General features: G+C 33.9%; 4 protein-coding genes and 3 long non-coding RNA genes across 8 annotated transcripts in view; 2 read left to right on the top strand and 5 right to left on the bottom strand.

Moving 5' to 3' along the window:
* LOC146908384 (vacuolar-sorting receptor 1-like) overlaps positions 1 to 5,425 on the top strand; it is a 5,896-nt gene extending 471 nt beyond the window's left edge. Inside the window, exons 1-12 of the mRNA XM_085723195.1 lie at positions 1 to 35; positions 1,124 to 1,819; positions 1,966 to 2,054; positions 2,159 to 2,228; positions 2,313 to 2,396; positions 2,575 to 2,651; positions 2,762 to 2,843; positions 3,152 to 3,234; positions 3,351 to 3,417; positions 3,597 to 3,725; positions 4,653 to 4,750; positions 5,111 to 5,425. The exon at positions 1 to 35 is cut by the window's left edge and continues 471 nt beyond it. Of these exons, the coding sequence (XP_085579321.1) occupies positions 1 to 35; positions 1,124 to 1,819; positions 1,966 to 2,054; positions 2,159 to 2,228; positions 2,313 to 2,396; positions 2,575 to 2,651; positions 2,762 to 2,843; positions 3,152 to 3,234; positions 3,351 to 3,417; positions 3,597 to 3,725; positions 4,653 to 4,750; positions 5,111 to 5,215 (1,615 nt within the window). The 3' untranslated portion in view covers positions 5,216 to 5,425. The remainder of the gene's footprint in view (positions 36 to 1,123; positions 1,820 to 1,965; positions 2,055 to 2,158; positions 2,229 to 2,312; positions 2,397 to 2,574; positions 2,652 to 2,761; positions 2,844 to 3,151; positions 3,235 to 3,350; positions 3,418 to 3,596; positions 3,726 to 4,652; positions 4,751 to 5,110) is intronic.
* Positions 5,426 to 8,860: 3,435 nt separating this feature from the next.
* On the bottom strand, positions 8,861 to 14,864 carry LOC146908383 (Transmembrane proteins 14C). The gene is made up of 7 exons (XM_085722624.1): positions 14,488 to 14,864; positions 13,030 to 13,414; positions 11,466 to 11,633; positions 10,238 to 10,284; positions 10,105 to 10,133; positions 9,485 to 9,587; positions 8,861 to 9,345 (listed from the first exon to the last, which is right to left on the bottom strand). Exons 1-6 carry the CDS (start codon positions 14,692 to 14,694, stop codon positions 9,497 to 9,499), a joined length of 927 nt encoding a protein of 308 aa, XP_085578750.1. The 5' UTR covers positions 14,695 to 14,864; the 3' UTR covers positions 8,861 to 9,345; positions 9,485 to 9,496.
* A 17,155-nt stretch (positions 14,865 to 32,019) lies between these two features.
* LOC146908382 (uncharacterized) lies at positions 32,020 to 32,454 on the top strand. The gene has a single exon (XM_085729265.1). It carries the CDS (start codon positions 32,020 to 32,022, stop codon positions 32,452 to 32,454), a length of 435 nt encoding a protein of 144 aa, XP_085585391.1.
* A 9,821-nt stretch (positions 32,455 to 42,275) lies between these two features.
* On the bottom strand, positions 42,276 to 45,823 carry LOC146908381 (uncharacterized). The gene is made up of 2 exons (XR_015019709.1): positions 45,664 to 45,823; positions 42,276 to 42,536 (listed from the first exon to the last, which is right to left on the bottom strand). It is a non-coding gene; the product is annotated as an uncharacterized LOC146908381 (long non-coding RNA).
* A 9,222-nt stretch (positions 45,824 to 55,045) lies between these two features.
* On the bottom strand, positions 55,046 to 58,194 carry LOC146908380 (uncharacterized). The gene is made up of 4 exons (XR_015019010.1): positions 57,942 to 58,194; positions 57,772 to 57,807; positions 57,311 to 57,469; positions 55,046 to 56,123 (listed from the first exon to the last, which is right to left on the bottom strand). It is a non-coding gene; the product is annotated as an uncharacterized LOC146908380 (long non-coding RNA).
* A 2,063-nt stretch (positions 58,195 to 60,257) lies between these two features.
* On the bottom strand, positions 60,258 to 62,795 carry LOC146908379 (uncharacterized). Its single transcript, XM_085729264.1, has 4 exons — positions 62,390 to 62,795; positions 61,616 to 62,250; positions 60,881 to 61,289; positions 60,258 to 60,823 (listed from the first exon to the last, which is right to left on the bottom strand). Exons 1-4 carry the CDS (start codon positions 62,793 to 62,795, stop codon positions 60,258 to 60,260), a joined length of 2,016 nt encoding a protein of 671 aa, XP_085585390.1.
* A 1,641-nt stretch (positions 62,796 to 64,436) lies between these two features.
* LOC146908378 (uncharacterized) lies at positions 64,437 to 69,580 on the bottom strand. 2 transcript variants are annotated; one of them, XR_015019711.1, is made up of 3 exons: positions 69,181 to 69,580; positions 65,581 to 65,673; positions 64,437 to 64,720 (listed from the first exon to the last, which is right to left on the bottom strand). It is a non-coding gene; the product is annotated as an uncharacterized LOC146908378 (long non-coding RNA). The 2 variants fall into 2 exon arrangements; XR_015019710.1 differs by having other exon boundaries at positions 64,437 to 65,673.
* Between the last annotated feature and the right edge of the window lie 2,509 nt (positions 69,581 to 72,089).

Here is a 72,089-nt window from a genome sequence, read left to right as displayed (position 1 = left end):
AAATTTTCCCACCTTTGTTCTTGTTGATCGTGGAGGTTAGATTTTTATTGGTTCTTTAAAACTCTTAGTGCATGTTTGGATTTAGTGCATGTTAGGATTGAATCGTGGTAGTTGATCCTGATTCTGCAATCTCAATTTGAATTCAAACGTGTGAATCTCACAAACAAAAGTCAATGTTTTGTACTCCGTGAGTTTCACTTTAGCAAAAGATTAATTAATTAATTTACTTGAACTTCACCCTTAATTAATATTGTGTACATTAAATCTCATTATGCATTTATGACAATTGATTAATAACAACATGGGGGCAATTTTGTAAATTTGTTTCATTTATTGATGTTTTTAATTTACATAAAACAACCTTACCCGACACTTATTTTGAATACATGTGAGATTTTTGAGGTTGTTTTTACTTGCATGACATGGAATTTATAGGAAAGGAAGTAAACTTGTAGTGAGCCACTATATTAAGTTCCTTGCTATATTTGGATTGTGTGGTATATTGAATATGTTAGGCATTGGAAATTTAGAATTGCTTTATTTTCTTTGGTGCTACTTATATAGTGACATTGAAAGTTGGGATTACACATTCTAATAATTGAATGTCAGTTTTTATACTAATTTTCGAGTATTCTAGTAGGACTTTCCAAAACGATGTCATGCATGTTTGGAATCATGGTGAGTTTGGTGGATTCACAGTGCCACCATGATTTTGTTGAAGCTCCAAAGTATAGCTTTTGCCAAAAGCACGGTGAAATATCGCAATTCTGCAAAACTAACCGTAAATCCAAACATGCATGTAATCAGTTCACTGGAAGTCGTTGCTTAAGATTTTATTGATGTTGCCTAGTTCAGGTTAAGGATGCAGAGTTTCAATTTTCTTTGGGTTTAAGTTAAGTTTATTACTTGGGTATGGATGGTGGGAGTTGAAATAACAGTTACATTATTGTAGCAGAGCCATACTAAAAAAATAAAAATAGAAACATGTTTTCTGGTTTGATTACATATTCCATCTCTAGATTGTATGGCGCCATACTTATGATATCAATGCATAGGTCGTTAGGAACAGAACAACAAAAGAGTGGCACAAATTTTTAAATTTATTCCCTGCTGATTTTGGCAGATTGCTACTTCACTTTGAAGGCGTGGAATGCACAAAATGGTGGAGCAGCAGCTATTCTTGTAGCTGATGACAGAGAAGAAAGACTAATCACGATGGACACTCCTGAAGAAGGGAATGTTGTAAACGATGATTATATAGAAAAAATTAACATTCCTTCTGCTCTTATCAGCAAATCCTTGGGGGATAGAATCAAGAAGGCTCTCTCAGACGGGGAGATGGTTCACATAAATCTTGATTGGCGAGAGGCTCTTCCACATCCTGATGACAGGGTTGAGTATGAATTATGGACAAATAGCAACGACGAATGTGGGCCAAAGTGTGATAATCAAATTAATTTTGTGAAGAGCTTTAAAGGAGCAGCTCAGCTACTTGAGAAGAAAGGGTTCACTCAATTTACCCCACACTATATAACTTGGTATTGCCCTAAAGAATTTTTATTAAGCAGACGATGCAAGTCTCAGTGTATAAACCACGGGCGGTACTGTGCTCCGGACCCTGAGCAAGATTTCAATAAAGGGTATGATGGCAAAGATGTTGTTGTTCAGAACTTACGCCAAGCTTGCTTCTTTAAAGTGGCGAATGAAAGTGGAAGACCTTGGCAATGGTGGGATTATGTGACCGACTTTTCAATCCGTTGCCCCATGAAAGAGAAAAAATACACAGAAGAATGCTCGGATGAAGTTATTAAATCTCTTGGTAGGTTCAGCAGTTTGTGCCTCTACTTAATTAACTTGCCTTTTATTTTCTATGATGTTCATAGAAAAATGGTTTTATCACATCATTCTAAGAAAATATATGTCTGTCCCTCCCTTCCCCCCTCTTCTGTGTCATTTACTTTGCAGGTGTTGATCTGAAGAAGATAAAAGACTGTGTTGGGGATCCTCTTGCTGATGTTGAAAACCCTGTTCTCAAAGCCGAACAAGAAGCACAGGTTGGTTTTCTAAAATGAAAACGTTTTTTTATGATATTCATGTCCACTTATTCGACCATTCTGTTGTTTCATGATTGTGTTGCATTTTCCAACTTTGATTTCAGATTGGCAAAGAGTCTCGTGGTGATGTTACTATACTGCCTACTCTTGTTATAAACAACAGACAGTACAGAGGTATGAGGCAGCTTTTGAAGAAGATATCTAGACCGTTATTTAGTTGTATTGAATTTTATAATTGAAGTTTTCGACTGCTTTTAGGTAAGTTGTCAAGACCAGCGGTTCTCAAGGCAATATGTGCAGGTTTCCAAGAGACCACTGAACCATCAATTTGCTTAACTCCAGGTCTTCATTTCCCTATTGATTTCAAATTTTGGTAATTTGTATTGTGTAATAAACAGTTCTATGAACACCTTTTTCTTTCCCCTTCTTTTTAGAAAAGTCGAAAACCATCATATGTGGTTCCTTCATTGATATTTAATCTTGTTCAGAAGCTAATGTTTGTACTGATTTTTATTTGCAGACATGGAAACAAACGAGTGTTTGGAAAACAATGGTGGTTGTTGGAAGGAAAAATCATCTAATATTACTGCATGCAGGGTATTAGGTTTACCGAACCTTGTCAAGCACATTATTGTGAAAAGTGAAAACTGTATTACATTTTTGGTATTTTGATTTTGACTATATGCATGTGTTTTTCCTACTTATAGGACACTTTCCGAGGAAGAGTATGTGTATGCCCTGTTGTAAAAAATATTAAGTTTGTTGGCGATGGATATACTCACTGTGAAGGTAAATGGCCATTTTGAATTCAGATTAAGTGCTCCGTTCTCCATTCTAGATTCTACATTTTTAGAATCCATTTGTACCAAAATAAAAAAAATAGTGCAAACAAAAAATATATAGGTTTCACAAGACTAATTAGCTTTTCAACTACCAAAATTGGTGCTTGGGGTCAAAAGTTCTTCCTCTTTTGTTTCTCATCCGCTTTTGATTTCTCTCATTCTTCCTTATTACTTTCTTATCCTTGTAGATTTTGCGTTAAGGAGTTTACGATGTCTTTTGTTTGATTTTCATTGAGAATTTGAATTTCTTAACAGCTTCAGGAACCTTAAGCTGTGAATTCAACAATGGAGGTTGTTGGAAAGCATCCCATGGTGGAAGGCTTTACTCTGCTTGCCATGTAAGCTATCTTGCTCATCGTTTTGTACATTATTTCTGTTGCGAGTGGTGGACGTAAGATCAATATGCTAGATATTAATTGTCATTTTGTTTTTTGTTTCTTAATTGATAATGCAGGATGACTATAGAAAAGGCTGCGAGTGTCCCTCAGGGTTCAGAGGTGATGGAGTCCAGTCATGTGAAGGTTACTACTCTCCCATTTTTGGCTGTTTTTTGTAGAATCCAGTGAATGACAAGCACACATCAGCGAGAGTTACTTCTCTTGGTGAACTAGTGCATAATGGTTGCATAAAAATAAACACGCTATTATCTATTCTAGAAGTATACTGCTTTAATATATTTTGTATACTCACTATGCTGCAGATATTGATGAATGCAAAGAAAAGTCGGCCTGCCAGTGTCCACGATGCAAATGCAAAAATACCTTTGGGAGTTATGAGTGCAAATGCAATAGCGGTTTGCTCTACTCACGAGAAAATGACACGTGTATTGGTGAGTCTCTTAGAAACTGTCAAACCAGTTATGTGTTAAGCTCATTTAACCTAGAAAATTGATAGATCTAAAAAGGACGAAGCAGTCCCCCGCCAACCAGTACAAAACCAGTCATAAGAACCAATTTGGATTAGTCTTTTTTCAAATTTATCGGTGACTTTAATTTTTAATTTCAATAGTGTATATTAATTAACCAAATAATGGTCCAATGACAAGTTGCAAATATTCATATTGATGAATATTTATTATTTATCATTTTATTCTTGATTTGTTATCCTACAAAACATATAATAATACCAATTTACATTAGTTTTGATTTATAATAATTTCTTAATATTATATCTTAATATATATTACTGTTAAAAATGTATTTAGCTATCACATATTCAACTACAATTTAACTATTCAAACCATTGAACCGTGAATTAGTATCCTCTCCGATCCAATGACCATTCTGGTTTTTAAAACACTATCCAAACTGTTGTGTGGACTTGGTAGTTTTTGTATAAACATTTTGAATCAACTGATGACTCATAAGGTAAACACGACTTTGAATTTTTCCCTCATGCTACATTGGCTTTTCCTTTTCTGCTTTTGTAGCGTCGGGTTTTTCTTTTTGGAGAAGCTTGTCAGGTTCCATTATGGAAATATCTAGAGTATTTTTAATTCCAAACTCTAGGTCTATTTTCTTGATTGTGTCATAGATACTCTTTGCATGCTTCTAAGGTTTGTGATTCTACTTATCTGTGTACAATCTCTTAAGGTTTCGACATCGTTCACTTCAGCTTTTCTAATTATCTAATTTAAAAAACAAAAAAAAAATAAAAAATACTTTTCTCATTATCTATTAGATGTTTTTGCACAACTATTGAGATATGAAGAATAATTTATTTAAATTTTCACTCATTTGGTATATTATAAATGCAGGTAAATATACTTCTTCAGTAGTGAGTATTTGGATGATTATCCTTGTGATGGTTGTTACCCTTTCTGGAGGATATGCATTTTACAAGTACAGAATCCAGGTATGATTATTGCAGGCTTGACGTTTTTTCTTTTGACAATGTATCGATATACCAATGCCACATTGAGAAAGCGAAGAATAGTTGAGAATATTTTGGTATAAATCGAGTGTCCGAACCCTCGAGTCAGGTAGGATCACATGAGCGGCAAAACTATTCCTGAAAAGTTTTATGCTGCTTCATTCCCAAAGGTTTAAACTTAAGAACTCTGTTTTATCTGGGAGAGAACTATGCCATCCAAACACTCTTGAGTTGAATAGTTGAGATTATAAATGAACTAAAATGACATTTATTGAAGAGTCTCGTCACCACCGACATTACATATTTACTGCCCTCCTGAAATTGTTTGTTTATTCTGTGCAGAGATATATGGACACCGAGATACGTGCAATTATGGCTCAATACATGCCCTTGGATAATCAACCTCTTATTGTTCCTAATCCTAATCAAGTTCATCATGATATCTAGAATGTCTTGTTAATCTTTTTCTGAGGAGAATAATAGTCTTTAACTTAGAGTAATCTCCACAGCAGAACAAAGATGCTGGTTCTTTGTTTCTTTAGGTATTTACCTCTTGTAAATCTCAACAATGTGGTGGTGAAATTATCCTTATTTTCCTTCTGATTTTTTCTTCGACGTAGTATCAGTAACTATATGGAATTTATGTCCTTTATCACTTCACTCCTAATTTGGCTTCTCAAGTTGCACTATATTCTGTTCAAGCGGGGACACTACTTAAATAGAGTTTGGTCCAATTCTTTCACCACTTCAAGGTAATATAAAATAAAAAATGAAAATATAGTTTAAAAAATAAAGCTAAAGTTGTTTGATAATTTTGAAGTTGTTTCCTTGACTAAAATATATTTATTCATTCAAATTGGTTGATTATATCGAAAATAACACAAATTCAATCTCTCTAAAACTGAAAATGACGAATCTATGAATAAATTGACATCGCCCAGTTAAGAGAAGAGCATAAAATGGTAAAATGTCTACAAATGTGATGATCAAAATGATTAGAATATTCATCTCTTTAGATCTATAATGTTGAAGAAGTATGGATCAAAGTTAATTTGACAATTTGAACCGACCAAACAACGCAATTAGATGTAAAATCAAACAACACCGACCGACCAATATGACCAACAAAACAATGGTGTGCTCATGATCATGTGATGTGAATGATTGATTCTGGACCAAACAAAAACCCGAAATCACTTCTATGTGATAGATGAAGAAGAAAGGAAGGTTGAGAAAGATAGGTAGCTAGGGTTTCTTCTTTGACCTAGGCTTGGTTGAGCACAATCACGTATTTTTTGTATTTAGACACACACTCATTAGTGGTGAAAGAAAAAAAATATGGTGCTCTATTATGAGATGATAGTTTTAATTGTTAATTTGTGCTTGAGACTTTCGTTTGCCTATATATGGATGGTTGTTTGGTGTCTCACTTGACAAATTCAGTTAAAAGATCATCTCATAATAGAGAGGATCGTAGCATGGATCAATAGTTAAATGTCCTATGATACACAAAATCCTTATTTTTGAGACAACCGTAAAACAATACTTCTTTTATAGACAAGGAGGTACACTAAAAAACGAAACACAGCTATTCATGTTCATGCCATTATTTTAAGTATTATTGGCATACTTTACAATTATACACATAATATTTTCATAATACACTAAAAGACGAAACACAATTATTCATGCCCATGCCATTATTTCATATTTTCATAATACACTAAAAGACTAAACACAATTATTCATGCCCGTGCCATTATTTCAAGACATACTTTCATACTCCCTCCGTCTCATATTACTTGACCTGGTTGACTCTGTCACGTATGCCAATGCACAATTTTAAACTTAAATTTCTTTAATAATCTAGTAGAAAAAATTACGAAAATTTGATATTTTGAAAATATTAATCGAGACGAATCTAACAACATCTTATATGCTATATTTTGTTTTTATATATTAGTTGAAAAATAGAGTTAAAGCATGGTACATGAATAGTGCAAATATTTTTAATAGGTCAAATAATATGGGACGGAGGGAGTAATTTATTTACTCTACACGTACAACACTCATGACGCATCGATCTATAAACTAGCCTTTTAACTAAACGGTCTTACGCATTTGACACACGTCACATTATCGATGATTTATTGAACTTTTATAAAGACACAACCAACATGTCATATCAATCGTTAAAGATAGGCTCATGACTTGGAGATAGATTTCGACCATAAAGTATCTTTCTGAATAGTAGTTTAGAGATTGACGTGACTCATACCGCCATGTCTTCTACTCCCTCCGTCCCGGAATAACTGACCCATTTTCTAAAAAAAAGTGTCCCAAAATAACTGACCCATTTTAATTTTCAATACAACTTTCATCATTTCCAATACAATATAACACTAAATAATACTACTTTTATCATTCCCAATACAATATATTCCACTTTCCCCTTTATTTATACATTTTTCTTAATATGTGTGAAAAACAAAATTGTGTCAATTAAATTGGGACGGAGGTAGTAGCATTTTTCTTATGGCTTCTACATATGTCTTGGCCTAAATGCGTGTCTTTAAATGCAAAATATTTATGAATGCGATCAAGTAAATCTTAGCCTTCTTTACCTTTTTTTGTAAGTGATAATTTTAGTTGTTGTGTAACTTAAAACTACTTTCTTGATGTGAGGCAGTTTTTTCATCTTTTTTCGTATGATTTTGATTATCACAATTACTTTTTTCGTATGATTTTGATTACACGTATTTTATCATTCCTCCAAACTTATCAATTCTTTTCTGGGTGAAAAGGCATTTATTTTTAGTGTCTACTCATTCTTCACCTGGGGATGATATATTGAAGAATTAATGGAGTTAAAAGTATTTGAAAATGTGAGAAATATCTTAATATTGTTAGCTGACTCGCTTTATTGAATTGGATATCATAATGCAAGTTAATGATGAAAATTTATGCTTTCAAGGGCATAATAAAAGTTAAAACCATGGCAATGGAATGAACTATGTTGAACAGTCGTGAAGGGTTTCAAAAAATTATAATGATCGTAGTGGGTGGTGGGTTGGCAGTGGTGGTGATGTAAGGTATACTGTATACAACTATACAAGTAGTGGTGAAGATAAGTGGTAGAGGCTGGTGACTCATGAAACAGATATTAATAGGTTGCACATGTTGAAAGGGATTTGGATTTAAGGCAGTTGCCTTTTTTCAGTTACGGATTATCTAATCAAAATTAGACGACTCACATTTTAATTGTGAAATTTGACTTAAAATATACGGCTGAAATGTGAACCATCTAATTTTGATTCAACGAGATGCAATCTGCAACTGCAAAAAAAATACATGAAAGTGGGAGAGCAGAGAGAATCACCATCCAAGCATGGTCATGAATTCAAAATGATTGTCATTGTTTAAAAATGGGACTTGTGTGCATGATACACCTTACGTAATAATTTGAAAACCAACACATCATGCAACTACTCCATGGTGAGAATGGGAAATTTATCTTTGATACTCAACACAAAATCTCCAACTTCCACCATGAACACTTGGATAAGATGGTTTAGATTATTTTTTTTCAGCTTAACCAATGGCTTAGGGGGACTAGTCTCTTGGGACCAGGTTTTGCTGTTGTAACAGTTTCGCACAATTTTTTATCTCAGTTGTTCATCTCAGATCAAACGGTTGAGATCGAAAACTGTGTTTTTTTATTAAAGCAATTTTGGCCATCCAATTGTGAAAGTACACAGAAGGAAGAAAAAAAAAATCCTATCTGAATGTATATTTCCAAACAAAAATTCGACTTTTTTTTTCTTCAACCAAGTGTATATTTTTAAAGAGAAATGATAGTTCTACAACCATTTTTGACAACTTTCTCTCTCATACTCACATTATGTTTTTACTTTCTATCCTCGTTGAGATGGTTGTTCAAATAACACAACTCATTTTTAAAATCATTTGCAGTTTTTAAAAACACGTGGTGTGTAAAGTTGCTCTCCATAATGTATCTGGTGATAGCTCGCTCTAACACACTAGTCCAATCATAGTTACAATACATCATAATATGATATTGCAAAATGAATATGATTTGTCAAATGCTCAACTTTGTTCAACTATTAAGCAAAATAGTGAACTTAAACAACCTACACTTTTTCACATCCTTATTTGGTAAGAGAAACATCACAATGTAGTTAGTTACTTTACAACCCCAGGCTCAAGTACGCATGTAAATTGTGAAATTTACTTTCTTATGGAGTGAAGACTGAAGAATGCAAGGAACCACTACTTTTCAAAAATAAATAAAACCAGTGCATAATATCCCACCTAAAATGTAGTTCATGCATAAATCATCATAATTATACACTAGAGCATTTCTAAAGCAATATCATGATTTTCCAGGCTCGATTTTTCCACCCATGAACCACTAATCCTAACCATCAGCAACGAGTCTTGACGACCCGGCCTGCGAATATCAAAGAAATAAATAATCACGAAAAATTTACTATGACAGTCTTCATGCAGATCTTCAGTTTTTTTATCTGATCTTCACACAGATCTTCGATTCGACACTGAAAGCAAATAGAAAACAATTACATTCATGTTGCAAAAAGAAGTGTGTATGTTGAAAAGACGATCTTTTTCTTGTATGTTTAACTGAACTTTATTGGGACTAAAATATGATTATATCAATAAACTGAATAGGCTAACCTTATCACTGAACTAGTTTCCTGCTTCACCTTCAAAGTTTGAACCTTTTTGTGGTTTACCTTCTAAAACCAGTCTATAGACATAAAATGCCGCTACCGCACCACTGCAAATGCCAAACAAAGTTATACAACAAAATAATTAATTTTTGTGAAAGATCATAGAATTAGACAAAAGAATGAGAATGAGCCAAATGTCATTTAATGTTCAACCTGCATTTCTGCAGGTTGAATAGAAACCTAATGCTAGGTGAGTTTTCTGTTGAGTATTTTGCATAATTCATTTTTGTTTTATAAACTTCTGACAAATGATTTTTTTTTTTTAACATTCTAAATTTCCAACTAGCAATTATTTGCCAGTCCAAATGCAATGTCAAGTAGGAAATCACCGTTTGTAACACTAATTCATTATGATTTGAATTCAATACTGTATAAATTTGACTTAAACAGTAAACAGGTGATTTTAATTCAATATTGTTGAAGTTTGACTTAAACATGAAAAAGCAGCAAGTGGTTGAGATTATCGGTAAAGGTTGGCATGGAAAACAAAAATGCTAGAGTAATAATAACTTTAAAATCAAGATAAAGTTATATGTAAGAAAATAATAATGAAGTTTCAAGAACCTGATCAAAGCAGTGAAATAAGTTGATCCCTGGGAAAAGGAAAACAAGAGCAAGCAATTATCAGAAGTTTGAAACATATAGCATTGTTACAAATTACATTTTTGACAAACATTTAATATAAACAATATCTTACTCTGCCTAATATGCTGATCTCACGCAGAAACAAGATACCTGCTATAGCTGCAAGCCCAACAAGTAATTTAAATCAGCTTTGCGATGGACAAACTCACAAACATGCATGTTTGAAAAAAAGAAAACTACCAATCAATTACAAAATAGTTGATGTTGTTTAGAGAGCTGGATAAAAGGCACATATAAGTATCGATGGAATGTAAATAACACATTGTTTTTATCGCCAATTCTAATATATTTGATCACAATTTGTTGAGTATTTAAACTTTTGTTAACAAAACACAAATTAAAGCAGATAAAAGGCACCAATATTATATAAAAACAAAATTTCAAACCCTAAAATATGCAACACTTTCATGAAACAAGTGCAAGCTAGTAATTGGTGTTTCCAACCCATACTTTTACGATTTCTTTTAAGAAAAAAATGATTGAAAAGTAAAAACAATTTGAGATTGACCAAACCCAATAAATCATTTCGACCATGAAACAATGATTTTTTGAAGAAAACCCCCTTATTGGCATAAAATAAATGCAGAAATATTTGCAACATTTACAGATATTTTACAATTAAACCAATGATAATTGGATGCATTGACATTATTGTAAAAATTGCATTTCAACTCGGCATGATTGCATGATCCTCCAGTTCAATGCTATTGACCAATCTTATGCACACCAAAAATCATATCTTGGTGTGATTGGTGTAGGATGACCTAGAATACTTGGGCGATTGGCAGGCTTCTGCAATCAGGATGCCCACACCTTTACTGCAGGTCTAGTGGGTGACCTGTAAATTACATACCCTTTCCGGTTACTTAATGGGCTTCTATTTCATGGGACCGTGGGCTGACTATTGTCCTCTATTTTCCGGTCTCCACTTATATTTTCTCTATTTAGAGTTGTTAACTTGTAACTTTTAAGTTAAGATGGGGCCTTGTGACATATGAGTTCGCATGCAACCTATTAAGTCCAATTAATTGTTTATTGTGATTCAAAGGTGGCGACATATGTAATTTTGTAATTTTAGTAGGGTCTTCCAATTCCTGGATTTAAATGTTTTCTCTCCCCTTCCAATCTTAGGTAGGAGATTTCATTTTTGACAATCTTGGCGTCATACTATTGCAAACGTTAGAGGACGAATATTTGATTTTCATATTCATATAACCCTTTTTAGAATTAAGAAAAAAATAGTCAGAATTTTTTGTTGCGTATAAAGCATATGATCTTACCTGTCTGGCCCTTCAAAGCAAGAGAAGAGGGCTGTCCTTTTTTATATGATTTCAGACTTGAAATGCTTAAAGCCAATAGCACACCACCTAAAATCACCCCAAACCTTATTGCTGCAATGCTTCCTGTTATCATAAAGGAAAGGAAGCCACCCGCAGATAGTAACAAACCTGCAAAGTAATAGGAGTATCAGATAACATCACATGAACATTAAAGTGGATATTTGGGAGGGTAAAAGAGCAACAAGATCTTTCCAGTCAGTATAATAGTCATATCAATAATATTTATATATCCTTACTAAATCATTTAATGAGATGACATCTGTACGATACTGATAAAGCATTCAATAAGCCGGCCATATTATGGTAGTCAAAATTGATATGCTACATATGATTTGGCAATGTGAGCGAAAAATGTAAATCATGTGATACATCATAACACTGATCATAAAATCATGCTTGAAATGCAAAATTACAGCACACACTCTTTATCACACACACACAATATAAATAATAACAATAACATTTAAATCACAACAAACAATTTTTTAAACTTGCAATGAAAATAAAGGCAACAGAGTAATGTACAGCTCATAAATAGCAAATTCACAACTTTAGCTAAAGTGACAAGTTAACAACAGTAAATATAAAATATTTAAATTTAATTTTTTTACAACACATAGAACTTATAAACCGAAAGCGCATACAATTCAACGAGAAATATTGCAATTTTGACTACCATGAGCCCTGTTACATCAGCCCAACATCCATAAAGACACCCACAACATCAGTCCTTACTCCTTATAAGGACTGGTGTTGCCAAATTGCTGACATGGCATTATGCCATGATTGATTGTGTCAACAACCATGCCTATATTATCTGCCATAGGCCACAATGCCATATTTATATGATAAATTTTTTGGCAGCTGCCATAATCTGTCGTCCGTCATTGATAACATTGACAAGGGCTTTACCTCTCCATTAGAGGATAACTTTCATCAATAAGTAAACATCAATCCTTATCAGCATCAATAAGTAAACATCAATCCTTATCAGCATATTTAAGTCCTACAAAAGGCTAATCCTTATCATGCATAAATCGTAATCCCCATTAGTAGGAGCAATACCTCCCAACATGTGAAGATGATCAAGTCATCAATTGTCATCAACCTATTAATAGGGACTTAGCCTAAATGTGTCGGTATAGAATCTAACATCACTTTCTTAGTTTTGCAAGTCCGCCGCCACAAAACTTTAGCCAACAACATCAATAAATAATCTAGTCCGTGGTTTCAATTTACGGTCGATGACAGCAATTGCGGCTGCAATATCATTATTTGGAAGGTTTCTGCAACCGCATCGTAACCACAATTCAGCCACATTTATTCATAACTTTTCGCAATATTAATGATTGTTGTGTTAGTGTGTAACCACAACTCCAATTTAAAACCTTGCTATATTCAAATGCATCTTAACAGTTTCTGCATTATTTAGGCAACATATAATTCATGAAAATAGATTCCCGATTTAAAATTTATTAACCATACAACAGCCATAAATACATACCATAGGGTATACCAACATAAAAGTCCCGAACTCCAGAAACTTTGCTGAGATCATCATCTGGGGAGGTAAAAGTTTCCACAATTTCCTTCACCTCAGGTGAATTCTCAGCAGCAGAAGAGAAATACTCTTTTCCTTCTTCAGTGATTTCCTTCGCCACAACACTCAAATCATGTCTTGCCTTATCGGCCTGTATCTTCAACTGTTCTGAAGTATCTTGCAAAACCACAATGGCCTTCTTAGAATACACTTCATAGGCTTCTTGAGAAACCCCTTGTAGCTTCAAAGCTTGTTCCTTGAATGTATCCAAAGCCTGCTTCCATGCTTCCTGTGATTCCTCCTCAGAACTAACATCATTCCCCTTCTCTACCTCAACTTCACCATGATCCTATACAGTTCACAATCCACATTAGCAAATTCAACAACATCGAATGATTCTAACTAATTACTACCTATCTTCCTAATTATAAGTCCCTTTAGAAGACAAAATTATGTCCCTAAATATCAAGTCTTATTTCAAATTGTTAGATACATTTTTTTTCTTTCAATAATGCTACTACTAGGTTGTCTTGGGAGATGAAGGCTATGTTTGGGAGTTTAGTAGGGGAGGGAAGAGCTTTGAGAAAAAGGAAGGAAGATAGTTCCCCCAATCTGTTTTTCTTCATAATACAAAATTCCCCTAACATGGGAAAAGACAAAAAAATGTTTTAGGGGAGGGTTTAGGTAAATTCTTCAAATCCTTTCAATATTTTTATAATACTCACAAAATTAAAATATATCAATCATAATTCAATTGCATTTTCTTCTTATTCTCAACAAAAAATACTCTCAAATACGGTGGAAAATTTATCTCTTTCTTCCTCTCTTCCCCTCCCCCCAAAGCCCTCTACTCCCCTCCAAACTCCCAAACAGAGCTGCAGAAAAACCAGAGGGACCAAAATTGATTTTAGAGGTGAAGAATTGATTTTGCCTATAGAATTGAGTTTAATTGAAGCTAAAAATTGGAGCTTTTGATTTTAGCATTGATTTTAACACTCAAATTGATTGTTCAACTTACTTTTACCTAGATATATTCAAACATAAATACCTTTACCTTCAACTCACTTTTAGCCAGAATCAATTATATAGAATCAGTTCACTCAAAACCAAACATACACACAGTTGAATTACACAAAATGGTATTTTAATAACATTCATTTAGAAAATAGACACACTAAATACACTACATATTTTTCTTAATACATGTGAAAATTACAAAATGGCTAAAAGGACTGAATTAATATCTAATTAACTAAACATCCATCTATCTATCTATAATCTATTAATCTAACTGTATAAATTTAGTTGAAAATTGAAATTTGGAACATACATTGATTAAGCAATGATTTATGCATTGAATTTGACAAAAATGGCAGAACCCCATTTGAGAAAATGAATAAAGTTAGATCCTTTTGGACTTACAGAGTCATGTTGAGGCGTAGCAGCAGCGAAAACGAGGGTTAACGGTTTGCTGCGTTGATTGAGGGCATAACGAGGAAGAGAGAGTTTGAAAGTGGTGTTGCGGTGTTTGAGTAAAGGATGAAACTTCGGAGAATGAGAGAGATGGGTGTGGTTGAGTTTAGGGTTTAACACAGAAACTGAATCCATGGTGAAACTCATCGAAGCCATTTAGGTTGAAAAGGGAAGAAAACGAGAGTTTGGGAATTGGAATCAAAGTAAGAGAAAAACAATGGAATCAATGAAAGAGGGTTTATATGAAGTGAAGAATGAAATCAAACAGGTTGGTTGTTCGGAAAATGCAGAGGAAGTTTGGAATAATCGGTGGTTTTGTCACGTGTTGGGTTTTGTTTCGGACTGATATTTTGCTGTTTTTTTCTTAATTTTAATGTATGTATTACTAAAATTTAAATGGTTAAATATGATTTTGATCCTCGTTTAATTTGAAATTTGTAAGTTTAGTTCTTACTTAATTTTAAAATTGTTTAGTTTCTATAAAAACAATTTACATGTAAATTCAGTCTCTATTAATTTTTTTTGTTTAATTATTCTTACACACTTAAATTTTTGAATGATTTTTTTGAGACAAGTTTAGAACATTACGAAATATTCATTTACTAAAATTTTAAATTTTTAATATGAAATGAGTTAAATATGATTTTTCTTAAATCACAAAAGTTCAAGATAAAAGTAAGAAAAATTTGTACATAGAAATTAAATTTTGAGATAATCTTTTGTGGAGGAACTTTTAGTAATGTTTTTAACACTTCTGAAGAAAAAAAAATTGTTCAAAAAGTTAAAAGTTTAAACATAATTAAACAAATTTGATTTATAGGGACAAAAATTGAATGCAAATTTTTTTATGGGGACTAAAAGAACAATTAAAATTAAGTAAAGACTCAACTTAGAGGGTCTCAATTTTATAAGGACCAAAAGTATATTTAACCCAAATTTAAATTTTAAAATAATTTTTAAATGTGCACTCTATGAGTTAAAATAATCTCTAATGTTTTTTTTAAAAGATAAATAATCTCTAATGTTAAAATAATTCTTTCATGTTGACAATTTTTTTTCTTCATAAGAACCGACATGACAATAATTAAATACTTATTGAGATTGATATGACAGTAAGTATATTGAGGACTGATATGACAATATTAACGGAATATCATTTTTTTTTCATTTGGGAAGGATTAAAATGACTATTACCATTTTTTTTCATTTGGGAAGAGAAATATAATTAAATATATAAAGTTTCATGGAAAATGCTAACAAGTGTTCTTAGGGCCTAAGCATCGAAAAGTAGTAACATTTGCATTGAAAATTGTATAGTTATGACTTTAAGATGTTTTTGACTTGTATTTTCAAGATGAACTTTCTTTTTTAAGGTTCCTTAAACAATATCCTTAGAACACTTGTTAGCAAAACCAAGTGATTCATCTCTGTTGAGTTTTTCTCTAATTCGGACATTCTTATTTGGCTTAAGCAAAGTCTCACTTCTCATAATGCCAACATTTTGCCGTCGAGGTGTGGTGGTCTTGGAGAAACCGGAACTCTAGTTGACTTTCCGATAGTACATTTCTTACTTACTGTATTGTCATGGAAGCTCGCAACTTGTCTGTAACTCTCAATTCTTTTCTTTTTTTGAAATCTTCAATGTTAGTAATTAGTTGTTAGATTAGTTTTTCTCTTTCTCTCGGATTTGAACATCAAACAACTTCTTTAACCCTACCTCAAACAAGTTGAGCAACCCAACCCCCCACCACTCTCAGGTATTGCTTCTATAGTTCGCCGACAACAAGTCTTGAGGATATATTGGGGAAATGGAACTCTTCTATCCATAGTTGCATCATTATTAATGTTGACGGCAGCTATTTAGGTAACCCTATCAGAACTGAATTTGGTGCTTTACTTTGTTACATTTATGGGTCCTGAATTTCATGTTTTCAAGTTACATTGCGGGAACATCTAATGTCCTACTTGTTGAGTTTCACGCCATTCACCAAGGGTTGGTATTGGCTATGGAGTTACACTTTCAAGTTATTATCTTCTACACATATTTCCTCCATTGTGTTCAAATTCTCAAAGACCAAACTTACGGACACAAATATGCTATTTTGACCCCAAGATATTAAGGATTTTCGCAACCTCAACTGACTTGCTTTCATTGGTCACACCCTCCATGAATAAAATAGTTGTGTTGACTTTCTAGATAAGCTTGGTGCTTATTATGCTATAGAGCTTATGGTTCACAACTCTCATCCATCACGTTCAAGGGCGGATCTCTTTGGGGACCCATGGGAGCCATGACATCCCCGAAGATTGCTATATATATATATATATATACACACACACACTCTCCGGTCACTAATATAAGCAAAAATCCACTTTTTAGATACATTCAATTAATGATGTATGTAGTCTTTATTATATGTCACATACATCATTAATTGAATGTATCTAAAAAGTGGATTTTTGCTTATATAAGTGACCGGAGAGTGTATATGATATTAGGCATCAAATGTCCCTTGGTTGCAATGGAAGGGGGACCAAGCTTTCAATGAAATTGCGCAGGGTCGAGTCCTGCTTCCGTGGGGAATCGAACCAGCTCCCCCGCACTATAATCAAAAGAAAGCAACCACTTGACTGTTGGTTGCTCAATATTTTTTCATGAAACTGTTTAATTTATATTACATACAATTTTGGTACCTCCAACAAATTAATTCAAGATCCGCCACTGATCACATTTATCATACTTCATCCTTTTAGACTCCACGGAACTTGGTTCCATAGATTATAGTCTTTCTTTTTAGCTTTGTTTTCCTTTTTTTAATTCCACTTATCTATATAACCTAAAAATACTAATGAAATGAGTAGTTATGAATTAACATATGTAACTTTGCGGGGAGAGTTACTCTTCTTTAATTAACATATCAGGGCATGTTTCCCTATCTTCCATTACTAATTGGCAGGAATGGTTATTGAGATTTAGTTAACTCTACTTTTTTTTTTTCTTTCCCATATGAATCGGTAAATGTCGTACTATAGTGTGTTATGAGATCTTGCAATTGTGGAATGTGGTTAAACCTTAGCCTTACCGAAGACAAGATACACGAAAACACCAAATTCGCAATGCTTGAGCTTCAAAATATTATCTATAAAAAACAAACTTCAAACACAATTTGCATATGTAAGTACTCATATAAAGTAGACATGGGAATGAGTTAAAGAGGCAAGAAAGGGATTTATTCCTGTAATAACTTCCAACCTTGTTCATTACATGCTACTATATCCTTTGGTTCATTGCTAAAGCAAAGAACCGACAATTAATGGTCAAATCACAAAGCTAACCCAAGCTTATGACATGAAGGAGAAAAAGTATCAAGTTGGGTCTAAAAGGATGCATGTGCACATGAATCACCTATTAAGTTTTAGGGCTGGCTAATAAGTATCAACAGTCTTCTTAGAAGAGGAAAAAAACAAAAAGTGTCACAATTGTTTTTTATAAGCAAAACATCAATGTTTGTTAAGGATCTAAAAAGGGAAATAAAATAAGAGTATTATATTGTAAAAACCAAAATTTAAACTTTTTCACTATTTTTTTTTCTTCAAAAAAAAATAGTGAATATACTATTTTCAAAAGAATATTTTTACTTTTGTTTTTTAAAAAAATTTGCCTAACTTTTATGTGTTTATCTTTTTAGAATTTTTCTTAGAAGAAAAAAAAAAACAAGTGTCACAATTGTTTTTTATAAGCAAAACATCAATGTTTGTTAAGGATCTAAAAAGGGAAATAAAATAAGAGTATTATATTGTAAAAACCAAAATTTAAACTTTTTCCCTATTTTTTTTTCTTCAAAAAAAAAATAGTGAATATACAATTTTCAAAAAAATATTTTTACTTTTGTTTTTTAAAAAAATTTGCCTAACTTTTATGTGTTTATCTTTTTAGAATTTTTTTTTTCAACTACGACATTAATCTCTCAACTGTTTATCTTTATATTAAGGATATGCTAATTTTTTTTTTTTGGGTACAAGGATATGCTAATTTTTACTATTGGGTACTTAAAGATAAACTCAGATTTATGTTATTGGGTTGCTAGAAGGGAAAAAATATTTTAAAGAGTAACATTTAATAGCAAAACTAGCTTGTTAATAAAATTTAATTCTTAATTTAATATTTTTTGATCAATTTTTTTAGTTTAATATTAAGATTTTGCTTGGTATAAGATATTAAAATTAAAAAATAATTACAACTGATCAGATTTTTAAACCAAGATAGGTGTCTGGTCTTATTCTGATTACCAAGATAGGTGTAGATTAACTAAAGGATAATTTTATAAGTTTGTTTCTAATTAAACACTTTCTCAAACTTAAACCATGATCAAGCATAATTTGACCAAAATAATTTTGGAATCTAATTCAATAGTCACTTTCTTTTAAAAAGAACTCAATGATGACACTGTTTAGTTATTGCTGCTAAACCATTAGAGGTGCAATTTTTTATGAGAAAGAAATAAAATGACAAAACATGCTCTTGGCCGAGGAACACAACAATAAAAACTTGACTTAGATGAGAGAGCAATTATACAAAATCTTCATGGAGTTGTCAAAGAAAGTTTCAGTCTAAGCGGGCCAACCCACACACTCATTGTTAGTACCAATTTGATATGGACACACTTGTTAGTGGGGTGGTGGTTAGTTGTTACTTGTTGGGAGTAAAAGTGACTACACTTCTCTTCCATCTCGAATTTAAGTAAAAAGTACTCATCCTAGGTGATAACAAGTATAAATAAATATAATATAATTATTTTAAATCAATAATTAGTAAACATGGAAAAGAGACCATATTTACTAGGTTGTAAACCTTGTTTTTTTTTTTTGTAGCTAAATTTTGAAAACTTAATTTCAGAATATACCATGAAGTGGAGGGAATAACTCTCCAACTCTTAGTACTTTATGGAAGGAAAAAGTTGAGGGGTTGGCAGTTAAGCAGGTTTTTTTTTGTGCTGCTGTGTTTTCAATTGAGGAAAGCTATTCTAGTTGAAGTATTCTATATAATTGGAATGTTGTTATCTCCGCTAAAAGTTGTTGGAGATGTTAGGAATGCAAATTTAATGAACATCGCTTATTGAGAGGGATAAGAGCTTTTGTTAAGAATTTTCACTCTAATGTTCCAAAACATGAACAAAACAAAACCAAGTGCACTTCTTGGTAGAGTCCCTCATCCTGGGTCTCCATAGATAAAAATATTATTCTCATCCTGAAACATGTAACTTTTTTTAAACAAAATCCTGAAACATGTGACATTTGAGTTGACCAATTGCAAATAATTGTGTAATAAAACTCAATTTGTTAACAAATAGGTCAAAGAGTCTTATGAAATACTGTTTGACATCATGAAGGAGAATACATTGGAAGATCCCAACTCTAGAACAAAAATATGTAAAACATCATTCTCAAAGTCTGAACCATAGTCACATAATTCGCAATTCGCATCGGTACGCGGTACGGGTACGGGTTCGCGGTACGCGGCAGTAGAAGAATTTGGTACGTGTAGGGGTATAGAGCTTCGGTACGCTTCGGTTCGTAATACTAATATTACCTAATGTCGCGTCATTTTTCGGAGATCAAGGCTATTTGGTTAGCTTATTGACTCGCTTTTATTTCACGACTTTGAAAAAATTTATTTAAATTGGGGGTCCGGGGGTTGGTTACATAAAGGGAAGGTGTTAGCACCCTTTATGCCCGTAGTACTCTACGGGAACCTTTTAGTTTTATTTAAATAATGTGCTATAACTTGCTTATTTTGAAAAAAAGAATTTTAAGTGATTAAAAAAAAAGAGGACCTAATTATCTACATTTTATTGATTTGGAAGGACAAAGTCCTCTGCCTACGTACCCGTGAGGGATCAAAACCTCGTAGTTCGGGGTAAAAATTGACGTTTGATTGGTTGTGTGTTTTTTATTAGTTTTGAAAAAAGTTTTAAAATAAAAAGCCAAAGTGGAAAATAAGTATTTGTTTGTATTTTTTAATATTGAAGAAAATGTACTTGAAATAGAATTAAATTGATTGAAATTTGATTAAGAAAATAAAACAAAAAAAGACGGTCACTTGATTTAAGATCAAGGTTTATTGTAAAAAAAGAGTTTTTGTGATTTTTGTTATTTGCATGTTTTTGTTGTTTTTGAATAATAACTAAACTAAAGTTAAAACTATCGGAGCAAGAAAAGATAAATGCGTAGGTAACTCATGGTGGCTTTGGACCACCACAAGGACCTTTTACCTAAACTAATAAGCATAAAAGTAAAGCATACACCCACACACGCACACATGCACCCAAAGCTATTACATAAAACCTAATATACATGCTATGGTCTGCGAAAAAAAAAATAAATGACGGAAATAAATTATTTACATTCAAGCCTAGTTTACATTCTAAAATCTGACGGAAAAAATAAATGACATAGTAATAAATAAATAAAAATGCAAAAAGATAAAGCTAAAAATGCATGAATAAATTTACATTAAAGCCTAAAATACATTCTAAATTCTCGTTGTAAAAAGAATAAATAAATGACAAAGTAAATGAATAAAAATGCCAAATGATGAACCTAGACTAATAAAGAATGCATGAGTAAGTAAAAATAAGATGCTAAAAAATGCATGAAAAAGAAATTAAAAAAAAGGGGTCACCGGTTCTCTTTACGATGGATCTCTTCAACCTTGGAGAGCAGCCACGGCAACAGTGAACAACAACAATTCAATTGAGCGGAACACCGATTCAAACCTGTAGCAATGGTGACTAATTTCGAAACCGCAGCAACACAGTGACAGTAGAGCAAACTCAATAGAAATCAAATGTTAGTATAATACGTAGCAGCAATATGAATTGAATGGCGTGGCATCCATAATAAACACTATAATATTGGATTGCATGGCAGGAACAGCAACCGCAAATACATAGCAAATGGTAAATACGTAGCAGTGATAAGTGATAACAAAGAGGTTTTTGAATTGAAATTAAAATATGAGTTGAAATATTAAATTGTGTAACACTGTAACATGAATTGAAGTTGTAACATGAATTGAAATTAGAATGAAAAGGCGCAGCACTACTGGATTGGCGTGAATTCAAAAGAGACCATTGAAGCAAACTTAAACCTATAATATATATAAAAAAACAAGGGTTCAGGAATTTATCAAGTAATACGGTAGCAAAAGACTCCCAAGAAATAATAAAATAAAATAGAAATTGAAAAACTAGGGTTCTTAAAATTGCAGTTGTTCAAAGATTGTACGGTGGCTAGGGTTTTTGGTTTTCAGGTATTTTTGGAATATTTGTGGGTGTGAATTGTGTTGTGTTTTTCTTTGTGCAGGTACTGGGTTTTAATTTATAGTGAGAGAGTTTGAGGCTAGGGTTTGTTGGAGAGGTGCAGAAAGCTAGTAACTTGGGGAGGAGAATAAGCAAAATTGTTGCTGGATTGGGATGAACAGGTGCCGCGCCAAAAGAACCTGGACTCGAACCTGGACTCGGATGAACATGGACAAGCTTGCGTGACATACCTTTTGGATTGGGATAAATTTTTGTTTTTTCTTCTTTATATAATAATAATAAGTATAAAATAAAACAAGATAAAGACTAACTAGTTATAAAAAGAAGATAAAGTTAAAAGAAAAATAATTAATAATAAATAAGAAATATCTACAAATGAAATTGAAGTTAGTTAAGGTTTTTTTTTTTTTAGAATAAAATTAAAAACAATAAAAGATGGAAACTGAAATTAAAATTAAAAGATAAAATTAAAAAGAAGAAGGCCCGACTCAGAATTAAATATGAGGTATTTAAAACATCTCTCTGTCGAATTTTTACTGAAAAGTCGAAGACTAATCGGGGTTAAACGACGCGTGTCAGTGGTATCTTAGGTCAAAAATTGGGGTATGACAGATGCCCCTATTTAAGTTTCTTCGTCCGGAGATTTGAAGATGAAATCTTTAATTCGATCGGAGCGAAGAGACTTAAATACAAAGTGCACCAATTTTGGACCTAAGATGTTATGAATGCTCGTGAAATGCTTGTATGAATGCAGGACGACAAAGTTGACTTGACTGAGACGAGAAACAACGACGGGATACCCAAATTTGTTGAAGAATGGGATCCGACTCCGCTAGGGGAATGTAGTTTCACTGGGGAAAAGATTGTCTACTACCGTATCGGTTTGGAACGATGGCTTAATGAAGACAAAACTTTTTAGCGATATAACTTGAACAGCTAAACTGGGGATGACACTGAAGAAAATAAAATGTGATTCCAAACTGAAACATGACGAAAGGTAGACTCAAGCTGTCCGTTGTTTAGGACTTGCCACTTGAAACAAGATAAAGGTAAACTCAAGCGGTCCGTTGTTTAGGACTGGCAGCTTGAAACAAGATAAACTCAAGCGGTCCGTTGTTTGGGACTGGCAGCTTGAAACAAGATAAACATTTGCGAGAATCCACTCGGCTTTTTGCGAGAATCCACTCGGCTTTTGCGAGAATCCACTCGGCTTTTGATAAAAGTTTGCCATAATCCACTGGGCTTTTGCGAGAATCCACTCGGCTTTTGCGAGAATCCACTCGGCTTTTGATAAAAGTTTGCCAGAATCCACTGGGCTTTTGCGAGAATCCACTCGGCTTTTGCGAGAATCCACTCGGCTTTTGCGAGAATCCACTCGGCTTTTGATAAAAGTTTGCCAGAATCCACTGGGCTTTTGCGAGAATCCACTCGGCTTTTGCGAGAATCCACTCGGCTTTTGATAAAAGTTTGCCAGAATCCACTGGGCTTTTGCGAGAATCCACTCGGCTTTTGCGAGAATCCACTCGGCTTTTGCGAGAATCCACTCGGCTTTTGATAAAAGTTTGCCAGAATCCACTGGGCTTAGTAAAAGTTCGCCGGAATCCACCGGGCTTATAATGAGTGACATCTCTGGACCAGACACACTGGGGATGACACTTCTGATGATAAGAATGTAAATGTCAGATGTTCATGTGTAGAAATTTGCTGCTTGACGCAATGATAAGTAAAGACCGAACTGAAGAGACATGACCGAAACAAGATTTTGGTGACTAATGTTATGTGTGAATGATACTGTGTATATGTTGTGTATGCATGAGTGCATGAATGTGTGAAAGTATTACTGTATAAATGTGCGATTGTATAAATGGATGTATGAATGTATGGATGTAACTCGTACGACTGTATATGACAGATGACTTGATGAAACAAGACAAGACAGGTAAGATGGGAGTCGGACTGACATCGCAGTACAAACACTTGGCAAACTTCCTTGGAGATGATGTTATTGTGAACAAATCAAGTCGTTGACGGTGTAAAACCCGGCACAAGGTTGCAATTGATGAATAACAACCGATGAATTTTGGGGAGAAAGCCCATTGTTTAACCAACAGCCTGGAAGAAGTCGCCATTTGTAAATCAGCGCCCAATGCTTTTCCCTTGTCATGCTTCGACAGTCATTTTTGTATTTTTCTTTGAAAATCCCTAACTTTTGCCTGGACCGCCCTTTCGGGTTTTCAGTCCACCGGGAGTATATTCCTTTTTTTGTGCCCCTAATTTTTGCCTGAACCGCCCTTTCGGGTTTTCAGTCCACCGGGACGCTCTCTATTGCCTAAGCCGCCTTTTCAGGTTTTTCGACTTAGCGAGCATTGATTTTTTGTATCATTTTTTGTATATATTTTTTTTTTTGACTGTAAAAGCATCTTGCTTGAAGCAGAGGTCCCCTCCATTGTGTTTAGACATGTTTCTCTTCCGGAATGTAACCGTTCTCGAGGCGGATGCTGATGTACGCTTCGACTACTCACAAGTTCAAAGAGAGTGCGTTTGTTGTTCACACTTTTCAAAAGATGTAAAAAAAAGGTTTTTGTATTTTGAAAATTTTTGCTTCAAGTATTGCCATCAAAAATAGAAGAAATTTGCAAATAGAATAAATGAGAGTTCCAAATAAATGGGCACAGGCTCAAATTTGATGAATTGAGTGGTGGCCTACCAATGGCATGGCTCCACGGATCTTTGAAAAATTTGGAAAATGGTAAATATATGGGAAGGTACATTGAACACAATAACCGTCACACTCCCTGACAACTTTGAATTCCCCAGTTCCGAGTCTTTGATCTGCAGATGCTTCAAATCGGAGGTTCTTTTGACGACTGGATGCCCCAAGTGGACTATGCCGACTGATGCAGTTACTTGTCATGATCCTTAACTTTTGCATAGATCGCCCTTTTCGGGTTTTCAATCTATCAGGATAATCATCATTTTTTTTTTGTCTCTAATTTTTGCCTGGACCGCCCTTTCAGGTTTTCAGTCCACCGAGACGCTCATTTTTGCCTAGGCCACTTTTTAAGATTTGCGACCTATCGAGCTGTTATTTTTGACAGAGTATTTCTTGACTGCACCGACATTCTTAGAACATGTGAGTTTGTCACCATCCATGGTTGTAAGAGTCATTGCTCACAAGTCTTCATAATTAGGCGTCCACTTGCCCCTGGAGTCTGGTTGGAAAGTAGTACAAAGTTGGGCACAAAGTCTCTTTCTTGAATTCACGGGGACGAGCCTTCTTGTTAGAAGCTTGTTTCAAACCTCTTTTGATATGTTTGCACAACGTCGTCATGTGTTTAAATTCGATCAAGCTTGGACTTTAGCAGAACTCCTATTGATTGGACTTCGACCTTCACGGAAAGCACGACCTCCATGTTGCATATTGGGGAAGGAGGGGGGTTGCCCTTGTTGAAATGTGTACTGAAGTACGATATTTGAGCAAAGCGAATGGTAGCACCCCGAGCCAGTCTTTGTAATTGAATGTCATCTTCTGGATAATCTCCTTGATATTTTGTTTGCAGCTTCGATGGCTAAGATGCCCCAGTATGTGAGAGATCTCGTCGGGAATCTCTTCATCCCCTTCTTCAGCTTCGGACACAGGGAACTCAAAGTTGGAAGAGAGTACATGGTTAATGTGTTCAACGGGTTTATTAATGCATGATTTGATTATTGATTTTGACAAGTGTAAGTTATGATTATGCAGATATTTGAGAATGATTATATTTTTTTGGTTTTTTTGTATTACCATTTTTCCAGAAAAAGCACAAGATAAAATGAAAGTCGGGATCAAAACGACCTTTTTATTAATGATGGAAAATATATGAAGCAAAAGCCCTACACAAGTTCACTTTCGTCTCGGGCGGGACGAAAGGATATTTTTTTGAAAAGCGAAAAGCAACAAACAAACATTATTTGAACAAAAAAACAGCGGAAGGAACGTCAACAGCGACCCAATTACAGTTAACCACTCCTCGTGTTAAGTCTTAGAAGGTCAGGCGGTTGGTCCGGATCAAATTTTGAACTGCCTTCTTCATTGCATTACAATGTTCAATATCATGGCCAGGTGCCCCTTGATGGAAGGTACAGAAAAGGTCAGGTCTATACCATGCTGGCAATCTTGTTGGCACCGGAGGAGGCGCCTTGGTCTGGACTAGATTCCTTTCGAGCAACTGTGGAAGCAAAACCGCATATTTTATAGGAATCGGGTCATACTGCGGCGTTTTTTGAGCCTGGCGATGTGGATCGACTTGCTGACCTTTCACCATATTCACTCCCTGGTCTTTCTCCTTTGAACTGCCAGCGGGGACACTTTCATTGATCAATCGTCCTTCTCGGACTCCTTCTTCTAGTCGTACACCCGTAGCAACCATCTCGGCAAAGTCCCTGGGGGTACTTCCGACCATATTCACGTAATAGAACTGACTGAGAGTTTTAAAAAAGAGCTTGGTCATCTCCTTCTCTCCTATGCGCGGGCTGACTTGGGCAGCAGTATCCCTCCACCGCTGGGCATACTCTTTGAACGTTTCTTTGTCTCCCTGAGTCATAGCTTGTAGATCACTTCGATCTGGGGCCATATCCACATTGTAACTGTATTGCTCCACAAAAGCATCACACAGATCTTGAAAAGTTTGGATATTTGTTTTATCTAGATTCATGTACCATTTTGAGGCAGGACTAGCCAAACTTTCATGGAAGAAATAGATAAGGACTGAATCATCCTTGGAATAGGCAGACATTCTTCTCACATACATTGTTAGATGTTCCTCAGGACAGGATTTTCCCTTATACTTCTCGAAGTCTGGTACCTTGAACTTGTGGGGTATTTGAACATTTGGCACCAAACAAAGATCATAAGCAGTCTTCCCAAATACTTTCTTCCTGTGGAGGGCTCTCACATCTCGCTGAATTTCATCATATTTTTGCTGCAAGTCATTCACTCTATCATAGGCTTCCATATCCCCTGAATGGTAGATGGGCTCTTCTTCTTGTGGAATGGTATGCATCACAGGTGCTGAATAGGTCATAGTGACTGGAGGAGCTCTCATAGGAGGTGGAGGAACATGAGCTACATATTGATGGGTAGTCATCTGAGCTTCACAAGCAATGGGACGGAGTATTTCGCCAGCAGTAAGAGGCGGGAACCAGGGCACAGAACGTTGTGGAGCAGAGTACTCTGGAGTATCGGCACAAAACATCCATTCAGGGCCAACAGAAACAGTTTCGGCTTGAGTCCTGATAGGAGGAGCAGGAGGACGTGCTTGAGCAACCGTCAGTGTCTTCATCAATTCAGTCATTTCGTCCATCTTGGTCTGCATGGCTGCAATTTCCTCCCGGAGCAATTATTTTCTTGCTCGAGAAAATCCATCTTCTCTTTATGATTGCTCGAGTGTTGTACATGCGAGTTGGTTTCTGACGAGGACGCCATGACACTTTTGAGATTGGTTGACCTTTTATGGAGAAGGAAAATTTGTGAGACTCAGAATTGAGACCATGAAATGCACGATGATGCATGATGTTATGCAAAAATAGACACACATTTTCGAAGGATTTGTCAAAGTAATTGTAAACATCATAAGGAATATTTTTCATTTGATAATTTGAAATGTTGAAAACAGTTCCCTCAAAAGAAATGCCAAAGACAAAGTCCCTGACAAAGCTAAGGTCTAGTTTGAGACTTTTGAAATTGTATTCCTTGGTGTCCCTCTTTACAAGGTCTATACCTCTGATGTTTACAAAGATTTATCTAAGTCCTTCAATGTTTAATGAGAAAAAAAGTTAATGAATGTATGCATGTATGCAATATGGTGAGGTTTAAGGTCCATAATGTTGGAGCCAGGGTGACAACGCCATTTGTTAGGGACTATGGTTTCAAATGTACCTGTATCACGGGTTCTACCAAGTTCCCAGAGTTATCAACCACTCCCGAACACTATCGGGTTACGGAAATACTTCCGTTCCAATAAGGTTCGTAAGAAAGTCTCGTCTGAGTGTGGTATCGCGTGTCAACTAAACCAAGATTACTCATGATTAGCCACCGCACCACGTCCTAAAAGGCCAAGAGGGGTTAAAGGTAACTAAAGGTCCTCAACTTTCGACAGTCACTTGAAAATAACATGCCAAACACGAATACTCATGCCAACATAGTATACTTCCAAGATCCCTCAGTTGAGTGGGGTTATCACATGTGTCACAAACCAAAATTCACTCTTGGCAAGGCACTATGATTATACCACCGTCCTATCTTAAATTTCTCTCAAGTCCGGGTGTAGGACTTATCTCACCACTCACGTTGGAAAGAAGAAAGAAGAAGAAGGGAGAACATATATACAGGTATTTCCATCTTTTATTTTTTTATTTTTTTAAGCAAGTCATAGCACAAAAATTAAATAAGACCAAGTTAGGCTCAACCCTCTTAGGGGCGTCCCCAGTGAAGTCGCCATTTCTGTCGCGTCATTTTTCGGAGATCAAGGCTATTTGGTTAGCTTATTGACTCGCTTTTATTTCACGACTTTGAAAAAATTTATTTAAATTGGGGGTCCGGGGGTTGGTTACATAAAGGGAAGGTGTTAGCACCCTTTATGCCCGTAGTACTCTACGGGAACCTTTTAGTTTTATTTAAATAATGTGCTATAACTTGCTTATTTTGAAAAAAAGAATTTTAAGTGATTAAAAAAAAAGAGGACCTAATTATCTACATTTTATTGATTTGGAAGGACAAAGTCCTCTGCCTACGTACCCGTGAGGGATCAAAACCTCGTAGTTCGGGGTAAAAATTGACGTTTGATTGGTTGTGTGTTTTTTATTAGTTTTGAAAAAAGTTTTAAAATAAAAAGCCAAAGTGGAAAATAAGTATTTGTTTGTATTTTTTAATATTGAAGAAAATGTACTTGAAATAGAATTAAATTGATTGAAATTTGATTAAGAAAATAAAACAAAAAAAGACGGTCACTTGATTTAAGATCAAGGTTTATTGTAAAAAAAGAGTTTTTGTGATTTTTGTTATTTGCATGTTTTTGTTGTTTTTGAATAATAACTAAACTAAAGTTAAAACTATCGGAGCAAGAAAAGATAAATGCGTAGGTAACTCATGGTGGCTTTGGACCACCACAAGGACCTTTTACCTAAACTAATAAGCATAAAAGTAAAGCATACACCCACACACGCACACATGCACCCAAAGCTATTACATAAAACCTAATATACATGCTATGGTCTGCGAAAAAAAAAATAAATGACGGAAATAAATTATTTACATTCAAGCCTAGTTTACATTCTAAAATCTGACGGAAAAAATAAATGACATAGTAATAAATAAATAAAAATGCAAAAAGATAAAGCTAAAAATGCATGAATAAATTTACATTAAAGCCTAAAATACATTCTAAATTCTCGTTGTAAAAAGAATAAATAAATGACAAAGTAAATGAATAAAAATGCCAAATGATGAACCTAGACTAATAAAGAATGCATGAGTAAGTAAAAATAAGATGCTAAAAAATGCATGAAAAAGAAATTAAAAAAAAGGGGTCACCGGTTCTCTTTACGATGGATCTCTTCAACCTTGGAGAGCAGCCACGGCAACAGTGAACAACAACAATTCAATTGAGCGGAACACCGATTCAAACCTGTAGCAATGGTGACTAATTTCGAAACCGCAGCAACACAGTGACAGTAGAGCAAACTCAATAGAAATCAAATGTTAGTATAATACGTAGCAGCAATATGAATTGAATGGCGTGGCATCCATAATAAACACTATAATATTGGATTGCATGGCAGGAACAGCAACCGCAAATACATAGCAAATGGTAAATACGTAGCAGTGATAAGTGATAACAAAGAGGTTTTTGAATTGAAATTAAAATATGAGTTGAAATATTAAATTGTGTAACACTGTAACATGAATTGAAGTTGTAACATGAATTGAAATTAGAATGAAAAGGCGCAGCACTACTGGATTGGCGTGAATTCAAAAGAGACCATTGAAGCAAACTTAAACCTATAATATATATAAAAAAACAAGGGTTCAGGAATTTATCAAGTAATACGGTAGCAAAAGACTCCCAAGAAATAATAAAATAGAATAGAAATTGAAAAACTAGGGTTCTTAAAATTGCAGTTGTTCAAAGATTGTACGGTGGCTAGGGTTTTTGGTTTTCAGGTATTTTTGGAATATTTGTGGGTGTGAATTGTGTTGTGTTTTTCTTTGTGCAGGTACTGGGTTTTAATTTATAGTGAGAGAGTTTGAGGCTAGGGTTTGTTGGAGAGGTGCAGAAAGCTAGTAACTTGGGGAGGAGAATAAGCAAAATTGTTGCTGGATTGGGATGAACAGGTGCCGCGCCAAAAGAACCTGGACTCGAACCTGGACTCGGATGAACATGGACAAGCTTGCAAGCTTGCGTGACATACCTTTTGGATTGGGATAAATTTTTGTTTTTTCTTCTTTATATAATAATAATAAGTATAAAATAAAACAAGATAAAGACTAACTAGTTATAAAAAGAAGATAAAGTTAAAAGAAAAATAATTAATAATTAATAAGAAATATCTACAAATGAAATTGAAGTTAGTTAAGGTTTTTTTTTTTAGAATAAAATTAAAAACAATAAAAGATGGAAACTGAAATTAAAATTAAAAGATAAAATTAAAAAGAAGAAGGCCCGACTCAGAATTAAATATGAGGTATTTAAAACATCTCTCTGTCGAATTTTTACTGAAAAGTCGAAGACTAATCGGGGTTAAACGACGCGTGTCAGTGGTATCTTAGGTCAAAAATTGGGGTATGACACCTAATTAAATATAGTAAGCCATCAATAAATTTTTAAGAAAAATATTTGTTTTTACTAGAATTTTTATACAAAAAAAATAAATAAAATATTTTACTTAAAAAAATTGAGTTCACGTTTAATTTTTTTTCTTCACAAAGCCATACTTATTATATTGTTTATTACTTCTGAGTAGCAATTCTCAATTCATTGGGCCAGCCAAATTTAGAAAAAGCCCAATATAAAGAGTAACTTAAAGAGTATTACTTTTCCCACCCTATGACTTTCCTCGCGCGCCGTATTTTTTTTCCAATTTTACCCCTTGTCCGGATTATGTTTTCCGGATTTCATTGTTAGAAATTTGCAGATGTTTCCGGATTATATAATCAGGAATAGTGTTTTATTAGAACTTTTGCAATTGTAAGGTCTACAATTCGTAAAAGAAAATGGAAATAAACTAAAAAACATAAATAAAAAGACAAAAACATAAAAAAAATTCATTTTATTAATATATGAACAATACATTACAATAATTTTCAAGCTTTCAAGCTTTTTAAGCTTATTACATAATATCCTAAATCTACTTCTAATCCTATCCTATTACATAAGCTATACTAGTGGCTCCAGCTCTAACTCCAGCCACTAATGAAGAGGAAAGAGGGTGGGAGGAAAGAAGATGGCGGTGAAGAAGAAAATCTGTTGGTGGGGAGACAGAGGGGGCACAGGTGCCTCTAGGGAACAAGAGACCATGATGGTCAACATGACACCCAGGCAAACCAACCTCAGATTCAAACTGACCCCCACCCTATTGACCGATCATATGACCCCTGATGCTTTTCCAAAGAGGCCTCTTTCTATGAAAGGCCAACGATGGAAACACATCGTTGTAGAAGAGGAGAAGAGAAGAAAGAAGAAGGTGTGAAATTTTTTGAGAAAATGAACCATATTTATAGGGGAGGGGGTTAAAAAACGTGTGGGAGGCCATCAATGCCGGTCAAAAAACGTGTTTTTACACTTGACCACCGCCCAAAACGTTTGAAAAACGTTTTCTTTGTGGTGCAGACCACCGGCCTAAAGCTTCTGCTGCAGTCCAGAAGATATAATCCGGATTAGACATGCATTCCGGATAACGTATTCCGAAAAAAGACGATAATTGGGTGTCCCAAAGTGAAACTTGGGACGTTGTGTATGGTGAGGGTTGGTTCGGATTGTATAATCCGGATTGCTTCAGCATTGGATTCTTCTGTGTGGCATGCATTGCACCGACAATTTTTCTGGTCCACAGCGCCCAAATGCCTCTATAAATAGGGGTCCCTGATTTCATTACAAGTAAACTACACCAGGAAAAAAAATTCATGGAATTCCCTGGCTTTGATCCGAACACCAAGGTAACAGCAGTCTACTACAACGGTGGAACAACACCCCATCTGTTTAGGATTCGCGACGATGTCACCCTCTCCGGGCTGAAGGATGAGCTGGATCAAATCAACCGTCAACTCAACCGCATAGACACAAGGAGGGTGGTCGGTGTAGAATATCGATGTCCATTGTCCGACTCAGCCGGATCTCTTCGCTTCAGCCGGATGAAACTCACAAACGACGACGACGTGAGAACCATGTTCTCTGTCTTTGGTCAACACAGCGCTAGAGGACCGATCGAGTTGGACGCTTCTTTGGTTAGATCTACTGAACAAATTCTGAAAAGTTTGCACCGGCCCAGGAACTACGAAGAGATCAGAGCTCTGCTGGAGGGACCAGAGGAGGAAGAAGTTAGTTTGAATGATCCATGATAATGTGTTATGTTTTAATTAATCGCGTGTTTTATGTTGTTTTAATTGCGTGTTAGTTATGTGTTGTTGAATTAAGTTGTTGCATTATGTTTTAATTGCGTGTTAGTTATCTGTTGTTGAATTTAATTGCGTGCGGCGTTATTATGTTTTAATTTACGGCAAAGATGAGATAAAAATAAGCAAATATATGATTTTCGGATTACTAAATCCGGAAACCACAGGGCGCAAGTGTATTCCGGAATACGTAATCCGGAATTCCTCAGCACAGGGCGCAATTGTATGGACCACATTGCACTAAGAGTTTTTGTGGCCCACAACATCCAAGGACCTCTATAAATACATCCTCTCCAATTTTCACCTTCAATACCATCAAAACACACAAACACAACAAAGCAAACCATGCAAATTTTTGTCATCAAGCTGAGGATCTTTCTCATGCTGTTTTAAATATATAGATCTCTATATAACGGCATGATGAAGATCTTCAGCATGTTGTCAAAAATATATAGATAATCCTTGATGCCTCCTTGATAGATAGATAACTCAAAAATATCAAGAGGTTTCTATGAGTTAGATCTTGCTGCCTGCCAGATGAATATGTCATTTGGCAAGGCAGCAGGATCTAACTCAAAGAAATCCTCTTGAAAACACCTTGCCTTGCTTCATTGTGTTGCAGATCTAACTCCAAAGAAGAGGTTCTTATGAACTCGATCATGTCGGCCTGTCGATCGTAACATGTCAGTTGGCAGGCCGGCAAGATCGAGTTCAAATGCTCCTCTTCGAACCACCTTCCCAAAAGATTCATCATTTATGTTATTATGGTTTTTTTTAACTGTTTATTTGTCTTATGTTGCTTTTATTTATGTTATGTATCTTTGATCTATTTTTTTCCAAGGCATTCACAACGAAAACGATCCAAATAAAGGGTCAGGTGAAGTTCAGACTATATAATCCGGAATCACTGCATGCATTCCGGATCGTATTTTCCGGAAACCCTCAGTAACATTTTGGCCGGTGACGTTTCACCAAAGGTTAGGCCGGTTAGTGGAGTTTGAATGCATTTTTTTACGGTTTTGAATGTGTAACACGTTTTATTTGACTGTAATTAAGACCTATGACTTATATAAGACTATAAAAAGGCATGGATCTTCAACATTTTCCTTCATTCTTCTTCACATCCTTTCTTACATTTTCTTCAATTTTTTTAAGTTTTTTAGGTAGCTTTTAGGAGTGTTTGTGGTGTCATGGTCATTGTTGACCGGTCATACGACCCCTGCAATTGCTTTGCAGCTTATGCGGGGGTCGTATAACGGTCAACAGAGACCCTTGACATCAAAGAAAGACACAAAATGTGCATATCGAATTGGTCCGGATTTTATAATCCGGAAACACTAACAATCTGGTTCGGAAAATGTAATCCGGGCCAGGGGTATTTTTGAAATTTTTACAGGGCGCGCGAGGATGCCATAGGGTGGGAAAAGTAATACTCTAACTTAAATGGGTCGGGTCAGAAACATGTGCAGCCCAACCCAATCATCTATCTTCTTCAACCTAACAACACAAAGCTGCAGCCGCAAGAAAACGCAGAAAAATGCAGCCACACTTCATTGCCATTCCAAAATCGATTTCAAGCTGCGTTTGAGAGCTTAAAACTTGCGTAAATGTCCATGGTGTTCAAACGCGCTCATGTTACTTCGGTTCGTTGAGTTGCACGAATTTTGGTACGAATTCCGGCGAACCAATACGCCGACGAACCGCGAACCGGTTCGTGCGAACCAATTCGCGGTTCTCCATAAAACCGGCGAATTATGTGACTATGGTCTGAACAATATACTCCCTCCGTCCCTATATATAAGCACCCTTTTATTAGAGGCAAAAAGTGCTTATATATAGGGACGGTGGGAGTATTTGATGACATTAAATTAGAAACTTGCTCTTCAAGGTCTTCTTAGCATCATGAATCATGCCTTCCAACGTTGGCAATTGCAAGTTTTTCTGGTGGCAACTCATCTTCCTCATGCACTGCCTTGTTGTACCAAAATATCATAATAAATAAATATTTTCTTCTTTGAGTAAAGAGTAGATATGGTAATTCCTATACAAGTAATGTGTCAAACCCCTACAGGATAACAATCCCGTGAACAAAGCATCAAGAAGCTTCTCGAGTCTACACCCACAACATGTTGGAGATCATCCATGAAAAAAAAAACGGAAAAGAGTGATAAATTCAGAACAAGAAAAGTTCAAAAAGATTTTAAAAAGAAGTTGAATTATACATTGTGAAATTTACATCCAAGAATCTTAACTGACCTGAACAGTCGGTTCATTAACTTTAGAATGTGAATCAAATCACATGAGTATCAAACCATCGAGAAATTCTTGTGTAGGAACGAACCTAAGTATCATTCTTACAAACAACAAATTAAAACATGACACGTCACTTTTTTTTCTTTTAACCATGATTGGTGGTGGTGAATACTAACTGCAAATAATGGTTGAGAGAGAGGAGGAGCAGTTATTTTTCATTTACTTAAATTATTTCCAAATTATTTTAAAATAAAACAATGATGTGTCATGTTTTAATTTGTTGTTTGTAAGAATGATATGTTAGGTTCGTTCCCACACAAGAATTGCTCCAAACCATCAGTCCGTTTCTTTTTATGAAGGTTAAGCAACATCTTCTCTTCAAGCTGATTTTTCCAGTAACTGATTGCTATCAAGTAATAACGTCGGTTCAAGCCTAAACAGGAGAATAAGAAGTCAAATTTGGTACACAAATAAAACAGCGCGGAAGCAATACTTTTGAATAGAACTTCAAAATACTCATTTGGATAGATGGCCAAGGTTGGAAGCTATCTGCAGTGGGGTTCTTGACACAACATCATAATTTGGATTAATCAGTCGGAAAGCATCAATCATCACCTTGCCTATTGATTTAAAACCACGAAACTACGTAGCATACATATCATGTGCAACTTTCTAAAAATAACAGCACTATCTGCATAAGCAGGCATTGTCATGGCATGGTTCAAATAAATAACATAAAAACTGCTTATTATAAATTATGAAGTTGTTAAATTTTTACTTAAAAGTGATTAAATTTGGACTTTCTCACACACATCATCTTTCCAACATATGCAGCACAACTTTGACAATATACATATACTGATATAGTGAATCCAATAGAGTTTATGCTTATAAGCAAGATATATCCCGGTCCAAAAAATCTATGTCACCAATTTTCTCTTACTATCCCACAAATGTCACTCATAACTTCATATCTTCTATTGATTTTCATTTTGCCAAAATGGAAAAATGCTAATGTCATGTTATTAACAACTCAAGTTAACGTAGAAAAAAAAACTCAAGTTTGTGATAGTTCCCAAAAAATTTAAAGCGTAAGAACTAAAGTTTTTGCGAATTTCATTTTGATAGTGTTGAACACCTCCTTCCTTGTCAAATAATTGAAATTCGCCCACCATGGGAGCTCGTAAGCACTTATGATATTATATCCCAAACAATCTTACAAGCACTGATGTCATAAAATGAAGCCCAAATAAACTATACCTAAGCCAATCCAAGGTCAATATTCATAAACAAATTTAGAGAAAACACGTGCTAAATAATTCCAAATGCAAAAAAGTGATTATGTTTTTCTTTGCGTATCTAATTGAGGTTTCTAACTAACCAAGATTATCTATTGTTGTGAAAGTTCCACCAACACGATAAATGCACGGCACAAATAGGCTGAACATATCTTACCACCATTTAATATATCTTCTGAAGCTGAAGATGATATAACAATAAAACTGACACCAAATTTAGTTTGCGTAACGTTAACCTTCTTCTGTTGTATATTCATAATCAACAAAAACCAACAAGACCGAGTGAAATTCACAAAAAAATTATCACATATACATAAAAGAGCAATGTTATTTATCAAGAAAGATTTTATCAAGAAATTGTCCCGAAATTAATGTTAGCCAATAAAATCTCAGCCTGCCCGGAAATCATGGGGTGGTGGGTGTTATATATATTTTTTTTATGAAACTTTAATAAATAAGATTAAAATCTAAGGGTGATTATTGTGCCATGTCATCTTGAATTCATTAAGAAAATCCATTCTTGATATCTAACATTTTCCTACATAAAATAACCTTAATATCTTTAACTTGTCTAACAAATTTTATATATCGAATGGTTTCAGCGGCATCATTCTTCTATTTTTGTTCTTTTAATTTTTCATTTGTTTTTTTAATTTCATCTTTGATTTGCCTTCGATTCCAACCTTATAATCATTAACTTCACCAACTCATCATAACTGTCTATTAAACAAAAACAAAAAAAAGACACACACACAAAAAAAAACATAAAAATGTCAATATAACAACATATATCTATTTTCTACAAAAAAAAAAAATGGTTTCATCTTTAATATATACCATTTCGACAAAAATATACCTAAACTACCTAGATCTTCCGTACTAAATTCCTACCTCTATTACACCTATGACCCAACAAACTCCACCCTCTCGATTGTCTTCATAGCAACCCCACCAACTCTAGCTGGTTAGATTTCACGGGGAATAAACCCAATCGCCCCAACCATTATGTGGTGATTGAGTTTGTTCTCCATGAAATCCAACCACCTTCAGCTGGCGGGGTATCTAGTAAGACCACCGACAGGGTGGAGTTCATTGGGTCGTAGGTGTAGTGGAAGTAGGAATTTAGTACGACAAAGTCTATGCAATTTGCGTTGATTTTTGTTACTTTTGAGTTGAACATGTAGTGATTAAACCTTTGCTAAAATCATAGATAAACGAAAAGAAGAGAAATCGTATTGAAGGTAAAACCATTTTTCGAAAGGAAAAAAAACAGAGGAAGAAGAGAAATAGTGCAAACTATGTTGTTATGTTGTGTATGTGTGTTTTTCTGAGGTTGTTTTTTTATTACTAGACAACTAGATGGTGAAGTTAATGATTATGAGGTTGGAATTGAGGATTTGGAAAAAAGTGTAAAGTCAGAATATCAAGGAATTATTATTATTTTTTTTTTTGAAGGAATGATGTCAAAGATTATTAATATAACAAATTCATCCTCTAAAAATAGGTTATTCTAATACATTCATGATTTGATATGAATTTTAAAATTAATCGTTGATATTAGACTCTAAAATGAGTTGGTTGCTTTAACGAATAACATGAAATTAAAAAGAACACTTGAGAAATTAAAAGAACTGAATTAAAAGAATAATAATACCTTTAGACCTCAAGTTGGAACAATGATTTCCCCAATTATGCACACCTTTCCATTCATAACCGCATTCTCGTCGATTCATTTAAAAGCTTTATGAAAACCAGATGATTCAGAAGTTATGCACACACATTGAATCGATCCATTTCTTCCGGCAGTGTTTATCTGCATTGAATTTAAAAAATAAGAAGTCAAATCTGGTACACACAAATAAAACAATGCAGAAGCTATACTTTTGAATAGAATTTCAAAATACTCACTTGAATAGATGGCCAAGGTTGGACGTTGTATCATAGTTTGTGGATTAATCAGCCGGAAAACATCAAACATCACCACGACAGCCACTCCCTGTTGATTTAAAGCCTCAAAACCTTGTCATAGATAAATAAAAGTAGCATACATATCATGTGCAACTTTCTAAAAATAATATAATTTACATAAGAAGGCTTTGTCATGGCATGGTTAAAATAAATTACATAAACTGTTTAGTTTATGGTGAGTCTCAATTACTAATTGTCTTGGGGCTTCATAATTTGAAAATTAAGCACTTAAATACAATAGCTCATGCTGGAATTGTAAAATCAACATATTAAGAAGTACTCTCCCCACTATCCCTTTATCATTAATTCGAGATTGTTACTACATTTCCATTAATTCGAGATTGAATTAGAACATGAGCAAACTATTCATAATGTAGTTTGGCACATTCAGTTTTTTTATAGCCAAAGAAAATTAATTAAATAACAAAGCAAGTTGTAATAGTGCCAAAAGAGAACAAACACAGGGTCTGAACAAACGGTGAAAAAGTTGAATTCAAAACAACTTAGTACGTAAAAAAGGAAGAACTGAACATAACATAAATATTAGTAACCAAAAAGGCAACAATAAAGTCAACTCAGCCACGGTGCGCATTGTGTTGCAACAAGATTACACAGTTGCAAACATGGCTTCATTATCGACCAATTCAAAATCATCAAAACATAAAAAAAAAACTTTCATTCCTAAAAAATGGCTTCACCTTCATTAAGTATGGTAGGGGCGCAAGTAATTGTTGCTTTAGAAAAATAACACAATTATGGCTATGAAAACACAACAATTACTTATGCCCCCACCATTCTTAGTGATGATAAAGATAACTGAGAGTAATGAGAAAGTAAACGGGGAAGTAAGGTATTGTATATATAAGAAATGGAATCAAGTCAGATCCAACAAATAGGGTTAGCAATGAGAATGGGTGGCCTTGAACCATTCAATTCAACGCCAAAATAGGATTAAAATTAAGAGTTTGTTTTTAAGACTGAATCAACAAATAGGATCCATGATGAATATATATGACTATGACTAATGACTGTGATTTCTACTCTTAAATATCATGTTTTTGTTGCTAATCTGTTTCACTTCTACGAGTTACATTTTGTTAAAAAATATGAATTGGTAAACGATGTGGGTCCCCACGAAATAGTATGTTTTTGTTGTTGATACATTCCGTGTGTTAAATTTAACAATAATATTAACATCTTATTTAATTTACTAACGTGACCATATTTCTTTTTCGGTCTTGCAATCAGTGGCATATGGATAATTGGTAGTACACCACCTTTATAATTATTTAACAAATGTTCTAGGGGCGTTGTTTAACGTTCTCCTTTCTTTAATTACTTTCACATCAAACGAAAGAAGTATCTTCGACTTTAGATATAAGTAGAGCCAACATTTGTACTTTGTAGTAACTCCCTAACTTTTTGTTTGTACTTCAACTAATCAAAATCATACTAGCACCACCAAAAAACAAATCACACTAGACCGACGACATAGCCTAAGTTAGCTAAATAGACCACTTGGGTTGATCTAATGGTATTGGTTTAAGATTTTGGAATGTGTTTCTCCTCAAGGTTTCATATTCGATTCCCACAACGTCAATTTGAAGAGACTAATTTAGTTTCTTAAAAAAAGATTTAGACTTTTTTAAAAGCCTATTAAGCTGATTTTTTTAAGCAAAATAGGTTGATGCAGAGAGCATCAACCATAATTCATTAAAAAAGAAAAAGGAGTACAAGAAAGAAAAGGAGGTCTAGACCAAAACCTTTTTAGAAATTTACAAACCTAAAATTAGGTAAACCCATCATATTCCTAATGTACTCCCCCCCGATCTCATCAGGGATGAAAATATGCCAAGCAAAAGAGTTTAAAGGTAAAGTGAGACCTAGATTAGCCATACCATCAGCACAAGCATTTCCTTCCCTATACACATGAGAGAAAGTGAAATTAATGCTTCTAACAAAGGCTAAACAGTTATGCCACCTATTTCTTAGAATCCAAGGAACATTAGAAGAAGACTTAATCAGTTTCCAACCATAAGTAGTTGAAATTCTTGTTTTGTGCAATTTCCATAGCAAGAATAGCAGTCATTAGCTCAGCATGGTAAGCATTCACATTTCCAAGGTTTTGAGCAAAGCAACCCGGACACAACCCATCCTCGTCTCTGAAGATACCTCCTGCGAAAGCGATGCAAAATACAACGGGCACCGTATATGAGCAACAACCCCACCCAAAAAAAAAAAACACCATACTAACCCAAAGAAAATACAAACAACAAAACACCATCCAAAAACTAACAATCAACACCGCTCTGTATAATATGGTAGTTTTTGTGCGGTGTTGGTTGTATAATATGTTGTTTAAAAAAATGTTGCGATTATCTACTAGATCCTATAAAAGAATTGACACCGAATAATTGTATGATGTGTATATACTCAATCAAAAACTCTATGGGTACGGATTTGTTCACCTTTTTTTTTTGTTCACCTTGGAAAATTGCATTCTCCAAAACAAATTAAATTAGTTTAACCGTGTAACCAATTCTTCCATTAATTGACGAAATCATGATCCCTTTATTCATGTTGATTAATTATCCTTTCTATGCTATGACTCATGATTTTGTTTGTATTATACCTAAGAGTAATGATATATTGACATCCATTTGATGACAACTTTGTTGACAACCTTGTTTTTCTCACTTCTTATTGGTCAAAAACAATGGAGAGAGAAAAAGGAAGAGAGAGGATAACAACATAATGTGAGTATGAGAGAGAAAGTTGTCCAAAAGTTGTTAAAAAGTGGTTATCAAAATATCATTTCTCTATACCTAATATTGCCTACTTTTACTTAATTGCCCCATTTTATTATTTTGATCCGATGCAAGTAGGCTAGTTAGGTTGGACAAGACTTTAACTTAAATAGGTATGGCCTGCTTTAAATTTTGGGAAATGTTAACCGGTGCCCCCAGGGCACTAGTTAAGGATGTTAAAAGAAGAAATTCTAAATCAAAAAAGATACTTTTTAAGCTTTTAATGCATTGATTACACAACTATCAATGCTAATATTACTATATTTACTTCCTTAACCAGTGCCCCGGGGCACTGGTTAACATGACCCTTAAATTTTTTATGACTGTAATTTGCATAAATAGGCTTTTCTAAAAGTCTAAACTTGACATTATTACTAACCTAGTTGTGCTGAGCTAGGCCTAAAATAGGTTAGGTTAAGGTTATACCATGCCCTCTGTCGGATGGTCTGACTTGCTTTCATCCCTTCACGAGTTCCTATTTTCATTGCTTAATAAAAGGCATATTTAACGAGGAGCAATGTTATTTATCAAGAAAGATTTTATCAAGAAATTGTCCCGAAATTAATGTTAACCAATAAAATCTCAGTCTGGCCGGAAATCATGGGGTGGTGGGTGTTATATATATACTCCCTCCGGTCCTTATTATAAGAAACAATTGACTTTTTTGGTTCATTGTGTAAGTGATGTATCTAGTCCATATTTACAATAAGATGCATTAATTATTCTATGAACTTAAAAAGTAACTTTTTCTTATAATAAGGACCGGAGGGAGTATTTTTTATGAAACTTTAATAAATAAGATTAAAATCTAAGGGTGATTATTCTGCCATGTCATTCTTGAATTCATCAAGAAAATCCATTCTTGATATCTAGCATTTTCCTTTAACGAGTAACACATTCACCACCTTTTTTGTTAGTCTATATAATCATGATTTGCATGCTCAAGTATATATAGGGTACGTAATTACCAAATTAAAGTGGACCAATCAAAATTTGCTATTCATGAGACTACTATTTCTTTCTTAAGTTTTATTTATCTTATCTCAAGAAAATAATGGCAAACTGTAGTCTTATAAATTATGTAAGAAACGGCAAATTATTTATAAGACTTCTATTTTTTTTTATTTAAGTTCTTTATTAAGTGGATCAATCAACCTTCAGTCCTTCACCATTACTCCCTCAGGTCACTATTATAAGCAAATTTTGACTTTTTAGGTTCATTCAATAAATGATGTATGTGGTCTACAATATAGATCAAATACATCATTTATTGAATGAATCTAAAAAGTAGAAATTTGCTTATAACAGTGACCGGAGGGAGTACATGTTTGCATTTTTAAGGCCCCATCATCCTTGTTTTCGACATATCACAAACATAAACAAAACAAAAATCAACTTCATTCATCCTTAAAAAAAAAAAAAAGTTCCCAGGATCTCCATGGCTCAAAGAATGTTAATGAAATATTGCTGGACATCATGAAGGAAAATACAATGCACATTCCTAACTCTAGAACACAACAATGTCGAGTATCATTCACCAAATCTGAACAATGTTTGATGACATTAAATTGGAAACATGCTCTTCAAGGTGCTTCTTCTTAACATCCTGTCTTCCCACGTTGGCAATTGCAAGTTTTTTTGGTGGCAGCTCGTCTTCATCCTGCACTGCCTTGTTGTACTTGGTTGCTAAACTCGGCATCTCCTGAATTGCCCAAAAATCATGAAAACAATTCAGATTTTCTCCTTTGAGCATAATGTGTGTGTTCAATGGAGTCTGTACTAATTTTAGCCAAGGTTGTAATGACAAATGAGCAATTTCTTATCATACACCCACAACATCTCATACACAAAAATACAAAGCAACACGACATCAACAATCAAGTTTTATCATACTAAGCGGGATCGGCTACATGAGTCAAACGATATATCAATAAAAATAATGTTTATGGAATTTGTCGAACCAAGTGAGCAAAATCGTCCAATTCTAAATTTAATTGTTGCTCATAGGTGGTAAGACTTAAGCAGCGTGTTATGCCAAATATCTAGGATGCTAGCATACCTAGAAGATGATGAAGATTATGTATTACAAGACCAAGTATATCATATATATGATGAATCCAGATAAAGAAAAAATAAAGTTGAAATGTGAAGAAGAGAACAGAAAATAAATAGGTTAGTATTTCACACCCAAGAATCTTAACATACATGATCAGTTTATTTTTTTATGGGAACATACCTGACTAGTATATTCATATACATGTAGTTAAACCAAACTCATGTAGTGTTAAATTAATTTGAAGGATATGACCGGTTTAGTTGCGGTTTAACAAATGGAATCATTTCTGAGCCAAATAAAATAACCAACGTAACACGTATCATAACCCAATCCAATGGCTTCTTATCTCTTTAGCAATATAGAATTAGGATTTTTTTTACATATTATTTATAAGAAGAAAAATCGCACCATAAATATTTTAAGGCAAAATTAATTTAAAATTAATTTTCAACATAAATTGACAAGAAAAAAATGATATCACATTAAATGACTGGACATTGGATATCATACTCAACAATTTCGTTGGTTAAGACAGACTACTGGGATATTCAAGCGCAATTTTGTGTTTCATTTTCATCTTCTCATAATAGAGTTGGAATTGGCACCTGTGTTAGAGATGATGAAGTAAGATATGTACTAGCTAGAACCCTAGGGATAATGAAGGAAAATATGTACTAGCTAGTACATTAGATTGTATTATGTTATATCATGATTGTATCATGATTGGAGAAATCTTGAGATTGTATTATGTTATACATTAGATTTATGACCTCCACCTTATCAATGTAGACTTTGAGCTTGATTAAAGTCAATTTTGTCTTACTATCCCACAAATATCACTCATAACATAATACCTTTTGTTGATTTTCATTTTGCCAAAATGGAAAAATGCTAATCTCATAAGTACTTATGTCATAAAATAAGCCCAAATAAACTATACATAAGCCAATCCAAATAGGTTTAATATTCATAAACAAATTCAGAGAAATCACGTGCTAAATAATTCCAAATGCAAAAAAGTGATTATGCTCTACTTTGAGTATCTAATTGAGGTTTCTAACTGACCAAGATTATCTGTTGTTGTAAAAGTTCCACCAATACCACAAATACCCCGAACATATCTTGCCACCATTTAGTATATTTTTTGGAGCTGAAAATGATATAACAACAAAACTGACACCAAATTTGATTTTTGTAACATTAACCTTCTTCGGTGTTATATATTCATAATCAACAAGAACCAAAATCAAGTGAAATTCACAAAAAAAAATTATGAACAAATAAATAATATAATCTTAATAACGTTAACTTGTTTAACAAATTTTATATATCGAATGGTTTCAAAGGTATCATTCTTCTATTCTTGTTCTTTTAATTTTTCAACTATTCTTTTAATTTCATGTTCTCTTTGCCTTCGATTTCAACCTCATGGTCATTAACTTCACCAACTCATCATAATTGTCTATTAAACTAATAAAATACGCATGCACACTCCATAACAAACATAAAAATATCAAGGTAACAACATTACACTCTTTCTTTTCTTCCTCTATTTTTTCCTTCTAAAATTGGTTTTACCTTCGATACCATTTATACAAAAATCTGCCTAAACTGCAAAAACCTTCCCATACTAAATTCCTACCTCTATTACACTTATGACCCAAAAAACTTCACCCTGTCGATGGTATTCATAGCTGCCCCACCAACTCTAACTAGTTAGATTTCACAGGGAATAAACCAAATCGTCGCAAATTGGTGGGGGCGCAGATAATTATTGTGTTTAAAAAATAACTTACATTTAAAAAATAACACAATTATGGTTATGAAAACATTGTACCTTACATCTTACATTAAAAAATAATTAGTGTAAGATGTCAGGTACAACGTTTTCATAACCATAAATTTTTTAAACGTGAATTATTTGTTAAACGCAACAATTACCATTACCAGTTACGCCCCAACCATTTTGAGGTGATTGAGTTTATTCTCCATGAAATCTAACCACCTTGAACTGGTAGGGCATCTATGAAAACCACTGACATGGTGGAGTTCATTGGATCGTAGGTGTAGTGGAGGTAGGGATGTCTATGCCATTTGTGTAGATTTTTGTTACTTTTGAGTTGAACATGTAATGATTAGAACATTGCTAAAATCATAGATAAAAGAAAAGAAAGAGAAATTGTATTGAAGGTAAAGCCATATTTTCGAAGAAAAAAATAAAAACAGAGGAAGAAGATAAAGAGTGCAAACTAAGTTGTTACATTGTTATTTTATATTGGGAAATGTTAATCGGTTCCCGTGGTTATGGTTGAGGAAACAAATATAATAGTATCACATTGTAACTTGTGAAGACAACTCAAAAGTCTAAAAAGTTTTATTTTTAATTTAAAATTTTCTTTTTTTGGCTTCCTTAATCGATGTCTCAATGGAAACTGTTAGCATGTGTTGTTTAATGTGTGTTTTTTCTAACGTTGTTTTTTTTGGTCAAGTAGTGAGGTTGTTTTCTATTAATAGACAATGAGATGGTGGTGAAGTTAACAATTATGAGGTTGGAACTGAGGATTTGGAAAAAATGTAAAGTCGGACAATCAAAGATATTATTATAACAAATTCATCCTCTAAAAAAAGGTTGCTATTAATTCATGATTTGATATGAATTTTTAAATCAACCCTTAGATTTTAGACTTTAGAATGAGTTGGTTGCTTTAACGGAGAACATGAAATTAAAAAGAACGATTGAGAAATTAAAAGAACTGAATTAAAATAATAATACCTCTGGGCTTCAATTATTTAGTAACTAGTGGTAACAACGGTTTCCCCAATTATTCACACCTTTCCGAAGGTATGCACACACATTGCATCGATCCATCTCATCGCCCATTTAGATATAAAAGTTTTCTTCCGGCAGTGTTTGTCTACATTGAATTTGAAGAGTGATGATAAGGAGGACGAGTGTGGTTCAATATATATAACAAATGGAATGAGACCATATGGGTTATCAATGAAAATTGGTGTCCTTGAACGCCCAAAGAGGGAGGAATAACTTGTTTTTAGGATATGAATCAGTAAACGGTGCTAGGTCCCGTGATGGATCCATATATGACTAAGACTTTGATTGATGACAATGATTTCTACCAATTAAATAGGATGTTTCCATTGCTAATCTGTTTTACTTTTTTTTAGGGAAATTTGTTTTACTTTTATGGGTTAAATTTAACCATAAAATTAACCTCATATTAGTAAACCCAATCTCTTTAATTACTCTCATCTCTATTATGAGATGGAAATAGGGCAAATCAACTAACAGGGTCTGCGACTGAGCTTACTTTAGGCTCAAATCAAGTTAGGCTAGTTTGTTTTTTGAAATAGATTAGGCTAAGGGTTTTTAAAAGGACTACTAAGTTAAACATTTCATACTTAAAGCCCTAACGAAAGTCTTTTAGGCATATCACACCAACCTACGTAAGTAAATTTGTATATATTTTTATTCTAATTATATTGGATTGTATACTTGTGGTAAACATTTTTATCTTTTTCTTGATGAAAAACATTATCATTAATTTATTCATATTAACTTAAATTAGTTTTTTATACATCTAAATATACTATTATAAAATATAAAAGATATAGATTGTCATATAAATTCATACTCTCTAAATATCTTGTCAAATCTTCCGATGTAACATACTATCATTGATATATTAGCTCATTTAAATGTGTTAAATTTAAAGACTTTAAGATTAATAAGTCTTTAAGTAGGTTTAAGGTCATATTAGACTTTCAAATAAGTCTGTCTCATATTCGAAAATAAGCATATGACAATTAACAAATTAGGGATTGGCCTTGAAGTTTTTGCTCCGGTCAAACTCAGGTCTTGTAGAGTCTAGCTCAACCAAACCTATTTCCACTCCAAATCTCCACCTATTTACAAAGCTGGATTCTTTCTGTTTTAATCGGTTACTTGATTTACTCTCAGAGCAAATGATAGAAACAATTGGGCCTCTTGACATAAGTAGAGCCAAGGTTTGTAGTAACTAGCAACCCTCCCAACTATTTCATCAGGATTTTTTGTTTTACGTTTTACTTCTCCTAATAAAAAACTACACTTTTATCAGGATGTGAATAAGTAGACCGATCGACAACATATTTACTCATTCAAATCAAACTTGTTTTTAAATATAGAAGACTTTGACTTTAAAAAAAAAAACCTATTTAGCTGAAAAGATCAGACAACAACGTATACTTTTTTTAGGCCTACAAAATAAATATGAATAATAAATGTTATTACTATTATTATAATATTAGGTCTTGTATTTTGGATTCAAATATAAAAAATATCTAACTTTTTCAGTAACTAAAGCTTATAAACCTACATTAATTTCTCCATATAGTAATTTATAATCATAAACTAGAACTGAAATGTGATACTATACATAGTTTTATTCTCTAAAATGACATGTTAAATATCTAATGAAGTTTAATTTATATTTTTGGTATATGCAAAATTCAGCACATGCATGAATGGTAAATTTATAAATGTACGATGATAGATGAGCTGGTTGAGTTTGACTTAAGTCAAGTGTAGCTTCTACGGTGTGCGAAATCCTCATATCGCACATGATGCGAGACCCAGAAGAAACAAATTACAAAAACTCAGTTCTTAATGTGTTTTTGCTAATTTTAGTGGGCTAATTTGAGTTTTTTTTTTTAAAAAAATAAATAAAAGAAACCAAGTTATATACAGTAGAAAATTGCTCTTCTCACCATCAATTTTGATCTAAAACACTAGGTAATTACGAAAATACCCCAGCGGCAGATTGATGAGTCTATATTTAGTCTATTTTTATGCATTATTTAGTTTAGTTTTATTTAGATTTGATTTTATTTTATTTAAATATTATTTCCTTTTTGAATCTTTTTACTTCAATTGCATATTTTATATTTCAGGGACGAATATATGATGGAAGAAGCCTTGGAGCAAAAGAAAGGAGTCTGGAGCAAATTCGGAACAAAAATACGAAGATACGGAGACAAAAATATGTCTCCCACAAGTCAGAAGCTTGGCACGGCCCGTGCCAACATGTGGCACGGCCGTGCCACCTCCCAGAGCCCTTTTTGCTGCTTTTGCTTGAAGGCCAAGTTACTCTGTTTTAGTTTTACCGAAAAGCCCTTGTAGTTGCTTAGATTTTAAGTCGATTGTAAAGCTATAAATAGAGTAGCATTCCATCACAAATATTCATCTTTTGTTCTTGGAAATAATATGTGACAATTGCTTCTTTGAATAAAAGTTCATCTTTATTTTCTTGTTATATATTATATTTTCTTCTTCCTCTTCTTCTCCATATCTACAATAATATGTGACAATTGCTTCTTTGAATAAAAGTTCATCTTTATTTTCTTGTTATATATTATATTTTCTTCTTCCTCTTCTTCTCCATATCTACAATGAACGTGAGTGAGTAGATTTCTCTTGTCTTGGGATTGTTGGATAAGTCTAATGACATAATCCTAATCAAACCAAGCTTTAACCCTAATTTCATGTAGCCGTAATTTCTAATCTAGATTCACCGTTTTAACATGAATTAACCATTATCAAACTGTGGAAACGAAAGTGGAGGGTTTGATAATTGTTAATCCATCATCTCAAATATCAATTCATAATGCGAAAGCGGAGCTTTGATATTGGAACAAGTGAATCTAGACAAGAATTGCAAGGGCAACGAAATAGTCTTTGCAATTCTTGAGACATGTGTAGTTTCAATCCTAAAAGCTTCTTCTAGTAATCAAGTCAGCGAAATAGGCTTGGTTGCTAGGGGTAAACTCTCACCGGACTTGATCGGAAAGGTGAGGGACTAAGGGAAACCGGTCTTTAGAAATTAAGGTGTAAAACATGAAATTAGAAGTTAAAGTCTTGGCTAGTGAAGGACTTGTTGTTATGACGAACCAATGATCCCAAGACTCTTTTATTTTATTATTGTTATTTCTTTTAATTAAAAATCCAAACTTTTTAACCTTTGAAACCTTCATCTAATCATTATTAAAAGTTAATTAAATTCATAACTCCCTAGCGGAACGATACTCTCTTTTACTACTATTACTTCGATAGACCGTGCACTTGCGGTTTGGCCTATCACAGATCAACAACAACATTATCCTGCGGCAGTTAAATGCGACTGGAAGATATTTTCGTAATTTCTTGGTGTTTTGGAGCAAAATTGATGGTAAGAAAGAGCAATTTTCTTTATAGTGGCGTGGCCTTTTACCATTCAAAGCCCAAAGCGGGACTCATGCAAAACGAAAAAGGAATTTGACCGATCTAGACAATTTCCATCCAAGAAGTAAAGTCGAGGTTTATAGGATGATTTCTCAATAGAATCTTTGGATTGCTCATAGGCCCTTCAACCGATCGGGTCGTAACTCCTGATTGGATTTTTTCGTGTGTAAACTCATTCAAATCGTAACTCCTGATTGAATTTATTAAATAAAATGTGAGCAATTTGAGGGACCTATTAAACAATCAGCGGTTTTTACGCAGTACTCCTTTGTGTTATAGTTTTCTTCTGGTTCATTTCGTTGTCGGTGTGTGTTTTGTAACACCCTATTTCTAATAAGCGGTAAAACACGCGAATATACAAACATATTCTAGAAATAGATGCTACGTCTTCGAATAAACCACAATTCATACATGCATAAAGATCATGTTTACATAACATAGCAGCGAAACATACATATAATCATAAAACATCTCCAGGTCTCAACAAAATACAAATGTATTCTCCAAATCTCAAATAACAAGTACTAACTCAACTCCAAAATACATAGTCAAATAAAACAACATGCAAGAACTACCCTAGATCAGAGCCCTAATCTAGACACTTGCATAAAAAGAGGAACTCGACTCCTCGACATCATCAAGCAAACAAACTAAGCATCCTGCACTCCATCTAACCGTCCATACAGAAAGGTAGGTGGTAAACCACTGAGGGTTAGCATTACATTATCATAATCCATATGCAAACATAGCATTCAAGGAATCATACATATCACATATACAAAACCATCCCTCCTAGAATACTAGCATCACATGATTATTATCCCCCATCACTTACATTTCAAGCTATCACATTATTAACATGGCATAGCAAGCATATCCAATCTCTAAACAAATCATCGACATAAGTTCATCAATTATCAATCAAAGAAAGGATTACTCACCTTATTCTCCACTTAGCATACTTAATTCAAAGGTACAATTCAACATTTCAAAGTTATAAGCAAGTAATCATCATCATCAAGGAAATCACCACATCATATGCATATACATATACAACTCTCACTTCATCATTATTATCAAATTAATTATCATCAAATAGATTCACCAAGTGTATAAGCACAAACAAATAAGACATGCAATTAGAGCATAATTCAATTATTCACAACCATCAACAAAATCCACCAATGTACTTATACACCAATCCACACAATCACAACATTCACCATATTTCACCAATCCACAAATTCACCAAGTCATATATTCAATTATGACACGACTCATCAACTAATCAAATGCATATGATGCTCTAGACTCTTCTAGATGCATGTGGTACCAAATCACCTCAAGGTCGTCACCTTCGATGCAACAAAAACATCGTAATCACCTCAATTGGATATAAAATCCGCCACCATCAGTCATGAATGCATGAACATATGACTCGACTCAATGCATATGTTCATACAAACAATAATCACCTCACCATCACCATCAGTTTGCATACATGTGTTCACCAACAAGATCATCATCAATATTAGCATGTATGAATTCACCACCAACAATCAACATTTAACATGTTCAACAAATAACATAACATAAACATGTTCATCACCATTCAATTAGTATATATGCATCGACAACAATTCACCACCACTTGACTTATATACAATCACCAACAACATTCACAATACAAGCAACATATAGTTGTCACACATATATGCATCACCAATCATCTCCACATAAATCAACATATAGTTGCCACATTTCCACATAATTCTTTACAATCCAAAATAAAAGAACAAATACAACATATGATCACAAACATCATATTCATCACTCAACAACCATTCATACATCATCTCATAATCATATTAATCTATCCATAAAGGATTCATAAGCAATTGGCTCTCAAAACTCATTCTCAATCAAGTTCGTCTCCCAAAGTCACAACATTAAAAATAATAATTGGGCATTGAAGCCAAAATCGAGTAAACAAGTTTCAATGCCTCAACTAAGCATACCTCAAGTCCACATATAAGTGCAGTAGGTATACCTTGGCGTTTCACCGGCTAAACACGACGAAATCATAAAATTCACAAAGTTCGTCTCATGATATCATTTTGCAAAACCAATTCATTTACAAAACAAAACCAAGTTAGATCCCTTAAACAAGGTCATTTCTTTCATAAAAACACCCCTAGATGATTAGGATAAAGTTCCTACACTTAGGAATAAGTTTGGAAGCAATTTGATTGAAGAAAAATGCATTTAAAAAGTTCATGGTCAGACAAAATCGTAGTCCGATTTTTACCCATCGTAGTCCGATTTTTTTCGTGTCGAAACACTCCAAAACCTGGTCAAAATCGTAGCCCGATGCCAAAAATCGGAGTCCGATTTCTGCCTGACAGACAACATCAGATTTTCCAATTTTCACGTTTTCGCGCGTAAAATCCAAACCGTTAACCCGTTTTCGATGCCGTTTTCGCCTGCGCGCTCCTGACACTTATCTCTATCATAATCTACAGAAAAATTCAAGTTTCAACCATCCCAAAATCATTTTCCAAAACCTCACATCACACTCATTTTCAAAACGGTTAACACTCGAATTTTCACACGAAAATCCCGTTTTCTCCCAAACGACTCGACTAACAAAATCACAACATGAAAACAGAAATCCTACCAAGTTCAATTCATTCAACAACATCAAAAACTCAGTCAACATCTTCATAATTCAAAAGTTCATTTTGGTCCTTCACATGAACAACTTAGCACAAACTTCCCCAATCCGAACAACAACTTCACAAATGGAATACCCATGGAACAAACCAACAACAACAACATATCCAATTCAACAACAACTTTATTAAACATGAATTCAACCACAAATCAACAACAACATGTCACAATTCATCAATTTAAGCACAATTCACAATATACCCATTTATACATATCATGAACATGCAATTTCATCAACAACAACAAACTCATCACCAATTCATACAAAAACATATCATGTTCATATCTACCCATTTTGACTTACAAATTCAACAACAACAACACAATTATCATACAAATCATGTTCTCAAACATAACAACAATAATCATGCACAAATTTACACCAATTAAAATCAATTCATCAATTTCATAAAAATGGGTAAAAGAAAAAGTTATGAATTATGGTTGAATTCTAACCCTCTTACCTCTAGCACCAAGATTCTCTAACCCAAGCTTCAATTTAGCTCCTAGATGATGAATCCCCTCTTCTAGCTCTAGCCCTTGTTCTTGTTCTTCTCTCTAGCCTCTATCTCTTCTCTTCTCAAAAGGAAAAATAAAATGAAAATGTTTGTAACCCTATCTCTCCACTAACATTAGTTTATATAGGCTTCCTTAATTGGGCTTATCTCACAACACCTTAATGGGCCTAACTCATTTCTATTCTAACCCCAAAAATGTTACTACTCACTTAACGGTAAAACATAACACTAACGGTCACTTAACGTAAATAAAATAATTACTACATCCTTTAGTAACTTGGTAAAATAATAACTCTCACTAAACACTAAAAATAATCCTCAACCAAAATTACAAAATTACTCCTACTCTCAAAATGACCCTAAGTCCAAAATGACTAAAATACCCTTCTAACACCGAATCCTACAATTCCCAACTAAAAATACACACAGAGGCAAATAATCACACATGAGCACATATAACACACATAAATAAATAATAAAATATAACTAGCGAAAATCGGGCTGTTACATGTTTCGTCATAAGTAGATATATTTCAGTGCGTCCGATTCATGCTTTGGTAAGCTATTGTGTTGTTACTGAAACACATTTTTCATGCGTCTATGTTGCTACTAGAGGAAGATATGTTTTTGTGAAACATAGGATCGTTAAGGTAGGTGACGGCACCGTCGTTGCATTAATTTTTTCTTTTTCATATTGTCAACGAATGGTAATTTTGTAAAATAACTTGTATGAAATTGTCGAAATAACTAACTCCCTCTAGTCATATTTATAAAACAATAATTGGGTCAACAAAAGTGGACAATTTAGTTCAAATTTTTGACCAAATACATCAATTTTTGTTCACCCAAATGTCACTTATAAATACAACTGAAGGATGTATAATTTGAGACATCCTTGATATTAGCTATTAATGAATTTTATTTTTAACGATATGTTAGTATTCCCTTAAAAAAAATGTTATTAATGAATGTCTAATTTGAATAAATCAAATGATTAAGAAAGCTTGTTCGCCAAAAAAAAGAGCTAAGATTTTTTTTTTGTAACAATTGATATTATGTGTACAGTTTACACTTTAAAGTATTAATTGCTTAATTAATATGGACACACTTGTTAGGAGTAAAATAACTACACCTCTCTTCCATCTCGAATTTAAGTAAAAAGTACTCATCCTAGATGATCACAAATATAAATAAATATAATATAATTATTTTAAATCAAATAATTAGTAAACTTGGAAAAGAGACCAAATTTACTAGGTTGTAAACCTTGTTTTTTTTTTTTTTTTTTTGTGGCTAAATTTTGAAAACTTAATTTCAGAATATACCATGAAGTGGAGGGAATAACTCTCCAGCTCTTAGTACTTTATGGAAGGAAAAAGTTGAGGGGTTGGCAGTTAAGCATGTTGATGGGTTTTCTTTGTGCTGCTGTATTTTCAATTGGAGAGCTATTCTAGTTGGAGTGTGGAGTGGAGGATGGAGATTGGCGCCGTCTGGACCATAACTAGAGAAAAGAGTACAGGCGAATCTAGTACATTATAAGCATTCCTTGAAGTATTCTATATAATTGGAATGTTGTTATCTCTGCTAAAAGTTCTTGGAGATGTTAGGAATGCAAATTTAATGAACATCGCTTATTGAGAGGGATAAGAGCTTGGTTAAGAATTTTCACTCCAATGTACCAAAACATGAACAAAACAAAACCAAGTGCACTTCTTGGTAGAGTCCCTCATCTTGGGTCTCCATAGATAAAAATATTATTCTCATCCTGACAAAATCCTCATGCACTGCCTTGTTGTACTTGGTTACTAAACCTAGCATCTCCTACATTACCAAAATATCATAAAAAATAAATATTTTCTTCTTTGAGTAAAGAGTAGATATAGCATATATATATATATATATATATATATATATATATATATATATATATATATATATATATGTTGAAATGAACTCTTAGAAAAACAATTACTAGCTATCATATTTACACTTTCTTAATTTTCTATGGTAATATACAAGTAATCTGTCAAACCGCTACAGGATAAAGCAGCTTCTCAAGTCACATGAGTGTCAAACCATCAGTGTGTTTCTTCTTATATCTTCAAGCTCATTCTTCCAGTAACTGATTGCTAATAAGTAATAATGTTGGTTCAAGCCTAAATAGGAGAATAAGAAGTCAAATTTGGTACACAGAAATAAAACAACGCGGAAGCAATACTTTTGAATAGAATTTCAAAATACTCATTTGGATAGACGACGGTGATTCTTGACACAACATCATAATTTGAATTAATCAGCCGGAAAGCATCAATCATCACCTTGCATGTTGATTTAAAACCTCGAAACTCTGTAGCATACATATCATGTGCAACTTTCTAAAAATAATAGCACAATCTGCATAAGAAGGCATTGTCATGGCATGGTTCAAATAAATAACATAAAAACTGCTTATTATAAATTATGAAGTTGTTACTACATTTCCATCTGTTGTGAATTCGTTAAAAATCACACCAATAAAATACCTGATGTCTAGGGCAAGTTAATAAAGCAACCAAAACAAAGTGGTTGACAGTCATAAACACAAGTAAAAGTTAAAACAACGAGAGAAGAAGAGAAAGAACACAAGCAAATTTATCTACCCAGTTTGGTCCAATATTGATCTAGTCTGGGGGAGAGAGAGCAGCTCTCCGTTCCACTATGCTAACGAGTAACTTTACAAAAGAGATATCAAAGGGTTACAAGAATAAGTCTTCAAACCTAAGTGAATCTCTTCTCGTGACCAAGAGACTCAATCGTAACAGTGTTTCTCCAAGATGAATCAATCCCAACCCTAGTGATTGTTGCCAAGAGATTTCTCTACAAACCCTAGTTTTCATCTGATACAAGATCTGTATTTATAGATAAATATAACTCGTAAATTTGGAATGGATATCACGCTGAAGATACGTTTCTTTTTTCCCTCCTTCAACGCAAAATATATTTGCATCAAATATTCCTTTTAAAAAATATATTTGTATCAAATCTTCCTTCATACAGTACAAAAATATATTTATTGTAGCACAAAATATATTTGAAACAAATATTTTATATTTTTAGCAACAATATTCTTCATCCATCAAATTTTGAGTCAATTTCAACTTTTCTCCACCTTGACTTTAAATCAGTGATGATGCTAATTATCAACCACCAATTATCAACCACTTTGCTGCTCTCTCCATGCTTCATCTCCCCTTGCTTCCAAGTACATTAGGTTGCTCCACAAGCTTTCACTCTTTGCCTCTTCAACCCTCAGAATGCCTTCCACCCTCTTGAATATCCTTGCATCCAACTACACTCGGAATTTTAGGTAGTTCCACAAGCCTACACCATACCTCTTCAGCTCCTGGAGTGATCAAATCCGCGCGTCCACCTGAAGATTCACTTGCTTCCAATTACCCTTGGTCTTTTCCGGTAATCCCACAAGTCATGCCATACATTCTTCAAACCCCTGAATGTCTTCCGTCCTCTTGAAGAATTCTCTTACTCACAACTATAACATAGCACCCAAGGTCCCTATAGTCGTATCATTCCGGTGTCATCAACTCCACCTCAAGCTGAGCTTTCTTTACCCTCAACTAGAAAATGCGTACATCCACTATGACTTTCACCTTGCAACTGCACCTCAAAGGTTGATCACAAATATTCTTACCTCCGCCTCTTCAGAATGACCTTGGGTATTCACAAGAACCAACAAGACCAAGTGAAATTTACAAAAAATTTATCAACAAATAAAAAAAAAACCTTAATATCATTAACTTGTCTAACAAATTTTATATCGAATGGTTTTAGCGGTATCATTCTTCTATTTTTGTTCTTTTAATTTTTCAATAGTTCTTTTAATTTCATGTTCCCTTTGCCTTCGATTCCAACCTTATAATCATTAACTTCACCAACTCATCATAACCGACTATTAAACAAACAAAAAAAGACACACACACGCACATTGGCATAACAAACATAAAACTATCAATATAAAAACATTTATCTATTTTCTACAAAAAATGGTTTCACCTTCAATGATATTTCTAAAAAAAATATACTTAAACTACATAGATCTTATCGTACTAAATTCATACCACTATTACACCTATGACCCCAAAAACTCCACAATCTCAATGGTCTTCATAGCAGCCCCGCCAACTCTAGCTGACTAGATTTCACGGGGAATAAACCCAATCACCCCAACCATTATGTGGTGATTGAGTTTATTCTCCAAGAAATCCAAACACCTTGACCTAGCGAGACCTCTAGTAAGACCACTGAGATGGTGGAGTTCATTGGGTCATAAATGTAGTGGAGGTAGGAATTTAGTATGACAAAGTCTATGTAAATTACGTAGATTTTTGTTAGTTTTGAGTTGAACATGTAGCGATTAAACTTTTGCTAAAATCATAGATAAAAGAAAAGAAGAAAAATATTATTGAAGGTAAAGCCATTTTTCAAAAGAGAAAAAACAAAGGAAGAAGCGAAAACGTGCAAACTATGTTATTACATTGTTATTTTTATGTTTGTTATGTTGTGTGTGTGTGTTTTTCTGAGGTTATTTTTTATTAATAGACAATTAGATGGTGAAGTTAATGATTTTTTTTTTTTGAGGGATGATGAAGTTAATGATTATAAGTTTGAAATTGAGGATATAGAAAAAAGTATAAAGTCAGAGTATCAAGGATTATTATTAATATAACAAATTCATCCTGTAAAAATAGGTTACTATAATAAATTCATGATTTGATATGAAATTTTAAATTAATCGCTGATATTAGACTCTAAAATGAGTTGGTTGCTTTCAAGGATAACATGAAATTAAAAAGAGCACTTGAGAAATTAAAGGAACTGAATTAAAAGAACAGTAATACCTTTAGATCTCAAGTTGTAACAATGATTTCCTCAATTATGCACACCTTTCCTTTCATAACCGCATTCTCGTCGATTCATTTAAAAGCTTTAAGAAGATGGGATGATTCAGAAGTTATGCACACACATTGAATCGATCCATTTCTTCCGGTAGGGTTTATCTGCAATGAATTTGAAACTTGGTATGTAAAAAAAGGAAGAACTGAACATGACAGAAATATTAGTAACCAAAAAGGCAACAATAAAATCAATTCAGCCACGGTGCACATTGTGTTGCAACAAGATTACACAATTGCATGCAAAACTTCATTATCGACCATTTCAAAATTATCAAAACATACAAAAACCCTTCATTCCTTCTAAAAAAATGGCTTCACCTTCACTAGGTATGATTGGAGCGCAAATAATTGTTGCTTTTAAAATATAACACAATTATGGCTATGAAAACACAACAAATACTTACGCCCAGGGTCGTCCCTAAGAATTCGGAGGCTCGGCTCTGGGAATGAAAAGAGGTCAGTGATAAAATCAAAACGTATTTTTTTTAAAAGAGCAATGTTCTATTTATTTTTTTTAAAAGATAAATATAAGGTGTCGTATATATGTGGTAAACCGAAAGGTGAAAATGACTACCGTATACATGAGGAACCCCCACCTAACACCAAAAGCAAGAGGACCTAATTCTAATAGGCCTAAAAGGCTAAAACAAGAGAACATAAAATGGCTGGGGTATTAAAAAAAATTGGAGGGCAGTAGTACTAGTGGATATTAAAAAAAAATTTGAGGCCCATGGCTGAGGGAGGCCCAGCTCTGTTGAGCTGTTTGCACCCCCTCAGGGCCGGGCCTGCTTACGCCCCCACCATTGCTAGTGATGATAAAGATAACAGAGAGTAATGAGAATGAAAATGAGGAAGGTGCTGTATATATAAGAAATGAATCAGGTTAGATCCAACAAATAGGGTTAGCAATGAGAATGGATGGCCATGAACCATTCAATTCAACGCTAAAATAGGATTAACATTAAGAGTTTGTTTTAAAACTGAATCAACATAGAGGGTCCATGATTGATATACATGACTATGACTAATGACTGTGATTTCTACTCTTAAATAGCATGTTTTTGTTGCTAATTTGTTTCACTTCTACGGGTTACATTTGAGTGTTTGTTGAATATGAATCAGTAAACGATGTCGGGTTCCACAAAATAGTATGTCTTTGTTGCTAATACATTCTGTGTGTTAAATTTAACAATAATATTTTTTTTAAGGGTTAAATTTATCAATAATATTAACATCTTATTACTAACATGACCATATTTTTTTTTTTTGGTCTTGTTAATCAGTGTTATATGGAAAATGGTTAATACACCACCTTTTATAAAAAGTTATTTCTTTTGATTTCTTAACAAATGTCCTACCAGTTTAATATTCTCCTTTTTTTAATTACTTTAACATCAAACTAAAGAAGTAATTGTGACTTTAGATATAAGTAGAGCCAACATTTGCCGTAACTTCCTAACTATTTGTTTGTACTTCAACTAATCAAAACCATACTAGCACCACCAAAAAACAAATCAGACTAGTATTAAGGTGGTAATAGACTAGACCGACGACATAGCTTAAGTTAGCTAAATAGACCACCTGGATTGATCTGGTAGTATTAGTTTAGGATTTTAGAATGTGTTTCTCCTTAATGTTTCATATTTGATTCGCCACAAACGTCAATTTATATGGACTAATTTAGTTTTTTTTTTTAAAAAGATTTAGACTTTTTAAAAGCCTATTAAGCCGAAAAATACACGCAACATGGCATACAAATGTCCTATAAAAGAACCGACACCAAATGATTGTATGATGTGTATATATTCAATAAAAAAACTCTATGTTAGTTTTTTTTTTTTAAAAAAGATTTAGACTTTTTAAAAGCCTATTAAGCTGAAAAATACACGCAACATGGCATACAAATGTCCTATAAAAGAACTGACACCAAATAATTGTATATATTCAATAAAAAACTCTAAGGGTACGGATGTGTTCACCTTGGAAAATTGCATTCTCCAAAACAAATTACTTTAACCGTGTTCAAAATACTAACCAACTTTTCCATTAATTGGCAAAATCATGATCCCTTTTTTCAAAATCATGATTTTGTTTATTTTACTTAATATATAATTTTATTTGATTGCTCCGTTTTATTATTTTGATCCGATGCAAGTAAGCTAGGTTGGACAAGACTTTAACTTAAATAGGTACGACGTGCTTTAAAATTTTATGACTGTTTAGACTTTAGATAAATAGGTTTTTCTAAAGCTTTGTTTGCAAATTTGGAGGGGAATGAATGGAAGGGTTTGAAAAAAAGGAATGAGTAAGTGAAAGAAATAGAGGACATTGAGAGGAGGAATTTTGGGGGGCTTAATTTTTTTTCAAAATATAAACCCGTCATCATTTGGGGGAACTACAAAATTGTATTGGAGGAGGGTTTTTGGGGTTTGGGAAGGTTTCTATGAATTCTTCAAATTTAACATATGTTATTATAATATTCTTAAAGTTAAAAATATATTAATCATAAACATTAATTTATCACTCTCTAAAAAAAACTTTTTTTAAAAATATGAAAGATTTCTCAATTTTCTTAAAGTTGTGCAGAGCTAGGCCTAAAGTTAAGTTATAGAGTTTTACTTTTCCCACCCTTTCTTTTCTCACGCGCCCTATTTTTTTCCAAAATTACCCTCGGTACATTCCGGATTATATAATCCGGATTGCACCAGTACATAGAACTGAAACAGATTTGCATGTCATTGTGGTTTTTATCATTGTTTTTCAATCATTATATATGTATGTATAAAAGGCAATTAACTTAAATATTATATCAAAAAAGAGTTGAATTTATATCTTTACACTTTTCACCTAATGATATACATTTCAACTAAACTAATGATATATATCTAATCTATGGCGCCGAAAGATCAATGGGACTATCATCCACTTCAACCTTCACACCAGGACCAACCCTCTCATCGGGATCAAGATTTTCAATAATGTACAATTCTTCGTCATCTTCTATCACCTCTACACTCGCCGCCCGACTTAGCTCATTATAATCTACCGTCCGTCTGACATATCTATCAGGCCAGTGTCTCCATCCTCTCGATGGTATCATCTCCATAGAGCGGAAGTGGGAGGGACAATCATCCTTCAAATCCAATGTCATAAAATGGTTGTCATTCACATATGCCAGGCACATCAACAGATCGATACTTGGCGGCGGAGGTGGACCACATAGAGGGAAATAGGTTTCTGATTTCCCAATGGACAACACAACAACCGTTTGCTTGAATTTCTGTGTGATGAGGAAACCCATATCCGGCATGGTCATCCATTTATCCCGTGGTGCATTCCCAATACCGCCATAGGATAGAGCATCTGAGACCTCTTTATACCGCCTATCATCATTAATAATCCTCCGATAGCGGGAATTTTCTACACCGACAAGCTCTTTGTAAAGGTTGTACCGGACTATTTAGTGATCATCAACAGTCAAGTTACGTATGACCGCAACTGCTCGGAACCCACAATGGCTATCACCGGGTACGTCTGTAGCCTTTTCAATAAAGTCATGCATCCAAATTGGGATTTGATCTTTGTGTGGTATGTGGACTTTAACGGGTGTTGGATTTTTCAGATTTTTTGGAATTGGCTTAGGAGGAGTAGGAGACCTGTTGCTTTTCCGTGCACTCTTTCTACTCGTCCCTGTTGATTTTGTCTGTGAACTATGTGTCTCTTGCTCCTCGGAGTCAACAATCTCCCATTGGGAAGGGTCCCGCCTTGTCGATCGAATGCTTTGCTTATCTTTCTTAGGAGCTCCTTTGTTGGTGACCTTATTTGGTGGTGGACGCATAGAGGTGGTCTCCGGTAAAACATATTGTCGGAATTGTTCCTTCATATGCAACTTCATGTTGTAATCAGCATCCTTGAACCGAGCCTGCAATGTGTAAAAAAACTGTCATTTTGGTTGTTGCTGAAAAATAGGCAGAAACATGCATTCTGGTATGTGCACTGATACGGTCCGGATTTCAAAATCTGGAACGCATATGCAAATCCGAAATATAAAATCCGGAACTTCCCGATACACCATTTGCATGAGCCTTAAATGCACTTGCATGGGGCGTAAATTCTACCCTTTCAGATTATATAATCCGAAATTCAACTATGTTGTTCGGATTATATAATCCGGATTGCAACAGTACAGGAAATTAAAACAGAAATCCTGGGTAGAAGCTAAAGTAACACAGTTTTTTAAAAATATACCTGAAGAATATCCCATTCTGGCAATAGAGAGATGTCTTCTTTATGAAGCTTCGGGTCAACCTCGTACTCGAACCTCAACCTCTTCCAGTGAGTGTGAATTTCATCCAAACGGAGGGCGGTGCCGTTCTTGATCTTCAAAGCAATCATACACGCACACGGTAATCCGTAAGTGATCAAACTCAAACAACCACATTTTGATTTATCTGTACCAATTTTAAGTGCTTTATTGTACTCCACTACGAGATGATGCAAAACGTCCCTTGAAATGTTTCGAATCAAATTAGACCACAACATCTTTCCTTTGAATATATGTTCAAGCATGATAATGCTCTTCTGAAACGAAGCATGCATTGCGGTATGTTGCAACTCTAGCATGTCATGAATGGATTTCCAGTTTGTACTTAAATCACCCATACTACTACTCAGATACTTTTTCAACCGAGCGTGTGCAGATTCAGCTCTGTTTGTTGTAGTATTCCCCATATGAAGATTTTTGTCAACCCAATACCTCACAAACTTCTCCTTAACCGGATCCAAAATTGTATTTTCAACATAATCCAAAAACTTAGGAACTTTTGTGTATACAACTTTGAACCGGGTCCAAGTATCAATATATGCTTCCTCCTTTTCGGAGTCTACAATATTCAACCATCAGCCATCACAGTCTTCACCATTGAAGCACGCTTGATCGCTTCCCCATTCTTGCCTTTGAGATCCTTCACTTTGCAATCCAATTTACATTTTGCTCTCACATTTTTCCAATGTGATATGAACACAACAGAGTGGTAGCTTTAGGGAAAACCTTTTCCACAGCATTGATCAAAACATTGTCCCGATCAGTGACAACTACTTTGGGATAGAGATCTTTGGAGTGCAACATCTCACGACACCTCTCAAGAGCCCAATAAACGTTGTCTTGCCTCTCAGACATCATATAAGCAAAAGCAATAGAGCATGTTTTCATAGTAGAGGTGTTACCGACAAACTCAAGCAATGGAAGACGATACTTGTTGGTCTTATAGGTGGAATCCAACTCAAGCACGGTGGAGAACGTGTTAAACAACTTGATAGAATTTGGATGTGCCCAAAAAACATCACTGCCATCATCAGATTCACAATACTTTCTACAATGATGCACGTAACCATTATCAACCAAAGACTTAAAGAGATGTTGCGACATGCATTATAAACGTGTTTGATAGTAGTTGAAGTGGTACGGTTCCTCTTCTGTAAGTTGGTAAGCATTTTCCTCGGAGGAATGTGTGAATCCACCATCTCTTGATGGGGAACATGTTCATTTGGGTTTAGACGACCGACAATTTTATGACCTTTCAAAACATCTGTCATGTCATGGTTGTGTTTACCATTACCAACTTTGAGGCTCCAATCACCACCAGTCAACAAGTAACCTCTCATCCGAAACGGACACTCGTATTTAACCGAACCAACTATCTCGTGCCGACTCTTTCTCTTGTACTCGGTGTATGAACCTCCCCTTTCACATATCAAAGTAACAAATGTGCTTCTTCCATTGCCACCGTTATTGGATTTACCAATAACAGTGGAAAAACCGAGCTTCCTAGCTTTCTCTCGAACCCACTCCAACAAATCATTCCGTGTTGCAAACTTGTGTAGCGGTAAAATGTTCTCGCTGATCAATACAAACAACATGAATAGGAGGAGGAGCATCCACTACTTTCACATTGCCTAAAGAAATTTCAAGTTTCGGTGGTGGTGGTGGTGGGGGATTCTCGGATTTGGCAATTTCGGAATCATGCACATCTTCATGTAAAAGAACCGACAACACGATAGGATGTTCAATCTCAGCTGGATCATCATTTGGGGCATCAACCGGAACAACCATAACTGAAAACAGTGCCAAGCATAGTCAGAAAATGAACACAGTTTCTGTACTGGTGCATTCCGGATTTCGAAATCCGGAATGCATGAATGTAGTCCGGAATTCATTTTCTGGATCAGTCCAGTACATATCATATGACGTGATCAAAAGGAAATCGCCTAAAACACGAATGGGGGAAGGTTTATAGTTTATATACACATTACCTTTGCATTCAGACGAAAATGATGATGTTAACCCCCCTTGATGGCCAGATTGCTGCTCTAAACCATATTTTTGCCCTAAATTGTGTGTTTTTTTAGAGGTGTAGGGAGTGTTTGTGATAAAGGGGTTGTGCTTCAGCTAGGTTCTGGAGAACTATATATAACCTAGCAGTCCGGATTTCGTTTTTCGTAAAAAAACGACAATTTTTCCCGCTCACTTCAAATACAGGGTGTTCGGAAATTATAATCCGGAATACTATTATTATGTCTGGATTATAATTTCCTAAACGACTAGCACCCTGAACATGTTCAAGTCTCACAAATGACATGGTGCAACATGCTTTTCTGATCATTACGAAATATATTATCCGCAATCTGTCCGGATTATATAATCCGGACAAAGGGTATTTTGGTCCAAAATGCAGGGAGCGCGAGAAGGCGGCAGGGTGGGAAAAGTAAAACTCTAAGTTATATGCTTCATCTGATGGTCTGACTTGCTTTCATCCCTTCACAAGGTCCTATTTTTATTGCTTGGTAAAAGGCATATTTAACGAGTAACACAATCACCACTTTTTTTTGTTAGCCTATAATCATGATTTGTTTGCTCAAGTATATATAGGGTACCTAATTACCAAAGTAAAGTGGATCAATCAAAATTTGTCATTCATAAGAGTACTATTTCTTTCTTAAGTTTTATTTATCTTATCTCAAGAAAATAATGGCAAATTGTGGTCTTATAAATTATGTAAGAAATGGCAAATTATTTATATGACTTTATTTTTTTATTTAAGTTCTTTATTAAGTGGATCAATCAACCTTCACCATTACTTGTTTGGGTTTTAAGGCCTCATCATACTTGTTTTCGACATATCACATACATAAACAAAACAAAAATCAAGTTCATTCATACTTCAAAAAAAAAAATTAAATTAGAACAATGTTTGATGACATTTGCTCTTCAAGGTGCTTCTTCTTAACATCCTGCTTTCCCACGTTGGCAATTGCAAGTTTTTCTGGTGGCAGCTCCTCTTCCTCCTATACTGCCTTGTACACCCACAACATCATACACAAAAATACAAAGCAACACGACATCAACAACAACAACAACAATCATGTAGTATCCCACTAAGCGGGGTTAGTTACATGAATCAAACGACATCATCGATAAAAATAGGTTGAATGATCTATATGATGAATCCTGATAAAGAAAAAATAAAGTTGAAGAATCCTGATAAAGAAAAAATGCATGCCCACGTATATCATATATATGATGAATCCTGATAAAGAAAAAATAAAGTTGAAGAAGAGAACATAAATAAATAGGTTGAATGATCTATATTTCTATTTCACACCCAAGAATCTTAACTTACATGAACAATATTTTTTTTTTAATGGGAATCTACCTGACTAGTTTGTTCATTATTTTTACAAAGAAATGTGGTGACCGTCTCCAACCCTATGTAACACATTCTTTTCAGTCATATGTAAAGAAGTGCTTGTGTATTAAATTTGTGCTTCTCGTTGTCAACATTACTTAAAAAGAAAACAATGTCAGAAACTCATCAATTTAATCAAGAAAATTACAGTCGATGAACTAATTAAATTATTCTCGATAAACGATCGAAAAAGGACATCGTACACGATGAAGAAATAAATTCACCTACAACAACAACAACATCAGTTGCATTGAACTCCATCGAGCTTTAACTGACATATATTGACAAGAAAAAAAATGATATCACATTAAATGACTTGACATTGGATATCATGCATATACTCAACAATTTCGTTGGTTAAGACCGACTACTGGGATATTCAAGCGCATTGTTGCGTTTCATTTTCATCTTCTCTTAATAGAGTTGGAATTGGCATCTGTGTTAGAGATGATGAAGGAAGATGTGTACCTGGCTCACTCAGTAAATGTTGGGGAAGTCTTGAGATTGTATTATGTTATACATTGGATTCATGAATCATGACCTCCAACTTACCAATGTAGACTGAGCTTGATTAAAATAAAAGTGGATTAAGTTAATATGCTAATCAATAAGTTAATTATGCTAACCAACTAGTTAACATTTTTTTAAGTTAATTATGTTAATCAATAAGTTAACAAATTGAGTAACAAACAATTATCTTTAAGCGCAATTAAACCATAATTACCTTTTGATACATTTTTTAAAGAATGCACAATTGAATGTACTACTTCTAATGAAGCTTCATTTGTGCACTAATATACATCTGGACTTTCTCGCAAACACCTTCTTCCCAACTTATGTCAAGTAGCACAACATTGACAATATTGATATATTAATACTTATAAGCAAGACAAGACATAACGAGTCAACAAAATCAATTTTTTCAGCTATTCCATTGAACAATATAAATCATCCTATCAGTATCCAAAATTAATTTTCTCTTACTATCCCACAAATGTCACTCATAACTTAATACCCTCTGTTGATTTTCATTTTGCCAAAATGGAAAAATGCTAATCTCATAAGCACTTATATCATAAAATAAGCCCAAATAAACTATACATAAGCCAATCCAAATAGGTTTAATATTCATAAACAAATTCAGAGAAAACACGTGCTAAATAATTCCAAATGCAAAAAAAAAGTGATTATGTTCTACTTTGGGTATGTAATCGAGGTTTCTAACTGACAAAGATCATCTATTGTTGTAAAAGTTCCAAAAACACCACAAATACAAGCACAAATAGACCAAACATATTTTGCCACCATTTAGTATATTTTTTTGGAGCTGAAAATGATATAACAACAAAACTGACAGCAAATTTGATTTGTGTAACATTAACCTTCTTCTGTGTTATATATTCATAATCAACAAGAACCAAGACCAAGTGAAATTCACAAAAAATTATGAACAAATAAATAAAATAACCTTAATATCGTTAACTTGTTTAACAAATTTTATATATCGAATGGTTTCAGAAGTATCATTCTTCTATTTTTGTTCTTTTAATTTTTCAACTGTTCTATTAATTTCATGTTCGCTTTGCCTTCGATTTCAACCTCATCCTTATTTATTAATTTTGTTAAGTCTGCAGTAACTAAACCTAATATTTTCCCTCCTAATACTAACCCTAATTTTTTTAGGTTTTGTTATTTTTACGTTTTGTTACATCCTTATTTATTAATTTTGTTAAGTCTGCAGCAACTAAACCTAATATTTTCCTTCCTACTACTAACCCTAATTTTTTTAGGTTTTGTTATTTTTACGTTTTGTTACATCCCTCAAATATATTCTTATCCTTATTTATTAATTTTGTTAAGTCTGCAACAACTAAACCTAATATTTTCCCTCCTAATACTAACCCTAATTTTTTTAGGTTTTGTTATTTTTACGTTTTGTTACATCCTCAAATATTTTAACAAGCAACAAATTTTACTACTAGGAAGGGATTTACAATTTATGCAAATTTGTTTCTGTCATATCTAATTGTTTTGGATTTTTTCGTTCTTCTATTCTTATATAGTTTATGTATAAGTTATTCAACTTACCATCAATCTAATTTATTCGGCCATGTTAGTTGTTTTGGGAGTTAAACATATTACTATAACAAGCAGTGGTAGGATGATTTACAGTAGGATAGTTGACGTATGATAATTTACAAGGAAAATTATCATTAAAACTAAGTGCACAATATAAATGGCATAAATATAGAATCATGACATATATTTTAAACTTACATACAGAACTGATAGGAATCAAAATACATTTGCTTTGTTTCAATAATTTATAATTTGTATGGTGTTTTTGCCGAAATCTCTTTCGTTAAAAAATTATGGATTGCTGCTCAATGTCGCTAAAAATATTTTGAATCAATTGCACAATCTGCTTTTATAGTTCTATTTAAAATTATGACATTAAAATTATAAGTTGAGATTGTACTATAAAATTTTGCTTTTGTCTACTACATTTATAATGTCCTAAAAATATTATTAACAGATGACAATGAGGACTGTATTAACACCACTTCAAATGTAGTGTATAAGGAGATTTTCCAAAATGTGTGAACAACCATTGTATGTTCTTAATTCTTTTATTATCTATGTAATGAATGGATCATATCACAATATATTAGCTTCTCCATTTTTTATGACACGGGCGGTATAGCACGGGTAAAAGTTTTAGTAATCATTAACTTCACCAACTCATCATAAACAGTCTATTAAACTAATAAAACACACATGCAAACTACATAACAAACATAAAAATATCAATATAACAACATTACACTCTTTATTTTCTTCCTCTATTTTTTTCATCTAAAAAATGGCTTTACCTTCGATACCATTTCTACAAAAATCTACCTAAGCTGCAAAAATCTTCCCATACTAAATTCCTACTTCTATTACACGACCCAAAAAACTCCACATTGTCGATGGTATTCACAGCAACCCCACCAACTCTAACTAGTTAGATTTCACGGGGGATAAACCCAATCGTCACAGATTGGTGGGGGCGCAGATAATTATTGTGTTTAAAAAATAATCTGCATTTAAAAAATAACACAATTATGGTTATGAAAACATTGTACCTTACATCTTACATTAAAAAATAATTAGTGTAAGATGTAAGGTACAACGTTTTCATAACCATAAATTTTTTAAACGCGAATTACTTGTTAAACGCAACAATTATCAGTTACGCCCCAACCATTTTGTGGTGATTGAGTTTATTCTCCATATAACCTAACCACCTTGAGCTGGCGGGGCTTCTATGAAGACCACCGACAAGGTGGAGTTCATTGGGTCGTAGGTGTAGTGGAGGTAGGGAGGTCTATACAGTTTGCGTAGATTTTTGTTACTTTTGAGTTGAACATGTAATGATTAAACCATTGCTAAAATCATGGATAAAAGAAAAGAAAGAGAAATTGTATTGAAGGTAAAGTCATTTTTTCGAAGAAAAAATAAAAACAAAGGAAGAAGAGAAAGAGTGCAAACTATGTTGTTACATTAGTATTTTTATATTGAGAAATGTTAACCGGTGCACTGTGGTTAAGGAAGCAAATATACCAGTATAACACTGGAACTTGTGAAGACAATTCCTTAAAAGTCTAAAAAGTGCTATTTTTAGTTTAAAATTTTCTTTTTTTGACTTCCTTAACCTGTGTCTCAAGGGCAACGGTTAGCATGTGTCGTGTAATGTGTGTTTTTTTTGAGGTTGTTTTCTATTAATAGACAATGAGATGGTGAAGTTAACAATTATGAGGTTGGAACTGAGGATTTGGAAAAAGATGTAAAGTCAGAAAATCAAAGATATTATTATAACAAATTCATCTTCTAAAAAAAAAAGGTTTCTATAAATTCATGATTTGATATGAATTTTTAAATTTACCCATGATTTTAGACTTTAGAATGAGTTGGTTGCTTTAACTGAGAACATGAAATTAAAAAGAATGCTTGAGAAATGAGTTGGTTGCTTTAACTGAGAACATGAAATTAAAAAGAATGCTTGAGAAATTAAAAGAATAATACCTCTGGACTTCAATTATTTAGTAACTAGTGGTAACAACGGTTTCCCCAAATATTTACACCTTTCTGAAGCTATGCACACACATCGAATCGATCCATCTCATTGCCAATGTAGATATAAAGGTTTTCTTCCAGCAGTGTTTGTCTACGATGAATTTGAAGAGTGATGGGAAAGGAACTTAATGTTTTATGATGATAAAGATTTGAGTGATGAGAAGGAGGACGAGTGTGGTTCAGTATATATATAACAAATAGAATGGTTATCAATGAGAATGGGTGTCATTGAACCATTCAATTCAACACCCAAAGAGGGAGGGATAGCTTGTTTTTAGGATATGAATCTGTAAACGGTGCCGGATCCTGTGATGGATACAATTATGACTAATGACAATGATTTCTATCATTAAATAGGATGTTTCCGTTGCTAATATGTTTTTTTTTTTAGGGAAATATGTTTCTGTTTTACTTTTAGGGCCTTGTTAACGAGTGTCCTCGGGGCATTCTTTAAGCATGCTAAATTAAGTATTTTTTTAAAAAAAATGTCAAAATTTTCAAGTTCCAATGCACAGATTAAACAAACTTTTATAAAAAGTTACTATTTATAGGTTAAATTTAACCATAACATTAACCTCTTATTAGTAGACCCAATCTCTTTAATTACTCTCATCTCCATTATGAGATGGAAATAGGGCAGATCAACTGACTGGGTTTGCGACTGAGCTTACTTAGGCTCAACTCAAGTTAGGCTAGTTTCAGTTGCGAAGCTCGAAGAAAATTTACGCAGGGACCAACTATAAAGAAGAATTTTTTTAAAAACAAACATATTAAATTTAAGGATAAAATATATTTTTAATCCCATAAATTATAATTTTTATGGTTAGTCTTTAAAAAAAATTATTCAATTTTTGTCTCAGTTTTTTAAAATCTTATAAAAAAAAAGTGTTTTTAGTCTTGAATGTAATCTCTAACAAAAAATTAAGGATTAAAATTAACAAATCTTCGGAACTTAACATAAAAATCGCTATTTAGAAACGCCGGGCAAAATGTGTTTCAAGAACCCAATTTCATCCATAATTATCTATTTAATAATGTCTTTTCAAATGTAAATAAATAAGTTATTTGCAAGAAACTCATTGTCCATTTAATTTGTTTATGATTATGAAGGTGAGAAAAAACACAAGAAAAAACTGAACACACTTGATCAGAAGCTAAGTGAGACAACTTCTGAAGTGATTATCAGAATCTAAATGCAGCGGAATAAAACAGAGAGAGAGAGAGAAGAAGAACGACACAAAGCAATTATACTGGTTCCTTCCACAATCCGGAAGTAGTCCAGTCCCCCTTGCACTTCCAAGGAGATTTCACTAAGAGTAATATCTGATTACAATTGCTCAAGCACACAAGCAAGAGACTTCCTTTGCTCAAGCACACAAGCAAGAGATTTCCTTTGCTCAAGAACACAATCAAGAGACTTCCTGCTCAAGCACAACTGCAAGAGACTTCTAACTAAACAAAATTACACAGAAAATTGTTTAAGGTTGAACACTTGATATACAATCAGAGGTGCTCACAATACAAATCAGATACAGACTCAATGAACTTAAGAATTTCTAAGATATGACTTGAGACACAAAAATTCTAAGTGAATGCAGAACAATTTCAGCAGAGGTTTGGCACTTGTAATAATGTTGTGAGTCGTTTGTTCAGCATTGCCAAAACTCTAGGTCTTCACTCCTTTATATAGAGGTGTGAAAGAGACGTTGTGAAATTGCCAGCACATTAAAGAGTCGTTGTTGAAGCTTGATCTTTCACCTTTGATTTTTTGCCTGATTTGTTTGTTGTCCTATGAAGAACCAATTTGAAATCCATTCCTTATCCAAAGGAACATCTATGCAGGCGAAGCCGTATTCTGGAGCTGTTTTCTTGTCTTGTAGCGTGGACACAAAACAGAGTAGTGGAGAACGTGGTTGTACAATTCGTACAAATGTCAACGCTTTCGTCCAAATTGCAAGCACATGCCTTCAAACACTTTTGAAATGACCGTTGCAAAATTCCACTAATCCTTTGTTGTGTTTTCGAATCCAATAGACAGCTTTTGCAGTGATGATTCTTCAATCCTTGAATCTTCGCAAATCCAGTTGATCTTCAGCTTCTGATGAAATGGCTTCTGATGAGGCAGCTTCTGCAGCTTCTGATGATGTGGCTTCTGATGATATGGCTTCTGGACCTCTTGTCTTCAGGAGCACTATTCTTCAGGAGCACTATTCTTACTTCAGAAGCGACTTAACTTCAGGAGCGCTATTCTTACTTCAGAAGCGACTTAACTTCAGGAGCGCTTTTTCTCTTCAGTAGCAAGTTGCCTTCAGGAGTGCCCAAGCTTCAAATTTTGTTGTTTCCTTTGCTCTTTATTTGCTCATTCAGAACCAATGATGATGTAACTATTTTAATTATGGTCCTGTACACTTGAACAAATATTAGCTAGTCCAATTTACAATTTTTAATACCTTGTTATCATCAAAACTCTTTAAGGTTCATTGTTAAACACATTTTGTTCCAACAATCTCCCCCTTTTTGATGATGACAAACAAAAGTATTTAAAAATTGATCAATTGTTGTTAATCTAATTAACAAGTTGACTTTGGGGTCCTGAGGTTTGTAAGCTCAGAATCTGAGGTTTGTAAGCTCAAACTCCCCCTGAGTCTGATAGTCTTTAAGGTGAGGTTTGTAAGCTCCCCCTAAGTTCTATCCAGGTTAATTAAATTCATTTTACGCATAATAAAATTATCAGAGCTTAAAAAAATTGAATCATTGAAAGAATTAACTTATAGATAAGAAGAATGATTCAATTAATTTTACTTGATTTTTTATACTCCTTCTTTCGTTCATAGCTTATACCAATAAGGTAAAAAATG

Source organism: Medicago sativa, chromosome 7, assembly GCF_051527215.1.
Source record: "Medicago sativa cultivar Bolivia chromosome 7, Bolivia_mono, whole genome shotgun sequence".
Classification (NCBI taxonomy): Eukaryota; Viridiplantae; Streptophyta; class Magnoliopsida; order Fabales; family Fabaceae; genus Medicago; species Medicago sativa.
Note: the sequence above shows the minus strand (reverse complement) of the source record. Positions and strands in the feature narration are given on the sequence as shown.

Coding starts and splice junctions, on each gene's coding strand:
- LOC146908382 (XM_085729265.1), top strand. CDS start 32,020: ATGGAATTCCCTGGCTTTGATCCGAACACCAAGGTAACAGCAGTCTAC.
- LOC146908379 (XM_085729264.1), bottom strand. CDS start 62,795: ATGTCGCAACATCTCTTTAAGTCTTTGGTTGATAATGGTTACGTGCAT. Junction 61,290..61,615: donor CAGAATGGGATATTCTTCAG/GTATATTTTTAA, acceptor TACACATTGCAG/GCTCGGTTCAAGGATGCTGA. Junction 60,824..60,880: donor CGTACCCGGTGATAGCCATT/GTGGGTTCCGAG, acceptor ATCACTAAATAG/TCCGGTACAACCTTTACAAA.
- LOC146908383 (XM_085722624.1), bottom strand. CDS start 14,694: ATGGCTTCGATGAGTTTCACCATGGATTCAGTTTCTGTGTTAAACCCT. Junction 11,634..13,029: donor TTATGTTGGTATACCCTATG/GTATGTATTTAT, acceptor ATTACTTTGCAG/GTTTGTTACTATCTGCGGGT. Junction 10,285..11,465: donor TGCTTTGAAGGGCCAGACAG/GTAAGATCATAT, acceptor TTGGGCTTGCAG/CTATAGCAGGTATCTTGTTT.